The following is a 72089-nucleotide window of genomic DNA, read 5'->3' on the forward strand; positions in this document are numbered from 1 at the left end:
GGACACCCGCGTTGATATCAATACAACTACAGCGAAAATTGGCGACTGAGACTAGCTGCCGTCTGTTCCGTAAGAAATTATTAAGCAGTAACAAAAACAAGCCTCTAAATTATATCATATGAAGTTTAGTTAAGAGAAAGCTATGATAAACACTGTCAAAAACTTTACTCACGTCTAGAAACAATGCACATCCAACCTGGTTAGACTCTAAAGCCAAATTCAAAGTATCAGCGAAATCTTCAAGAAGAACCTGGGTGCCTTTGCCCTGCACAAATCCGTACTGGGCAGCAGAAATGACACCATGTCTATCCAAGAAACCCTGCATACTCTGAAGCAAGTGTTTTTCAAGTATTTTGGATATCGCTGGCAAAATTGAGATGGGTCGATAATTTTCTACCCTATTGCGTGCTCCATTTTTGAAACATGGAATGACAATGACGGTTTTCATTAGGACTGGTATTTCGGCTGTTGAAATAATATGATTCAGTATTGTCAGTAACACACATTTAAGGACATAAAAATTTCTGCATAAATCAGCAATTAAGATTCCATCGATGCCAGGAGATTTCTCGGGTTTTTAGGCTTGCAAGCAGACATTGAAGGTCATGTTCGGAAATAAGAGGCAGGTAGGCGCATTCTGCCAAAGAGTGCTTCAAGGAACATGCGTTCGGATGTGGCCTTGCTACGCCAACTACACGAGAAAAGTAACTGTTAAATTCTTGCACAACCATTTCACCATCGCTTGAAAAATGTCCCAGAATAGACCTCTCCTTCCACATGGCCGAGTTCTCACCTCGTAAGTCGTTGACATACTGCCCCTATTCGCGACCGTTCGCCAGCGCTAGATAGCCAGCATAGAAAAAAAGAGGTTTCGATCTTGGAAAATCTGCGAGGTTAAGTGCACAATATAGCCGCCTGAACAAGCTGTTCCGCCACATAAACCGCCACTTCATGCTTTCAATTGCTGCGCATTTGCGTCTGCGCGTGCAGCGTGACCCCACTGCTCGTAAGTTAAGGCGTGCAGCCATTAGTAACCGGTGCGCCCGAGGCTGAATTAGGAACGGAAAAGAAGGTCGACTTACGCTCCTACATACTGCTACAGCAGATTGTGCTGTGCACAGGTGTGCTAGCCGCTAACGCTGAAGGCTGATTCACACGACGGTCCGTTTGCCCGCGGCCCACGCATCACGTGTTCATACGCCACAAAAAATTGGCCTGCGATCCGATGACGTCAAGCTGATGCACGGACCAATATAGCAGTCGACGCGCTGGGTGTGCCACATTTGCCAGATTATTTTTAAATGTTTGGCAACGCTGGTCGAACTAGTTTTCCCTCCCGATCCATGACTGTGCGATTGAATGAAAGAAAAACTTCACTGAACTGCAGAGGAGATCCTGTGGAACGGGTGCGCGGCCCTTTTTTCCAATTCCTCAATGGCCTGGGCCGTCTTGTTAGCTCAGTTGCCATAGATATCGCACGCATCTTCGCGGGCCGCCGCTGATTCCCGCGAGGGGAGAAGCACCTGACCTTCCTTGCTTGACCAGTCCGCAGGCCGACGGCACGCCTCTCAATGTGGTGACGCACGAGCACGTGATGCGCGCGCCGCGGACAAACGGACTTTCGAGTGAATTGGCCTTGACCGTCACTCAGTCTTTTACATGACGCCTTCGTGCTAATTTTGAACATCGCTTCAAGTAGCACGGTTTTCGTGGACCATATTCGGAATAAAGCATTTGCGTTACGGCTGCTGTGCTCGGCGGTTGTCACTTCCTCGCGGTTCATGCGAGACAGTCACTAAAAGTGACTCCGCCGGCCAGCGCATAGTGTTAAGTTGGTTACTTACCATCAATGAGACCTGAAGCATTTTTATGTCAGCATACCGAGCGCGGAGCATACCACAATTTCATATATGTGAGGCTTACATAATTTTGAAAGTAGTATTAACTTGTGTAATTGTGTAGTATGAACGTGTTGTCATGCTTCCGTTATAACAATTATATGTCGGAATGCTTCGAAAGGATTGCACGCCAGCTCGTGAAGGCTGCTTGATGCATGATACTGCTACCCTGGTAGTTAACATTTGTGTGTATTTATTTTTGTCGCCTTCCTTCGTTTAACAAACCAGTATAAAATAGTTTCGGTTTCCTAAGCACCGTTAACAGTTTGTAAACAAATGCATACAATGGGCATGTGAGCGTCTTAAGCTGGAACCGCATGGCGCGATTGCCGCGCGGATGGTGGGACGCGTGCGTCATTCTGACGCGTGCCCAGCATAACCCAACATGAAATCGCGCCGACGAGTTGTTCTACGCGAAGTAGAAAAAAACGCCTCGCGCGGCGCGTCCACAGACGTCACGGCCGGCGTCCACCAATCAGCGTGCAGTCACGTGTCATTTTGGTAGATGATCTTGACCTGTTATCTCGAAGTTTCCTTACCGTCTTTAAATTGAGTAATGCCGCGAGCGGCGGGCATTCGTAGTTCGACGACCGACGAGCACGTTTGTTGCTGCCCGAGCTCGTCCAGAACCAGCGAAGTTTTTTCGGCGCTGGCTTGCTGAGAAGTTTTGACAAGTGCAGGCGGGCCTCGGATCCACTGCGACCCCGAGGATCCGCAACCAGCCTCCCAGCCCAGGCGCCGTGCCTTTGCCGGTGCTCGGGCAACTTCCTGGCCTTCAAGCAGCAGCCCAGTCGGCCGCCCGTGACGTCATGGGAGGCCCGGGACCTGCTGCCCCTCCGGTGTTCCGTGCGCCGCCCCCAAAGGCGCACTGTTTTTCGTTCACAGTTACATCCGACGCGACAGCTGACGACATCGTCGATGGCATCGAGTTGGTTGTCGGCCCGAAAGGTCTAGAGAGCCTCCAGCACCATGGAGGCATGAAGTTCTGCGTCGCCATGGCCTCGGCTGCGGCGGCGGAGAAGATGCTCGTGGAAGGCGCCTTCAACGTGAACGGCACTTCCGTCCCAGTAGCCTGCGTGGGTCCTGCCGTGGTCCACGTGACGGCTTTTCGTGTGCCGCTGTTCGTGGGAGACGCGGCGCTGGCAGCGGCACTGAGCTCTTTCGGCAAGGTGCTGGACATCACCCACCCCGTCCTCAAGGGCCGTCGTCACGTCGGCAACGGGACGCGCGTGGTCCGGATCGAGATGAAGCAGGCGGTGCCGAACTTCTTGACCGTCCAGGGCCACCGCGTCATGTTTGACTACCGAGGCGTCCGGAAGGTGTGTTCCCGCTGCGGGCAGGACGGCCACATCGGCGCGGCGTGTCGAACGCCGCGGTGCGCTCGCTGCGAGGTGTTCGGCCACGACACGGCCGGATGCGGAGCGGCTTGCAGGCGCTGCGGTGGAAGCCACGCCACAGCGGACTGCCTGCGGCCACGGTCCTATGCGGCGGCCGCCGCCTCGAGGAAGGAACCGAGTAAGGACAATGTGGCCGCAGAAACGCGGAGCCCACCAACCGTCCGGACGCCTGTTGCCGACGAGCACCCAACGACCAGCCGCCCGAGGGAGCCCGAACCCGCCCCCGCGACGGAGGTGCCCGTGAAGGAGCAGCTCGAGGGGACGCCTTCAAACGAGGTGGAGCCGTTCGGTGCTGTTTTCGCGGAACCCTTGCCGCCGCTACCCCGCACAGCTTCCTTCAACACCGAGAGCAGCAGCGGCGATGAGTCGAGCGTGGCGTCGGGCGACCTGGTGGACGTACCGGACAAAGTCACGCCGCTTCGCCTGACAGGCGACTTGACGTGCGGCCAGGCGTCAGGAACGACGACTCCTGGAGGTGCGGACGACGCGCGCTTCCCGTCACCAGCCAGCCACACCCTCCCATCGGCGACCCTGGCGTCGGCATCGGCTTCAGCTGCGAGCGTCGCCAAGACCACGCAGCAACCGGTGAGCGAGGCCACAAGCGCCGACGGCCCCGAAAACATGGACTTTTCCCGACCAGACTTCAAACGTGCCCACCCCCAATCATCGGAATCCGAAGGGACTGTTAACGAACGTTCTAGCAAAAAAGTGCCGCGCGCGCCAAGCGCCGCCCATGGCAGCGCTCTTTAGGTTGTATGCTATGCCGTCGGTGCTCTTGGCAGTCATGGCGGTTGTGCATCTCCTCTCCCTGAATGTTCGGGGATTTCAATCCGTAGACAGACAGAGAGAGGTGATGCACTTTGCCAGGGCTAGGGGCGTCGACATCCTGTTTTTACAGGAATGCAACTTCCGTACTTCACTTGATGTGCTGAATTTCACCACCCGGTTTTCTGTTTTTGCTTATTTTTCGTTGACTGATTTTCATATGTGCGGTGTTGGTGTCGTTTTTGTAAACCCCTGCCTGCGCGCGGGTGCTCATTGCACTTTCGGGCTGGACGGCCGCACTCTTGCGGTCGACTTCACACTAAACCAGCGGCGGGTACGTGCGTTGGTTGTATATGCGCCAGCACGGCGGACTAATAGTTCTGATTTTTTTGAGCGCCTCGACTCATTCCTCCTTGATCCCTACCCCACTTTCATCGTCGGTGACTTCAATTGTGTACTTAACATCGACCGTGACGTCCGCGGACAGGGTCACGGTCGCCGTTATTGCGGTGCCCCCGCGCTCCGCGATCTCGTGACTCAGTTCCGCTTGTCTGACGCGTGGGTGCAGCTTCACGGGGATGCCTTTGGAGCGGCGTTTGAGAGAGCACAGTCAGCGAGTCGGATAGACAAATTCTATTTTCCACCAGAGCTCGCTTCTTTTGTCGTTAGCTGCGAAGTTCTCGCGTTCCCTGCAGGCACGCCGGTGATTTCCGATCACCACCCCTTGTCAGTCAGGCTCGACTTTGGTGAGGACACCCCACGTACTGTTACGTGGCGCATGGACACGAGCCTACTGGCGGACCCGGAAAGCGTGGCGTCGCTGCGTACGGCGTTGGCAGCATCGTGCAGGAGCTTCGTTGCGACTGATTCATGGGACACACTCAAGGCTCGTTGGCAAGCAACCCTGGTGGCGGCCGGTCAAGACCGCAGACGCCGGGTAACTCATGCACTGAATGACACCCTCAAGCGCATCCGTATAGTGCAAAGGGGAGCACCCTTAACCTTTGCCATGAGCGATTACCTGAGTCTACTTAAAGCACGTTACCACGTGTTGCTCTGCCAGTCATCACGGGCAGCTAGTCGTGCACACCAGCTCGGGCGGCCGATATCAGACCCGGCTGTGCTACGACACGTACGCGCAGGCACGGCAGAGGAATTCGCTCCCGCTACTGTGCCTTTCGTGACACTCCCAGACGGCACCCAAAGCAAAACCACGGCCGATATCTGCACGATCTTCGCAAGCCACTTTTCGAACCTGTTCTCTACGGACAGTTGGCTACATCTTCAAGATGGTTATGACGGGCTTCTACAAAGTTTTTTTGGAAACTTGCCACGAGTAGCTGAAGAGTTGCAGGAAAACCTTTGCGCACCAGCCACAAGCCAAGAGCTGCACGCCATCCTGCAGAGTATGAATGCAGCCTCTGCCCCCGGTCCAGACGGCATTCCAACAAGTTTTTATTCAAACTTTTTTTACGAGATCCAAGGAGCGCTCCTGAAGATGGTCAACGGCTTCCTCGCGGATGGGTTACGTCCAAACTCTTTCCGCGAATGTCGCATCATACTCATTCCGAAAGCGGGCGGTGACCCCTCCGACCCGCAAGCATGGCGGCCCATAAGCCTCTTAAACGCAGATTACAAAATAGTCACATCTTTACTGAACACAAGAATGCGGACGATCCTACCTCACCTAATCCACCGGGCTCAAACCAGCAGCGTGCCTGACCGCTCTGTGTTTGATGCATTGGCACTCACTAGAGACCTGTTCACATTTGCCAGCAGGACGGGCTTCAGCGGGTGCTTTGTTTCACTAGACCAGGCGAAAGCATTCGATCGGGTGGAACACTCGTATCTGTTCGGAGTCCTTGAAGCCTTCGGATTCCCTCCGCAAATTGTCAGCAGGCTGCGCTTACTTTACGCAGACCTGAATGCTCGTCTCTCCGTAAACGGCCACCAGAGCGCTCCCTTCTCAGTCACCAGGGGCATAAGGCAAGGATGCCCTCTCTCCCCAACATTCTTCGTGTTGTGCCTGGATCCACTCATCCGGCGCATTAACGACAGCCCATCCATACGCGGCTTCCCTCTGCCTGGCCAGGGCCAAATCAAGGTATCGGCCTACGCCGATGACGTGTCGCTTTTCCTCAAGGACGAGGATAGCTACGCCGCTTTTTCGCGGCTGTTTCTTGAGTACAGCGAGATATCTGGGGCCCTATTGAACAGGGGAAAAAGCAAGGCACTAAGGTTTGGCACCTTCACACCGAACCTTGCGGGCGAGGTGGAGTGGGTGCAGGGAGTGAAAGTCCTGGGAGTAGTATTCCTCGCCAGCGGAGAAGTAGCCCGCGAAACCTGGACTAACCTCCGCACGAACGCTGAGAAACGCCTCTCGGTGGCGTCAACTTTCCGCCTTTCAATGGCAGAGCGCTGCTATATAGTTAAGTCCACAATCCTAGCCGCATGTTTTTTTGTCGCCCGCGTCGCAAACCCACCGCGCACGTTTGCGCGCAGGCTAACCTCGGCCTGTGGCTCTTTCGTTTGGGCGGGCAAAACCGAACTTGTGTCACGAATGTTCATGCGCCTTCCATCGTACATGGGTGGGTTTGGTATACCTTGTATCCGCACCATGTGCAATGTGCTCGCCTTGCGAGGAGTACGAGATCTTGTACGCAACCCAGACTATCCCGGGAGAACACTCCTCACATATTTTCTGGGTACAGCGCGTAACGTGTTTTTTTTCACAACACGTGGTTGGCCCTACAGCCGAGCAGCCGCCGGAATTTTTCGTTAATGTGCGTCGCACACTGACGTCGTTGACTGCCAGCGTGCCCGATCTGGATGTTGATGAAACCCCACCCTCCAGAATGTGTGAAGCACTAACGGTCGCTGCGCTGACCCGCGAACAACTCCAGAAAACGAGACGGGCACGCTGGCGCCAACTGACCTCAGCTACGCTTCCTGCAGATGTCAGGGACTTCGGCTGGCTGCGAGGCTGGCGGGTCCTGCCCACAAGAGACCGCCTTGCGGCGTGGGGCGTGGCGCCCTCCGCCCGATGCCCGCAGTGCGGTCTGCTTGAAACTTTGCAGCACGCAATGTTTGAGTGTGTAGTTGCGCGCACTTTTTGGACATTAGTGTCACGCATGTTTTTAACCCGCCTGGAAGCGCGCACTAGTTCTCCCGAAGTGTTTCAAAATATGCTCTTGTGTGTCGGCATGTTCGTTTTGTGGCGGCAGCGTGGAGTGGCATCCTTAAATGGGCGTCCGCAAAGAACAATGTTCCGAATGTTGCAGCGCCTGCGCACGCGCCTCTTTGAACAAGCATGCATGGACGCTCTGTCAATGAGCGAGGCTGAGTTCTTGCGCAAATGGTCGACATACTTTATCGTCCTGCGCGGCGGTCGAGTATCGGCATTTTTACTGCATTACTGACATGCTCAGTGCTGCGTCACTGCGCATGTGCTTGAATGATCAGAGAATTAAGTTCATCTGTTTTGTTGTATTTTCTATGCTATGACAGATAAAATAAACTTCTCTTTCTAAGCCGCTGCCGAGTGATTCAGTTCTTTTGCGAGCGCAAGTCAGCCCAAATAAAGAGCTTCGTTTGCAAGTGTTGTTGCTGTATTCCTGACCGCTGGACAGCCGTCACTACAACGGGACAGTATTTAAGAGCATTCCCTATATACCAACCCGAAATTGTCGCGCCATTATCAAAAAAATTCGTAATTTATTTTACGGCTGTCATTTCGAAGCAGTGCTAGGAAAAAGAAGTTAAGTATTCTTGAAATAAGTTGTAAGTTTCTTATTTAATTCATTCCTTCTGCCCGAAAGACGCGGGTTCGATCCCGGCCGCGGCGGCTAGAATTTCTTTGGAGGAGAAATTCTAGAGACCCGTGTGCTGTGCGATGTCAGTGCACGTTAAAGAAACCCAGGTGGTCGAAATTTCCGGAGCCCTTCACTACGGCGTCTCTCATAGCCTTAGTCGCTTTGGGACGTTAAACCCCACAAAACCAAACCAAATCATTCCTTTTCATTTAAGCAGTTGAAAATTGCGTTGTGTAAAGGGCAGCTGGAGAGGTTTCAGAAATCAACGAGTTTAAACGAGCCGAATGTATGAAACTTGCAGGTAAAGCATGCGATATCTTTGCGCTGTCATTCGAAATGGTGACGTAATCGCCCACTAAACCGGCGCCGGCGTTCAGGCTTCTCTGCAGTGCGCATAAAAAGGAAGAGGCCGCTGTGGTGACGTCACGTACGGCGACGCTAAGTTTCCAGTGAACAACCGGCTGTTGCAAGGAAGGAAGCGACTGTCGTGGAAGGTGAAGCTCACGAGGCATTGTTTAGTGGCATCCGCATATGCATGGCAGCATGTAGACGAAGGCAGCGGACATCTCACATTTCGGCAACAATGAAGTCACCACGTGTTTCCCCGTACTCTTCCAACGCAGTCAGGAGAAGTCTGAACATCGTCGCGGTTTCAAGCGGTGAGTACGTCATCCGTTTAAACGCTAGCGCAAAACTAATTTGCATGCTTTACCTAGAAACTTGATATATTCTTATTCTTGAATAACTTTGAGTAGCGAAAAAACTATTTCGCACTGCCTTTAAATTCTTGGTATATAACATACTTTTTGTGTTCCAAAGTAAATCTCGGGTGAACCAAGTTTTATGTTATCTTTTCGCTTGGGACTTTAATAAAGGCCCTAACGGAACGCTTGATTGCTAAACAATTCGAAACAGACTAAGAAACATCAAAATATTTGCTTCGATCAGCTGGCGAAAGCATATTTTGCCATGACGCAATTGAAATCATGGGTTTCTTGCGGAAAAAAAGAATTGAAAGCACGGGCTCTTTTTGATGCGGTGCGATGACCGCCTACTGAAGAAATAGTTATGACCATATAGTGCGGCGCAGTTTGAAACTTGGAGGAGGCGTGCGCCCCCGACTGTACTGCAGGTTGAAATGTTCAGAAACCAACATGAAACGTGTACAAATGCAGGCAGGGAAGCGCCTTTCCTGTGCCGTTGGCCATGCACCGTGTATAGCAGCGTCCACTGTGGCTTCTTTTACAGCAGTAGTGGCGAAGCGCAGAAATCTGCCGGAGCTTCATGTGCGCAGTTACATGCCAGCCGGGTGCCGGAGGGGAGTAGGAAAGGCCAATGTATCCACAAACAAAAGGGAGTCTGCAAGTGCACGAAAGCAGTGAAGGAAGTGCCTCCTCTGTGCAGCTGCAGCTTCCCGTGTGCCTGACAATGTGACAATGTTAATTAAGCCATGATAATGCTGCACAAGCCGTAAGAACTATCGACTGGGTGTAAATGTTTTTTTCGTACCCAGTTTGCTCGCGAATCAACTTTCCTGAACATATCACGGCGCCTATACTTTTATTGCCTCACCACCACAGATACTTTCTAGCACACAGCGTTCCACAGTGCAGGTTTGAACGCCTGCAGTCGTCGTGTTTGTGGCCACTGGGCGCTGGACCCCTCAGCGACAGCCTTTCCTTTTTCTTATAATACGGAATCTTCGGCGGTGATTGTTCCCGTGGCATACGTGCGTCTCGTATGCACGTGTGCGGGAGGGGAAACGTTATGGGGTTTCAAGTCCCAATGCGACTAAAGCTACGAGAGACGCCGTAGAGAAGGGCTCCGGAAATTTCGACTACCTGTGGTTCTTTACCCCACGCTGCCATCACACAGTACAGGGGTCTCTAGCATTACGCCTTCACAGAAATTCGACCGGCGCGGCCGGGATCGAACCCGCGACTTTCGGGTCAGCAGCCTAAGACCATAACCACTGAGCCACAGCAGTGGACTGTTGGAAAGAAGGGAGAGCTATTACACTTACCCTTGTCCCGTCATACCCTTAAGATACGCCTGAAGGGCAATTACAGGGCAGCGTTTGGTTAGTGGCCACTTTCTTAATTAGTACCTCCTGACCAGAGATTGAAATCTGCCATTAGAACGCGGGCGCTCTCGCCCTCCGTCCTGACCCTCGTGGGGCTGTAGAGAATGGGATTTTGTTCGCCGCTCTGAATAAGGGTCTAAGCTCCGTGGACATCTGTAAGGTTTCTAATCGTCAGTAGTGTCGAGGTGAACTCGGTCGACCGACTAAAAACCGACCAAAGAAAAATATGAAGAAACGGCGCGGTAAGGCCACAGTTAGGGATCTAAGGGGAATTAATAACGCAAAAAAAAGCCACAACTAAATTCATAAAACTGCGCCGGTAGCGTGGCGTTATTCCGCACTCTTGGAGAAAGAACGCCGTCGAATGCCACGACCCTCTTAATGACCGCGACTGAGCGTGCTAAGAGCCCCCGGTTCGTCGCCAGGAGTCTGCTCTCCGAAGCAGCCACCACTTCGCAGCAGCGAGTACGATAAGTGGCGACGAACAACGGCGGCCAGAAGCTCGGGCCGGGGATGCTGCGCGTAGGAGACCTGCTCCATCCCGCAAGCGTGAAGAGTCCGCAGGAGCATTACCGTCGCCCAAGCATTCAAAGAAAGATCTTCGCCTGATCCCTCTAGCCTAAGGCGCCAAGACCCCTGGGTGCGTCAGCGAGAAGCAGGAGCCGGCCGGCAGAGAAGCAAAAATCAAGTTCGAGCGCATCGTAGTACATACACCAGCACTTCGCCAAAGACGACGCAGCGCCCCAGAGGTGCGCGAGGGAGAGGGGGACACCGCTCGGTCGCGACGCTCTACCGGACTACTCGGGTGCGGCTCGGACCTTCGAGGAGGGCTTCATCGGAAATCTCTTCGGCGTAGCGTGTGCAGGTGATGAATATGCTTGGGGGGCCCAAAGTTGTTCAAACCAGAATCAAGCTTTAGGCACTTATTTGCCCGCCCTCCCACCAGCGGATTCAACGTCGTTTTGCAGTCTCCACAGAGTTTTTCATCCGCATTACCACGCGTGAAACAGCAATTAAGTTTTAATATTGGACTCACGTGCAACTTTCTAAAAGCTGCAATGTCGGGTCTTTTTTACCGCAACGCTTAACCCCACAATGAAACAGCAAGAGTAAATGCAAAGACACTACGACACAAAAACCATGTAGCCCAAGTCTGATGAATATAGAAGGAGCCGCACAGCATAAGAAAGGTTCGTGTTCCGCATTTTTCTGACCCGACGATGATAACTGAAGTTGCGGTCGCGTTAAAAGAGAAAAAAAGAACACATTGCTCGAGATGAATACGGAACAAGGGTCAGGCTCCCCGGTGCCGTAGCGCTGCGCATCAAAAGTTTGCCTGATCGGGAAAATGAGCAGGGCGATTGAGGTGACATTCACGCTGAAGGATTCTGTTACAAGATACGAAAAGCGTGTGCTGTCGAAAGAACGACGCATAACCCTGATCTGCAGCACGGCGTCCTCTCTGCCTCCTGTTTCAATGCGCGCTATGACAAAAGCCACGTCCGATGGAAATCACACCTAGTTCCACGTGTCGAGTCCTTTCACGTTTGCACTGTAGGCGTAAAAAAAAGTTTGAATTTTTGAAATTGAAAATTTATTTCTCCACACACATTACAGTGGAAAAAGGGGACACTGGGCAAAAAGCTGCATGATGCAGCTTTAAGTAGCACCCAGTGCCCCATGAATACAACGACAGCAGTGTGTTTCGCGAACATCAAGCTGAAGTTGAGCTGAATATCCCCATCAAAACAAACAAAGAAAAAGGACAACAATAGTGTAACCCTGACCGCGTACACAACAGAGATGAACATAAATAATAGGAAGAATAGACAATATAATACACCAAACCTATTTACATTGTTGCCACAATAGATTCGAAAATGCACATGACAGATAATAACTGTTTCTTTGAGATGTCTTCTATACAAACGTTATTTGCTGCCAATGTGTTGAGGTAATTTCCTAGGTTATAGGATAAGGACTGTTTACGGTATAAAGTACGGCAAAAGGGTAGAAGCCAAGGTAAAAGACATCGGGTATTGTACACTGGTGTGTATTGATGTAGATTAAAGGCTGCAAGGAACAGTTGATTGTTTGTTTTAACTGCATTTTTGTATGCACATAACAATATGAACGATAAGAACGATATGAACGATATGAACGATATGAACGATAAGAACGATATGAACGATAATAATAAGTTGACCATAACAAAAGTGCACTACCTGCGTTGCATGCTGCGGAACCTCGCCTCCGACGCTGGCGCTTTCGAATCGGACAGCCTCGTGTGCTGGGCTTGAGAAGGGCGGCGCGGCTTTCCCCTGTTTTAAGAGGCGCAGGGACGCATCAGGAGCGCCACCTGGAGTAAAGAAGGCCCGTGGGTTCGCAACTATTGTTAAAGATGACGTGTTCAACGATGCCTGCAGAAGCAAGCTATCCTTTTTTCGTTCCCATCTATCGTTAGAAACGCAACGCAAGGCTGCGATAACACTTTGTCATTGAGGACACAAAAAAGCAAGCAATCACGTAGTATCATGAACTGCGTTTCGTGGTGATCGTATCGGGCGAAACCGGCTTAACACAGAAGCGCCAGACCATCTTCACTGCGAGGTCGCAAAGGCCCACCGGTGTGTCGAGAGTAACCGTGTTTACTCGATTCTATCCAGCACCTTTTTTTTCCGCAAAAACTAGTCTAAACATGTCATGCCCGTAAGAATTGAGTATAAAATGAAACTACGTCAAAATACTATATTGCCATCGGGATCACAAAACCAGCAGACGGTAGTCACGGCAGCTTTCTCGTCTGTATGCGCCCGCCTGCAAGACGCCGTACCACGGCACGCAACATTGAAACGAAAGGAAACGGTCTTTTTTACAATTTGCAAACGACACTTCCAAGCACGAAAGGCACAAAAGCGATGAATCATCACAAAGTGCATGCTTTGGGTGGTCTGGTGTATCCAGGAAATTCGCTCGGCCGGCGAACAGGGCCAACTGGGTCCACGAACGCTGTTGGTTTATTGTTCCGGTTCCCGGAAACTGTAATCGCGAGGCAACACCGCAGCAACCTGTCTCGTTTCTCTGCCGTTCGTGCAGTGTGACAAGAAGTTGTGGGACAAGTTGGTTAAGCGACTTGTTGACGGCTCGCTTGCGGACGTGTTTGGTTGATATCATTGCTGTGTTTCCGCACTGTGACACGGGCTTACTCGGTGGCGGAGTCGTCTGTCGTCGGGCCACGCGCATCCTACACCCGCAAGAAGGACGATCGCGTTCTGCAGCCGTATCATTGCCCTGTTAAGCAGTGGAAAGCATGCTTTTTTATTAGACACACCGGGTTTGTTCAGATGACAATCTCTGGACAGATTTGATGAAGGAGCACCATTCAAAGAGGTTAAATTCAGACATCCAGATCAGCAGCCGTATCAGTAAGCGAGCGCTCACCTCATGCGATGCGTGGGTCGTACTGCCGACGATCCGCATGCACGTCCTCTAGGCGAGAGGCGGTCGGAGTTGGTCGGCTTGGTCGAAGCCGTCAATTCCGCAGTGGCCGGCAACCCACAGTGCAGGAAATGCATAACTATATACGCAGCGCTAGGCTCTCCAGGCTCACGCGAATTTCGCAAAGCGACTGGTAAAGGTGACCACGGGTCTGCAGGTGGCAAGGGCGGTGGTCGCACAGCAGAGCACATCTGGGCGCCAGCAGAGCAAGGCTGATCAATATGTCCAGCCCCAATCCGATGCCCAGCAGCTCCGCCGTGGTGGATGAGGTAGGACATGCGCTGTTGTCCGTGCAGGCGACCGTATTCGGCGACCGTAGGCCTCTTCATCTCTGAATAAGCTTTTTGTTGCGCCGGCCGGAAGGAAAGGCGCTCATCGAGGACCACAGCCAGGTATGGCTCCGAGCGGCTCCACGACCGCGTAGTCGTGTCCATTGAAGCGGCGGGGGTCTAGCGCGCGCGAGCGCGAAACGCAGGCCATGGCGATGGACGTGGCAGCACAGAGCGACAGGCCGAGGACACGCACACGCAATTACGGCCAGATTTCCCAGCGGGCACTCGCGCACGCGGAGTGCCTGGTCTGGTGGTCCCACACATCACAGGGCAATGTCATCTGCTTATAAGCGTATGTAGTACACATTGTGTCGAGCGCCTTTGGGATGGTGGCCCGGCACCACCGACATAGCCACAATAAACACAAAGGGCCACAAAAACAAGCACTGAGGAAAGCCCAGGTCCACAGGCTCAGAGAGGGCGCCTCGAACTCGCATGCCCACAGCGCGCTCGTCTAAAAAGCCCCGTATCAGCCTGTACATAGCGTAAAAAACGCCCGCCTACCTCGGCCCCCTCAAGTCTCGCATATGAAACGCGCTGGACACGTCTAAGAGCAGCAGCAGGCATTGGAACTTGCGTCGCCGAAGCGGCGTCCTCGAGCGTGGCTATGTCCGTGATCGAATCCGCAGTGCAGTGCATCTGGCGGAAGCTCGCTTCCTCTCGCAAAACAACTTCCCATCCGCAGCCGGCTCATGGAGACGCTGCCAATACGTGTACTCCATGAGCTTACCGGTCAGCTCCGTGTGTGTGTCCTGCCTTGTTATGGGACAAAGGCAGAAACGACTGCCGGCAACCAATACTCATGAAGAGCCCCGTCTTCCCAAACCAGACCTGCTGTAGGAGAACTTGACGTTGCTCCGCGCCCGAGATGCACGAAGCACTTCTCGGCGACATCCAGCTCGGATGTGCTGCCTCTGATTTTTCCTGCGCCTCCGCGTGCGCGACGACGTCTTCGGCTGCCAATAACTAGCACCGACGTTTGGAAAGCACGGCGGGTACAGTTCGCTAGCTGATGTGCCTCCTGTCGTACTGAAACGCCAGCTACAGGCTGCGAACTCAGACGGTGCCTCCACCTCCCATCGTTCCCAATCCCGGACCCGTCGCCAAGGGGCGGAGAACACCTTGGCCAAAATGCATTCCAGCCGCTCCTCCTCCTTTTATCGGTGCTCCAGCCGGAATCGCTCCACTCCTTCCCACCCCTGGACTCCAAGTCGTCTCCTGAAAGAGAGCACTCCACGAAAAGTCAGGGAAGCTGGGCAGTTGCGTCTTCTCACTCTCAGCAACCTCAGTCTCACGATTCAGAGCTGCAAGCCCTGCGCGACGAGATAACAGCCCTTAAAGCTAACAACCATGGACTCCACAAGAAAACGCTTCTTTAAAGCGTCCACCCACTGCAACCAATCCATCACCTCAAACAAATCCCAGTCTACACCTTCAACCTGTTCCCACCGTCTCGCCTCAGGCGCCCCCATCTACTCTCTCGCAACCCAAAGATACTACCTCCAGTCCTCCCTCTAAGCGGAAAGCTACTTCCCGCTGAGAACACTGCGTTAATTTTGCCCACCTCGATGAATTTGAGGCTCGCCTAGAGGAAAAATTAGAGACTAAAATTGATCCTAAGCTCGAAGCAAAATTTGCTCAGTTCTCCTGACAAATCTAACAGCAAATACTCCAGTTCCAACAACAAATGCAGCAGCAAGTCCAACAACAACTCAACACCCTCATGCAGCAAATCCAAACACGTGTCGTAGGCCTTGAAGCTAGGGGAGACGCAGCGGCCGCCGTGCACACGACGGGGGTAAAACCATACGGTCGCTTGCCGCATGTTCCAACCCCCAAAACCATCTTAGCTTCACCCACACTTCAGCATTGCTCCCCGCCGCCTACCTATGTGTGGCAATGGAACTGCAGGCGGCTTCGCCGCAAGCCACGCGACCTGCAGCAGTATGTCCGAAATTCGGACATTCCCCCTGATATTATCGCCCTCCACCACTTCCGACACCGCTATTTTCATTCAACGCAACCTGCCGGCCGTCCAACACTCCTTAGACAATGTTGGCGTAGACTGCGTCTTGCTCGAACTCCTCCCTCGTAAAAGGGGCGACCAAAGCCTCTTAATTCTTAACCTTTATAGCTCTCCAAAAGACAGAAGACGCGACTTCACCCCCTTCTTTTCCGTTTCACCAAGCTGGCGCACCATTCAGGTCTCATCCTTGTAGGAGATTTCAGTGCCCACCACCACGCCTGGGGTTACCGCACCGCCAATAGAAAGGGTAACAATCTGTGGTTACAAGCACAGGAACTGGGCTTCACCCTTGTTACTGACCCTCACACTCCCACCCGCGTAGGAAATAGCGTTTTCTTGGACGCTACACGGGATCTAACATTCTGTAAAAACGTACGGATCGATCAGTGGCTCAGGACTGGGGATACCCTCGGCAGCGACCAGTATCTCCTCGCGACTATCCTCAGCACGTCCCCGTACCGTCAGAAAGGTCGCCCGACCCCAATCACGGATTCGGAATAGTTTCGTGCCCTGCGTGCTCAGAATGCCCCTGCCCAGATTTATAACCGGGACGAGTGGATGTGCAACCTCCAGGGAGATATCTCTGCTACCACTAAAGAATGACCCACCACGGCCGATCAATCCTATAGCGACAGCCGTCTCCTCCACCTAAGGCAGGCCCGCGAAAGTATGCAAAACCGCTGGAAAACACAGCGCCACAATAGAACGCTTCGCCGTCGAATAGCTCAAAGAAAAACAGATTGAGGACAGCAGTATCGCACTGACTACACAGCAATGGGGTCAAGTTTGTGACAACATGCTTGTCCAGCTCGGGATAATCCGCACGTGGCACCTTCTCCTATACCTTTTAGACCCGGACGGTTGCAAAACATCCCAACGAAACAGTATTTCCCGCATAGACCATCAACATCCCGGCTCACATCAGGATTTTCTCGATGAACTTCGTGTCCGCTATCTCAATTCTACTTCCCCGGACCCTCTCCCTCCCCCTACATGGGTGGTGCCAACCCTGCCCTCGATGCGGAGATCTAGGAGGCTGAGGGCTCTCACTCAGCTCCGCCCTAACTCTGCCCCGGGACCGGACAGCATTTCCAACAAAACTCTCCGTAAATTAGATGACTCGTCCATTGAGGCCCTCACTGACTTTATGAATGATTGCTGGAGAGAGGGTGAAATCCCCGCAGCGTGGAAACATGCACGCTGGACTATCATTCCGAAGCCAGGCAAACGATTAGCTCTCGAACGCCTCCGCTCCATCGCCCTCAATTCCAGTGCTGGGAAACTGATGGAGCACGTCATTCTCAACCGTCTTAATCATTACGTTGAAGATAACTATCTCGTACCTCGCACCATGATTGGCTTCCGCTGAAATCTATACACGCAAGACATGCTCCAGCTCTCTGGAGAGATACTGTGCCCCTCTACCAGTGCGGGCACAAAGGCTATTCTAGGGCTTGATTTAACTAAATCATTTGACAGCGTCTCGCACGGAGCTATTCTCGCCAACCTCTCCATAATAAATCCTGGTCACCGTACCTACGAGATATACGCACTTTCCTCTCTGGCCGTAGAGCTGAACTTAGCTTTGGCTCTCACCTCTCACACCCTATAACCCTCGGTAGCAATGGCACCCCCCAGGGATTCGTGCTCCCTCCCTTCAATTTTAATGTCGCCTTGCTCATGCTACGTTCTAAATTAGCCGCTATCCCCCGGCTATGCCATACCTCATGCACAGACGACATCACCACCTGGGTTTCAACAGGCAAGGATGCTGAGGTTGAAACCGCACTTCAACAAGCGGTAAATGTCATTGAGCGCCATGTTATCATCATCATCATCAGCCTGACTACACCCACTGCAGGGCAAAGGCCTCTCCCATGTCTCTCCAATTAACCCTGTCCTTTGTCAGTTGCCGCCACTGTATCCCTGCAAACTTCTCAATCTCATCCGCCCACCTAACTTTCTGCCGTCCCCTGCTACGTTTGCTTTCTCTTGGAATCCACTCCGTTACCCTTAAGGACCAGCGGTTATCTTGCCTTCGCATACATGCCCTGCCCAAGCCCATTTCTTCCTCTTGATTTCAACTAAGATGTCATTAACCCGCGTTTGTTCCCTCACCCACTCCGCCCTCTTCCGATCTCTTAACGTTACACCTATCATTTTCCTTTCCATAGCTCGCTGCGTTGTTCTTAACTTAAGCTGAACCCTCTTTGTTAGCCTCCACGTTTCTGCCCCATAGGTGAGTACCGGTAGGATACAGCTGTTGTATACTTTTCTCTTCAGGGATATTGGTAAGCTACCATTCATGATCTGAGAGAACCTACCATATGCGCTCCACCCCATTCGTATTCTTCTAGTTATTTCCCTCTCATGATCCGGATCTGCGGTCACTGCCTGCCCTAAGTAGACATATTCTCTTACTACTTCCAGCACCTCGCTACCAATTGCGAACTGCTGTTCCCTTGCTAGGCTGTTGAACATTACTTTGGTTTTCTGCATGTTAATTCTTAGCCCCACCGTTCTGCTCTGCCTGTCTAACTGATTGATCATGCTTTGCAGTTCTTGTCCTGAGTGGCTTAGCAAGGCAATGTCATCAGCGAATCGCAAATTACTCAGGTATTCTCCATTAACTCTTATCCCCAACTGTTCCCATTCCAGTCCCCGGAATACCTCCTGTAAGCAGGCAGTGAAGAGCATTGGCGAGATCGTGTCTCCCTGCCTGACCCCTTTCCGTATTGGAATTTTATTGCTGACTTTATGGAGAACTATAGTAGCTGTGCAGTCGTTATAAATATCTTCCAATATTTTCACATAACACTCTTCTACACCCTGATTCCGCAATGCCTGCATGACAGCTGAGGTTTCCACCGAGTCAAATGCTTTCTCGTAATCAATGAAGGCTATATATAAGGGTTGGTTATATTCTGCGCATTTCTCTATCACCTGATTGATAGTGTGAATGTGGTCTATTGTCGAGTATCCTTTACGAAAGCCTGCCTGATCATTTGGTTGACTAAAGTCCAAGGTTGTCCTGACTCTATTAGCGATTACCTTAGTAAATACCTTGTAGGCAACGGACAATAAGCTGATTGGTCTGTAATTCTTCAAGTCCTTCACATCTCCTTTCTTATGAATTAAGATAATGTTAGCGTTCTTCCAAGCTTCTGGTACTCTCGAGGTCACAAGGCATTGCGTATAGAGGGTGGCTAGTTTTTGTAGCACAATCTCTCCTCCGTCCTTCAACAAATCTGCTGTTACCTGATCCTCACCAGCTGCTTTCCCTCTTTGCATTGCTCCTAAGGCTTTCTTTACTTCCTCCTTCGTTACTGGCAGGATGTCCCATTGCTGTGCTTGACTGCCTCCCTCAGTAACTTGATGATTACATTCGCTACTGTATAGATTTGTGTAGAACTCTTCGGCTAATTCAACTATCTTATCCATATTGCTGATGACATTGCCCTGTTTGTCTTTTAGCGCATACATCTGGTTTTTACCTATGCCCAGTTTTCTCCTCACTGATTTTAGGCTACCGCCGTTCCTTAGAGCATGCTCAATTTTCTCCATGTTAAACTTTCTTATGTCGGCTACCTTGCGCTTATTTATTAACTTCGATAGCTCTGCTAGTTCTATCCTGTCTGTGGAGTTAGACGTCCTCATGCTTTGGCGTTTCTTAATCAGATCTTTGGTCTCCTGAGATAGCTTGCTGGTATCCTGTCGAACCATCCTACCACCTACTTCTGCGGCGCACTCTGTAACGATAGCTGTAAGATTATCATTCATTGTTTCAACACTGCGGTCGTCTTCATCAGTTAAAGCGGAAAATCTGTTTTGCAGCGACATTCTGAATTCCTCTACCTTCCCTCTTAATGCTAACTTGTTAATAGCCTTTCGCTTCACCAGTTTCCTCCGTTCCCTCTTCAAATCTAAGCTAACACGAGACCTTACCATTCTGTGGTCGCTACAACGGACCTTACCGAGGACCTCCACATCCTCTACGATGCCAGGGTGTGCGCACAATATGAAATCTATTTCATTTTTAGTCTCACCATTGGGGCTCTTCCAAGTCCACTTCCTGTTTGCTCGTTTGCGGAAGAAGGTATTCATAATCCGTAAATTATTTCTATCTGCGAACTCTACTAATAACTCTCCCCTACTGTTCCTAGAACCTATGCCATAGTCACCTACCGCCTTGTCTCCAGCCTGCTTTTTACCTATCTTTGCATTAAAGTCGCCCATCAGTACAGTGTACTGTGATTTTACTTTGGTCATTGCCGATTCCACATCCTCATAGAAGCTTTCAACTATCTGGTCATCATGGCTTGATGTAGGCGCGTAGGCCTGCACCACCTTCAGCTTGTACCTCTTATTAAGCCTAATTACGATAGCTGCCACTCTCTCGTTAATACTGTAAAACTCCTCGATGTTGCCAGCTATATCCTGATTAATGAGGAATTCCACACCTAGTTCTCGCCTATCTACTAATCCACGATAGCACAGTACATGCCCGCCCTTTAATACTGTATACGCCTCATCTGTCCTCCTAACCTCACTAAGCCCTATGACATCCCATTTAATGCCGGCTAATTCCTCCAATAGCACTGCTAAGCTAGCCTCACTTGATAAGGTTCTTGCGTTAAACGTTGCCAGGTTCAGTTTCCAATGGCGGCCTGTCCGGAGCCAGAGATTCTTAGCACCCTCCGCTGCGTCACAGATCTGACCGCCGCCTTGGTCAGTTGCTCCGCAGCCGCTGGGGACTGAGGGCCGAGGGTTAATTGGTTTGTTCATAGAAGGTTGTGGCCAAGTACTACACCAGGGTGGCCAAATCCTGTTCTGGTGAGGAAGTGCGTTGTCGGTTCTGGTCACCGAAATCAGGCCGCACTCCAAGCCTGGTTATGCAATTCCATCGACACGCGGAGTTTCTTTCTTTTTTTTTAATCCGGTGGAGAATTGCGTGGCACCGGGATTCGAACCCCGGTCCTCTTGCACGCGAGGCGGATGCTCTACCTCTACGCCATCGCCGCATCGAGCGCCATGTAGCCGTAGCCTACCTCTAGTGCTCCCCTTAGAAGTCCGAGCTGCTCCTCATCCAAGGTCAACCCGGCCTGCACGGCCATCCTCCCATCTACATTACTGCTAGTGGTCAACCCATACGCGAAGTATCCACCATTAGGGTATTGGGGCTTCTCATCCAGATCAATCAGAAAAACACCTACACTCTGGCTAAACTCACAGTCCCTGTCTCGTAGACCATTCGTCTAATTCGTCGCATTGCTCAGAAGCATAGAGGCATGCGAGAGGCTGACCTCCGACATTTTGTTCAGGCGTTTGTTATCAGTCGCCTTACATATACCCTTCCTTACCTCTACCTAAGCTGCCAGAAAAGGGACCGCGTTGACTTCCTTGTTAGACAGGCATACAAGGCAGCTGTTCATCTCCTCCACCGGATCTCCATGTATAAACTACTGTCAGGGGTCTACAACACTTTGACGAAGTTTTCGGAAGCTCATTTCACTTCTCAGTACGAGCGTCTATCCCACACCTCCACAGGACGTCACGTACTCGACAAGCTTGGAATAAGCTTCGAAACGACCGTCGCCGACAAGGCCCAGATTCCGCACCATATCCACAGTAACCTTATTGTTACCCCTCTCCCTAAAAACATGCACCCAGAGTATCATCTCGCTCGCCGCAAGGGCAGGGGTAAGTCTCTGCACAAAACGTAACAGATCGGACAGCAGCCTACGTCGACTCCACCGAATACCCCGATCGCGATGCTTTTTCCCTCCCAGTTGTAAACTACTGTGGACGGCCACTGGTTGCGTGCTCCATTTCCGCCAGATCGCCTTAAGAGTCCGAGGAGGCGGGCATAGCCTTGGCGATGGCCTCCACCTCTGGAGAAACCATCTTCAGTGACTCCAAATCTGCGATTCGTAATTTCGCCAAAGGTCGGGTCTCCCCTGCCACCCTATCTGTCCTCTACTCCACCAACATTCAACTCCGCCTGATCCAATTGATCTGGGTCCCTGCGCACCCATCCCATCCAGGGAACGAGGCGGCCCACAATTATGCCCGAGGATTCGTCGACCGGGATGTGTGTCGCCCATCCAGCGGACGGCGAGAGACCGAATGATTACATTTCATGACATAACCATGTACTACCGCTTAGGTCGACTTCTATAACATCTCGAACATAGTTCTCTGACCAAAGCGTTATAGGTTGTGTGGAGGCCATTCCAAACCAACACCTTCCCCAACCCCGCGATATATGCCCGCATATACCTTGGGGTCTACTCCCCTTCCATGTCAACTATGTGGCTAGCATGCCACTCTCTTCTACATACTTTGGGCTTGCCCTCAGGACCCCCCCTCCAAGATGTTTGCAAGATGTTTGCAGCTCTTGAATCCAGTGGGAGGACGCATTGCTTAGCTCCGACTCGAACACAAGGATCCGGTTTTTGACAAGAGCCCTAGAAGTGACCGAGCGCCACGGGCTCATGGCCGCTTGATGGAGCTATAACCCCACAACATATGCTACTTTTGTCACCGGAAATAAAGTTTATCCTCTTCGTCCTCGGCACTACATCTCGCTCCGACTGGTCTCTGCGCATGATCGGTGCTGAGCGAGTGCACCGGCGGCTGGGATATTGGAGTCATTTGATTTTACGGTGGCGTGTATTCAGTAGATGGTGGGCGCTTATGAATCACTTGGATGGGTTTGCAACCGCAGCAGCACTGGCGAAGGTCTACGGAGAGTCCTCACTGTTAATGGGCGTTTCAGTGCGCGCTCATGTCCTTTTTGACTTCGCTGTAAAAAAAATATGTCAAAATGATAGGAGATATCATGGCTGCTCTATTCACAAGAATCTAACCCTCAAAATGACAGCCGGCCGTCATTTTCAAATGAAGGTGTTTTTGATAATTTTGCCATCTTGCGTGTCAACTAGGTAGACAAGTGAGCCGTCAATATGACGGCCTCATGTCTTTTGATATTACAGTATGGCTTTATTTAAATGATTCACTGTCATGATGAGAGCATGGCATCTTTTCATAATACAGTGTGGCATCATTCAAGCATTTTTGTCAATCTGAAATGCATTTAGGTCATCCGTAAGATGGCCTGAGATGTTTTCATATAGTGTGGCATCAATTCGGGACAAAAGACACCAAATTTAGATTGCGCGTCTTCTATCAAACGATGTGTTACAAATTACAATATATAGATCAATGCATGCCGATCCATGTTGTGGGGACGCGTTCGTCCCCTGCGTTCACTTTCCCGCATTGCACCCCCTACTGTGGTTAGCTCCCCCGCAACGCACCCTTCTCAGTTGTGTTACTCTAACAAGGGAGGGCGCTCGCTGCCACGGATGGCGTTTTGCTGCGCGCGCGTGGGGAGAGACTGGCTCTCTTTTGCTCGGGACCGGGAAGCGTGTGGACGTTCACGCTGTGGGGCTACTGGCACGGTTTGGACTCTGCACTCAGGGCCAACGCCACTCCGCTAGCTCGACCACGCCTGTGGCCGCGAAGAACAACACCACCGAGGAATAAGCCCGCAGGCAAAACCTTTATTGGGATCTCCCAATGGCTTCCCTCGGTCGCGCGCAGGCAGCAACGGCAGGCAACAGGCACAGGACACAGGCACAGGAGACAGGAACAGAACAGTTCGGGTCACCTGGGCCGCCGCTGGTGTCGCGTCCGCTCTCTCTGACGTCTCGGTGTCAACTCTCTATCAGACTGTGCCCGTGCGCGCGGCCCGTGCGGCCGCCGAAACCGAGAGGGGCGGGTAAGGAGGGCTGCCCACGTGATGACGCGTAGTCGTGGGCGCCTCCCCTCCGCTCCCTCGGCTGCTGCGCCCAGTGGGGGCCGCCATAGGAATAGCCGCGGTAGGCCACGAGAGAGAGAAGGGTGCACCGGCGGGCGAGGGGCAACATGGATCCCCGCAACGCCCAAAGCTCCGCTCTTCGCCGCGGGCGACTTCGTGCGGAAACATGTTCCCCTCAGCTCGTCCCCTCTGGCCTCGGAGCCCTACCGTGGGCGAACGTTCGCTCGTAACCGTGCTGGTGAGTCGGACATCCTCGATTCCTCAGTTTATTTTGTTGCTAGCTCGCGTTATTGTTGTTATAGCAATAAATGCCTTGTTTGTGTGAGCCAGTGTGTCGTTCCTTTGTTCCCGCAGAGCAAGGCCCGCCGTGGTCGGCGTGCGCTCGGTAGCGTTCGCGACCACGGGGTGGAGTCCGCGCGGTTTTGACCTGGGTCAGCCGCAGTTAAACGGGGAGAACGTATTTATCTCCACAATTTTTACCCCTCATCTGGCAGCCCAACGTGGGGCCTGCTCTTGGAACATTGGATGAGTGTCTGTTCCGTTCGAGGAACGGTCTTTGTCCGGACTTGACAAGTGATGGGAATTTTTTGATCGCTATGACCTGCGGCATGCTTTCTTGAGTGCGAGGTGTATTGCGCTGCAGCATGTTTGAACTTTTCGACATGCTCAGCCCTTTTTGTTCAAGTTTTTCTTCCTGGAGTACCTTCAGCCCGAGAACCACTTGGTCCGCAACGAGGGAGCGCGAGGCCTAGCGCCCGCGAAGTTGCCGAGCCTGAAGCGAGTGTGTACGGAAGCCACGTGGGTGGTCCGAATTTTCTGCATATATTTTCTCACTCTCTTTTTTTTTTACTCTGGGAGTCGCGGCTCCGGGAGCCGGGTGGCCTGAGCCACGGGTGCCGCTACGAGCTCGCTGGTATTGCCGCTCGGCACCGGGCGCTCCGACACCGTCCGATACGGTGGGCTGCGACCGCTCAGAAGCTGCTTTGTGCAGTGAGCGGGGAGGACCACCCCACAAAGCTGATGTCTCCTCGCGGCTGCGCGCACGAAACCCGTTTCGGGTCTTTATGTTGTTGGGGGTCGTCGACCGTCACAATGTCAGTGAGGCCTAAGGCTTTTCAGAGCTGCCTGCACCATGTCAAAAGTGACACGACCACCGGACCGTGGTGTTGAGAGGGGGCGCACTTTAATGCCCACCCGTTCAGAAGGGGTAGGCACTTAGATGATAGCCTGTTCGTGCTTACCCAATGCATAGAAATAGCTAAGGCGGAAAACAGACCTCTGTTTTTAGCCTTTCTGGACATAACTGGTGCATACGATAACGTGAACAGGGAACTCCTGTGGAGCATATTGAACGATTTAGGTATCGGTCATGAGGTAATTGATTTTCTACAGGAAATCTATCGAGATAATGAAGTTGAAATTACATGGGAAAGAAAAAAAGTACCCCAACTGTGGGGGTGCACAAAGGATTAAGGCAAGGTTGTCCTCTATCACCGCTGCTGTTCATGCTGTACGTGATAAATATGGAAAGAAGGCTAGAAGAAAGTAATCTAGGTTATAGTCTGTCGTACAGATTAGGCGGAAATGTAGTTGAGCAGCGACTCCCGGGTTTAACGTATGCGGACGATATTGTACTGTTAGCATATAGCCAGGAAGATTTACAAACTTTGGTTAATTGCTGTGGAGACGAAGGAGACGCTCTTGGATTTTAGCGCAACTAAATCAGGTGTGATGATTTTTAAATATACAACTGATCTGGTGCTTACAATACAAGGCCACAAAATACCCAAAGTGGCCGAATACAAATACCTCAGGATATGGCTAAACGAAGGGCAGATATACACGGAAAAGCATGAACAGGCTCTTAGGGCAGAAGGACGAAGAGATGCCGGGATAATGAAACATAGGGCATTATGGGGGTACAAGAAATATGAAGTACTAATAGGTATTTGGAAAGAAATAATGGTGCCGGGACTTACTTTTGGCAATGCGGTTCTGTGCTTAAGGGCAGAAGTTCAGTCGAGATTACACGTAAATCAGTGAGCTGTTGGAAGATTAGCACTAGGTGCCCACGGCAAAACCACAAACGAGGCAGTACAAGGGGATATGGGCTGGGAATCGTTCGAAGCACGGGAAGCTAAGAGTAAGATGTTATATGACAAACGCCTGAGGAAATTGGACGATAACAGGTGGGCAGCTAAGGTATTTAAATATTTATACAGGAAGCGCGTTGACTCACAGTGATGGAAAAGAACTAGAAAACTAACCAGTAAGTATGCCGGTCATGAGGACGCAGAAAGAAAGAGCATTAAACGACAGGTTAAAAACGCGGAAGTTAAAAGTTGGATGAATTCAATGGAAAAGAAACAAAGTATAGAGCTATATCGATACTGGAAAAGGCAGATCACGAAAGAATTTTTCTATGATAACTCAAGAGGCAGTGCCCTGCTCTTTGAAGCTAGGTCAGGGTGTCTTAGAACGCGCAGCTACAAAAAGAAATTTAACGAAGAAGATGACACATGTGCAGTGTGTGGTAGATCTGTGGAAACAATTGGTTTGGTTTCGTTTTGGGGGGTTTAACGTCCCAAAGCGACTAAGGCTATGAGAGACGCCGTAGTGAAGGGCTCCGGAAATTTCGACCACCTGGGGTTCATTAACGTGCACTGACATCGCACAGTACACGGGCCTCTAGAATTTCTCCTCCAAAGCAATTCTAGCCGCTGCGGCCGGGATCGAACCCGCGTCTTTTGGGTCAGCAGCCGAGCACCATAGCCACTGAGCCACCGCGGCGGCTCTCTGTGGAAACAATTGAACACCTCATAATCAAATGTGATGGTATCCATCCGGATGTCGATGCAGGCACAGTCACTCTTCCTGAGGCCCTAGGGTTTAAAGATAACAATGGTCAAGTAAATAGATCTGCAGTGGAAGTTAGCAAAAAGCGATTGGAGGATTGGTGGCTGAAAAGCAGAGATGTGGTATAAGGTTAGAATTGTAGGAAACTGGAGGTAAAGATTATGGCGAATCTTAATGAGAATTGCCAACACAGTAAACAAAAAAAATAGTAAAGAAAGAAAAGCTGAGCATGGTGGCCATTGCCACCACCCTGTTTCAAAGGGGGCGCTCCCATTCAAACCCACCCACCCACCCACCCACCCACCCACCCACCCACCCGTCCGTCCGTCCGTCCGTCCGTCCGTCCCTCCGTCCGTCCGTCCCTCCGTCCGTCCGTCCGTTCGTCCATCCATCCATCCATCCAAACCCACCCACTCACCCACCCACCCACCCACCCACCCGTCCGTCCGTCCGTCCCCTTACGAAAATGGACTTTGCATGTCTAGTGTCAAATTCATGCATTCCTTATGACACATTAGAAAGTCACCATTGAGGCAGTTATTCATGTGCTTGTGCAAGAGAAACACAGAAGAAAGTCAAATGATATAGTACATCAAATCTTCTCATGTTAGTAGACATGAGACACTCCAATGATGATTTTCATCAATTATTCGTTAGCAGTAAAATGAATATACAGAAAGGCTAATATCACTTCACATAATGTTTACCCTGCCCTTGCTTGATTATCCATTGTTACGTCCTTGTTGTGCTCTTGCGCATTTCAGATGTACTTGGATATAGATATTTTGAAACAAAGAAAAACTGCACAGTGTTTGTTATTACTTTGCATATTTTGTTGGCGAGGTAAAGCAAAATAACTCCTTAATTTTTTTTTAATTTCCTCTCAGTACCTTCTTTTTAACCATTATAATAACCAGCCCCTTAACTCGCATATTCATTTCTGGGTGTATCCCATACGACACATGCAATTATCGAAGCGCGGAAAAACATTCAAATGTTCGTATTTTATTGAGGGACATTTCACTGCACTGAAAATATTTCTATCCTCCCAGATCATTATTTATGCAGCATCTACCAAGATCTCCTTTTGTCACATTGTGAAGTAACGCTGGCTTCAGTCTCAGTTATACTATTTTTTACTTAATTCTTACACAATAGCTTGTCATTTGAAGAAGTAAATACACTGTAAGCATTTTAATTTAAAACAATGGCACTTGCAAAATGAACAAAAAATTTGCATTGACTGGAGTCATACCAGGGCCACTCATGAAGGCATCAATCTTAAAAACAATTTTTTGCGTTCATTTCTCATGCTTGGCTTGAATTTACTGTATAGGTGATTTTGCCCAATAATCTATTTTTTTTTGTAGTGCCCATATATCTGTACATTCAGCTTTCTATACATGGATTGTGTACTATTTAGTGCATGAGTACAGATGTACATGCTGCGCCTGAAGAGGATGCATACACACGCACTGTGCACAGTTAGCATTGGCAGACCCACCAAAGTGAAGAGTCCCTTCCAGACAATGTGACATTTAAACCCACGCAAACACTAATCTATTCCTTTTTATTCATTTCATATTTGATGTGGCAGTTATTAGCAATGTTGTAATCATGCGAATTTTGCACATGACGGAAGAACATACTTTTGGTTGCTGAAGCATGCCATCCTTTGCGATCAGCACACCCTATCCGTGCCCACACATTTGAAGCAAATTTTCAGCTGCTATCTAGCAAGACCATTATATCTTATGGTGTTTAAAGTTATAAAAGATATTGAACTGTTGGAACTATTATTCTGGATGAAATGCATGCATGCATAAGGTAGTGTGACTTGAAGTTATGTAGCGGATAATTTTTATGATGAATATATAGCTAGCTGAAATGAACACAACGTTGCATACTCTTGCACAGAAAGAATTTATTAAAATGTGATCAAACACACAGAGCACGAATAAGCAGCACTAAAAAAAGGTATACATGTTGTTCGCCAGTAAGCAGATGGGAAAGCAGGTAAAGTGACAAAGAAATATTTATCTTTTTATTATACATATAACTTTATTGTTCTGGCCTTAAAAAACAATTGACTTTTTGTCTACTGAGAGCATTACAGAATAATTGAATAGTTAGAATTGTGCAGCCAAATGAATGCCTTTTATGCAGCAGTAATTTTGAAGCAACTGAGGAGTGAACACAAAGACAACAGAAATTATATTAAAATTCTTTAAAACTACATAAGCTTTACATTATGCGCATGATTATACTTTCTTAATAAAATCGGCCTTACTGTCTTAGGCCAAGAGGTAGCTCGAATCTGCACCACAGAAGTAATACAGTCAAAACGCATCAATAAAAATAACAAAATACAATTTCAACCAACAGGAAATTCACATGGAATAAGAAAGAGAAACAAAAAAAGAGAAAATAAAAGCGATATTCATCACTATATACTGGAGCCATAGACCTGAGTGGGCAGAGAATTCTTAAGGTGCCCGGTATCTATCAGACATACTTAAAGCAGTCTCTGTTGCAGTAGGGACTCACTGAACATGCTGAAATAAAGAGTAAAAATTGACAGACTATTATTTACATATTTGAATGCAGCCTTTTTGATAAAGCCAAATGTCTGAGCATAAGGACGTGCCTAAGATCTGGTCATACATTTGAAAAATGCATTACCTAATTGCTGCCAAGGCAAAACATACTGCACCATCATACCTCATCAAAATTGCACAGTCTAACTAAATGAATGATTATGTACACATAAAAACAGCACGAAAAAGACAAATAACATTAATAATGAAAGACAAGGGACAACATATAACCACAAAGGCAGAACAAAAGCAGCATTATTTTTCGAACCACTGTAAAAATAAATTCTTTGTGCCATTACTGTTTTAATTACAAGTAATCTCATTGCCAAAACAGTAGTGCGAATAAAAGACGCTCTTGTGTGCATGCTGCTGGTGTCAAACATGTATGTACAATAATAAATCACAAAAATACCCTTCAAAAGATCAGGGCAGCACACCCTGTACCAATCCTCAACACTGGAGCCCACTTTGTATGTTGTGGAGCTCTGCATTTAGTCTTACTCATGGCGTGCTGTTTTCTTCATTTGCCTGCAAGTGCACTCAAACACAGAGCTGCATTGAAAGGCTGTCATGAGACACTATAAAACCAGACTGGCAATAGCAAGAACATGTCACCACATGCCTGAGCAGCCGCCGCGGGGGCTCAATGGTTATGGCGCTTGGCTACTGACCCAAAAGACGTGGGTTCGATCCCAGCCGCGACAGTCGAATTTCAATGCAGGCGAAATTCTTCGAAATTGCCAGAGACCTTCACTACAGTGTCCCTCATAGCCTGAGTCACTTTGGGACATTAAACCCCATAAACGATAAACCAAACAAGCCTGAGTAAAAGCATAAATATGAATTTGTAATTAACTCATTGATTATGGTCACACAGTGGATTTTAACCAGAGGGAAGTATGGCAGGGGGTTACAGAGGGTCAGGTGGGCAGATGAGGTTAGGGCTCTTGCAGGTATAGAGGGGCAATAGCTCGTCCAAACAGGTCATAATGTATTGTTGGCATCACTTGAGCTGCATCTACAGCAGCTCAGGTCATGCCAACTATATATTATGGTAGAGAGAGGGTGTGGTAGATGGTCCTTGGCGATCACAGAATGAACAAGGGAGGGGAAAACCTCAGGTTGCTCGAGCCAACGTTTCGACAAGGGGACTTGTCTTCGTTTGGGCAAAGCGTTCATCATTGGCAGGGATTAAATAGGGCCTTCGCTCCGAGGAGGAAGGCCCCGGGGGTGGGGAAGGAAAGTGGTGTGAGAGGGGATGCGTGTCAGGAAGGGGAGGGAGGTGAACCTTGATTCGTTAAGCTGCAATAGTGGAAAAACTTATATCCCAGGGGTGTGTAATGAACAAAGGCTTTGAAGGAGCTGCGACGGGGGTTGGCGCTGGGTGGACCTGAAAAACTCAGATAAGAGGATTAGTCAGCATGGTACAGGGAAATGAGAACAAGGCTAGCTACTATATATTATGGTAGCTAGCCTCCTTGGCAATAACCAGTTTTTTTACCACTGCTGCAAGACCATGCCATTTAGGTAGATTCAAGACACAGCTTATTATTCAATGTGCACAAATAAGTAATGTCTTCACAAACTATGGCAATACATTTTTTCAATGATGAAAGTGGTGATGTTCGGTATTCACCAGTGCTTTCAGCCTGCACGAATTGAACACCGCTGTTATTGCAGAATGCACTCAGCAGCTTCCTGGCAACCCTGAATACTTCAATTTGCAGCGCAATCCTTCTTTGGCATTCACATTTCAAATGTCCCTCAGGGCAAATGGCAATGATATCAATGACACGACCAAAGACACCATCAATGTACACAAAGGAGTTAATTCGTCGCGACTTGTCCAAGTCAGCTGTGCACAGCACCAGTGAACCGGTTCCCATCTTCCTATAGTGGGCACCGTCACTTTTGTGTGCTGCTTTGCCATAAAAAACAACTCCACCAGTAGCTACAAAACTCCTTTTTAGGTGATATCCTTTCGTCAGCATTCTGAACAACTGGTCAGCACCAGCATTTTCCTTTGTTACTCGATGCCACAGAATTGGAAGAGCTTGCATTAAAGAAAATTTTTCAGTAATTTGTCTCTCAGGGTACCTTGTGCCCCTTACCATTCTTGCAAGCCTTCCGTTCATTGACTCAAATGGGAACATTGAATAGCCCCATAATGGACCCCACTCCTGAACCGTGTCGACAATATGAAGAAGCAAATGGCAATTGTATGTCATATGGCTGATTCCATACAGCTCCTCATACTCCTGTAGAAAACGCAACATATTACGCTTTAATTCTCTCATGCTTTCAAGTGTGACACATTCACCAAGCATGTAATGCATCATATCAACAAGCATCAGCCAGTGCCGAAAATTTCTGGATGGGATGTAACTAGACAGCACCACCGGAGAATAAAAAAGCAGCCAGTTGCGCCAATCAGCTGATTTCCAATACTTTACGTCTTTCAGTGATCTTGGCAGCCTTGACAACTCCCAAACGGGAGACAAGCTCAACAGAAGTCTATCTACTTCCTCTTGGCAGCTGCGGAGACGAAAGCCTTTGTGTGTACCTGATTTCAGCCAAATGAGTGTTGTGGCTTTTACCACACCAGAGCATACAGCATGCATGTAGTCAACTACAAAGCCAGAACAAAAGCTAAAATATGTAAGAAGTGTGAGGACACTTGTAGTTTTGACACCACAGCTTACTTTTTTTCGCTTCGTTCTGGCTTTGCAGGCATGCTGAGCAAATGACTCATGTGTGCGCAGCTTGGGCACAGATAATGGGGCAGAATAAACTCGACAATGGCCATTGCCTCGAGCAACCACCTCCCCTGGTTCTTCACACCAACTGCACCCATGTTTTCCATTGAATTGGGTCATCCCCATTAGTTCACACCTGGCGACACTGTCAGTAGTGCACGGGCCAGGAAAGACTTTGGATATTTTGTCATATCCTTTTGAATTCTGCCATCTTACTCCGGTTGCGGAGAGTTCATTAATTTTTTTTACAAAAGGCAGGAGGAATGTGTTCATGACAGGCTTGCGTGGACCAAACCACAAACCTGCCAGCAGAAGTTTTTTAATCCTGTCTTTATATGGGATCTCATTAATTTGGGCAAACAGGGGCCAAATCCCAAAGCTACTGCTCTCAAAAAGGGGCACGCCATCTGTATTGAATGTCAGGCTTACGTCATCCGGTCCAAGAGGAAGTTTTCTGTAGCCAATGCTCTCAGTAATATCACTAACGTCTAAAGAAATTTCATTTTTTGCACTTTTCAGCTGACTCGTTTTCAGCACGTCGCGTATCTGTGACTCCAAGTCCATCGTAAAAAAATACGAAGATGACTTTAAGAGTTCACCAACGTCGTGCTGCATGCCGCATTTTGTACACACCAACTGTGCCACTTGTGATTCTCCGATGTAGCTCAAACAGTTGTTGCAATAGAAATGCTTGTTCCTATTCTCACCACTTCCACTGAAATGTTTGAAAAATTTATACTTAGTTGTTGGCAAAAGTGTTCCTTCTGGGAGATGTGCCTCGAGCAAGCTTAGCAGGCTCTCAGTTGCTGCTTTTGATGAGTCATGGTGGAGGCTGTGCCCCATGATGAGTAGAAGGCTTTCAGCCACAGTTATTCTCGACCCTGGATACAGCGGCTGGTCCTGTGACAGAGACAAGAAACCAATATTGAAAACCCAGTTGTTGTGCTTAAAAAACATGCCAGCCATGGCTGTGCTTAATGATTTTGACTCATATATGACGGAACGTTTTATTTAAGTTGTGGGGATTAATATCCCAAAGCGCTATGAGGGACGCCGTAGTGGAGGACTTCGGGCTAATTTATACCTCCTGAGGTTCTTTTAAGCGCTAACTGCATGTGGCGATAATTCACGGTGACGATCGAGCTATATGCGATGGCTTCCCGCGATGAGAGGAAGGCCGTTGAACCAATGCATCGCTCAGGTTTTGGGTTTGCAGAAAATTTCGCCTATCTCGCCTACGTGCTCGCGATGCAAGACAATAGCAAAAGGCTTGCGGTTTGGCGACTTATGCTAGCGAAGTCCGTACTCTAGCGCAGTTGCAGCGAAGGAGCTGTCGACGCTCGCTCTGTCACCGTCCATGCATCGAGACAGTGCTTAAAGACTGGTCGCTTCGTGCGGGTATTCATGGGGCAGGCGAAAGCTCTTGCCATCGAACTGTGTAGAGCGATTTCAAGGTTAACGCCGTGCGTGCATCAACCAAGAGCAGGAAGTTAGAGCGCAAAAAAACAAAGACAAAGTGGAGACGTGGACGGGAACAGCGCGATGACGCGGCACCATCTTCCGTGGCGAGGGAGGCATCAAGGTAACTTCCCTCACTTTTTTACCGTTCTTAGAGCGGCTGCCACTCCCTTCTGAGCCAGCTCGCCCTTTTTATATTGCTTTTAGTACGACCTCATGCGTCTGGGTGTGGACGTTTCTACGACGAGCATACGGTTACACATCATCGGCTTTCGCACAAACGGCGTTATCGCTAAATAAGAGGCAACGAAGCGCACGCATGACCTCAAGATAAAAAGAGGGTGGCGAGTTGATCTCTGCAGCTCGCCGCGTCACGAGGAATATCGCTTCATACAGCGCACGGGCGCAGCCGATATTGAGGTGCGGCCGCCGCAGACCGAGTACTTTGGCTGAGGACCCGATCGAGTGCCTTAAACCAGCCAACCACCGTCACAGGTCAGATATGAATAAAAAGCGGTATCTTTTTTCTTACTCAAAAGTATCGGCGTTAAGTAGAAAAAGCAAATGACAGCGTGTCTAACTGAACTTACTGTCTGGAAGCGTAAGTACCTTCAACCTAACTTAAAGGACAGCGACGATTTGCTTAGAAATATATGCGCAAGCAGGAGAGCGGCAGCGCACGCGTGACAAAAAAAAACATGCTGCCGCTGCCACTCAATCGCTCGGATACTGCGCTGGAGTACCCGGGTTCGAACCCGATCGCGGCGGCTGCGTTTCGATGGAGGTGAAACACAAAAGGCGCCCCAATTGTGCTGTGCGATGTCAGTGCGTGTTAACCAGGTGGCATAAATTAATTATTCTGGTGACCTCCACTACGGCACCTCTTTCTTCCTTCACTCCCTCCTTTATCCCTTCCCTTACTACGACGCTGTCCGCGGGTGTCCACCAAGATATTTGAGACAGTTAACTGCGCCATTTTCCTTTACCCAACAACAACAAAAAAAAAAACAATTTCCATTTTCACTCAAATTGCTCCGTTTCCAGATATTTCCAATGCCATTATATTTGCAAATTAATACTGCGTATTATGCATCCATTATGGTGGCTGTGTGGGCGATGTAGCATTATAACCCGCACTTAGCCGCCGGACGTTTCGACCGAGTCCGAGGAGGCGACACAAAAAGTGCTCGTCCTGTGCCGCCTTCGCGTTAGCAGTTACAACCATGAATGCATAGTTCTTCCGTCCAGCTTCAACCATTAAACCGCCATTACTACCATTAAAACGCGGGACCGTGAAGATGGTTTGAACGCTCTCAGTGTAAACCGCAGTCCTTGCCAAAAGTAGCTGCACAGTTTGCTTCTGAGTCGTATACATTAAAGCTATTATGCCAGCCCTCAAACTCTAAATCTCTGTATGGTAAGGACAACCCCTGTCCTCACTTTCAAAAAACTTTTTGATCTTTTGGGAAGCCGTAAGGGCTCTACTATACGAATATGAAACAAATATGCAACCTGGTTACTTTTGGCAAAGAACGTACGCTTAACAAATTAAATGGTGTAATCTTACCAGCTGGCTGTCTTCATCCGAGCATTCGCCTCTTTCGCGCCCATCTTCAGTGGCCGTTTCATCTGCTTCACTTTCGCTGGAGCTGTCCGAGTCATCCGTGCTCAAGTGCGACTCATGGCGCTCAGAGTCCGCGGTTTGTGCATCTGACTCGACTGTACCACACGAGGCGTCGTCAGCCTGCTCCATTTCGGGACGTGAAGTCGCCTCTTCTGCTGGAGCGTTCCATTGGGAACCTGACGGGACTGACGTCTCCTCTTCGTCGGAACTTGTGTCGGAAGAGTTCGGTCGTCCAGGCTGGCAGTCGGAAGTAGACGCAGTTGCTGCTGCTGCCTTCAGACGATGCTTTGTGCGAACCGGCACTTCTTTTTTTAAATCCCAGAGGTACTGGCTATATTTTCTTTTTGGTCCCATGACTGCGCTGCTCTACTGCTTATAACGGGAGGTATGAGCCAAGCAGCAACCAACTACTGCTTATGAGCCACGAACGGATATTCGTCAGTCTGATGATGCTTAAGTGGGGGACAGATTGGAAAAACCCCACAACTATATATGCTCGCAGAAAAAATTCCTGGGCACTACATGAGGCACAAAATATTTTGCCCTCTCATGTCGTCAGGCGACTCGCGGGTGCGGGCGCGTGGAAACGACCAGCCTCCTTTCCTTCCCGCACAGCACGTCACTCAAGATCGGCACGAGTAGGACCAACAACCTCTAAAGAATTTCTAGAGGGTGTTGGTAGAACGCGTGGTCACGTGCCATCCGAAGAGGTATGCTGGTATGCTTTCTGTGGCATTTTTTTACCGGGCTCTCCGAGAATTCTTGGATCTCGGATGCGAATTTTAGCTCCAAAAGGTGCAAATTTGAATGCCAGCACATAGCTCACGGGGGCTTTGTTTAAACTGGGTGTCAGGCCACAAATAAAAGAGTAATCTATTTTTTCCTCCATGCGATAGAGCATGTTTTATTTACCTTATACTCTGTCGAAGGTATAAACGACGTTGCAGTTTACTTTTAGAGTGCTACTTATCTCCAAAAGTGATTGAAATTGCTAATCGCGCCAAACGGAATAACCTCTGAAATCCAGAATTAAAAAAAGCATACAAGTTCACCGCAAGCGCGGAAAAAAATTCATTTAAAAATAATCGTCAGTGCTCTGTAACAAAGTCGAGACAAAAAATGTTTTCAGGAAAACAGAAAACAAAAGGTTTTCAAACGATGTCGGATATATGAAAATCATTACGCAGAAGTATGAAACGCACAAGACTCACAGTTGGGGAGCCCCTGAGATACAGTGAAGCGTAGTTTGGTTGCTCATTTTCTTTTTTCTCGCTCGTTTTATGTCACTGCGTGATGGACACCTTTTGTATCCATTGGTAATCTTTGGTGATAGCAGCCCTATTAATTAACATCCTGTTACTAAACCACATCCTCCTTTACTGCACCAATGTAACGTCTGCTTTCAATATTGAAGTGGCCTAAAGCGTCATGCCAGTTGGGAGCCCGTTGTTTGATAAGCCCATTGGAGTACTCATGCATCTGCATGCGTGTCGTGTTTGCCGATCGAGTATACAAACAGCAGTTCAACTGAGCATCGATCGCTGAATGGAGCTTTGACATTTACCTCGCTATTTATCATCGTTGGAAGGCCTTTTCGGTGCACATAGTTCCCTTCACACAGCGCTTCAAATCTATCATATCCACAAGCTGTCCGAACCAAGTGGCAAAGCCGACTGTACGGGCCTTGGATGCTCATAAGTGCACACTGGTTGGTGTGGCTTCGAACATTCTGTAATGTTTTTTCACGTTAGTTCTTATGGCGATGCAAAGGCAGTTCTGTAGCTGATCAATCATGGCAACTGTCATCTTTCCTTTCCCACTGAGTCCCCGTGTGCAGGCTTCGCACACTCCTTTCGTGGTCGTTAGGGTGACTTTTGTACTTAGCCAAGCGTAAGGATAACAGACAACATCATAAACAATAAAAATTAAACTATTAGGACACATATTTATCATAACAAAAGTAAATAATCAAATTAGATACAGAAACTACTTATCTTCGGTTTCATGATATGAGCGGCTCTAACTCCAGGCTAGGCAAAGTAGGGATAGAATTTTTTTCTCTGCATATTTACTTATGTGTAGGTTAAACGGTTAAGCGATGCGACACTGCTCTGGGATGGAATGTGCTGCCACCCGTGAGGCTTGTGAGACCCAGCTGCTAGGTTGCTCCACGGCCGGACTCGAGCGGCAACGGCGCGAGCGCACGCCCGCCTCTTTCTAGTTCGGCCGTGGTTGCTCTTCCCGTGCAACCTCTCGCGACAAATAATTGATTTAACTACCGCCTACCACGGTGGCCAGTTTGCTCACAATCCGGTGAGCAGGCTGTGATGACGCCACAAGGTGCACGGGGCCTAGCTGTCCCACCTATAGGTTGCCGGAGCGGCCGGTTGCTCCGGCCGCTCCGGCTGCGAGGTTTTAAACGGTCACCAACACCACGACCAACATCGCCGTCGGCGCCGGACAGTTTTTTCCGACATGGTGCTAACAGACACGTACAAGCGCAAAAAAACACGGAGAGAGAAGAGACTTGGACAACACGAGCGCTTGGTGCTTATGGTGCTAACGCTCTCGCGTTAAAAATCGAGCTTTGAATGCGGCCTCACACTTGAACTAGACGCGTGCAGGAACTGTGGTTTAGGTGTGTACACCAGAGGTGTTTCGTTCATCTATCTTGCTGTCACATTGCAGAGCGGAATTCCGATTCGTCAAGAGCGTCGAACCCGCCGCGGTGGCTCAGTGGTGAGGGCGCTCGGCTGCTGAGCCGGAGTTCCCAGGTTCGAACCTCGTTGCGAACAGGTTCGAACGGCAACTCTTACCTTTTTCTTTAACTTCCCCTTTTATTATCTCTTCCTTTATGGCGCGTTTGGGTGCCCGCCGAGATGCGAGACACTGTTCCATTTCCTTTCCTCAAAAACTAACTGCGAGCGTAGTCTGCGCAAGTCGTGCAGAAAAACGCTGGCTGTGCAGAAAACTTCACGAGTGCCATCACCCGAAGACGATATTGGAGCGTTGTGCATGGACGAAACTTTCTCCATGATGTTTTGGTTCAGCTGTGCTAAGGTGGGCGCTTTGTGTTGAGGTTTTATGCATAGCATATTGCAATCACTCAGTTCAGCCCTTGGGCGCGGCCGAACAGCCACCAAACCACGTGACGTGACGTCACGACAGCAAAAAAAAAAAGCTGGGCCCAAAAAAAAAAGAAAGAAAATAAAAAACAAAAAAAGAAAAAGAACGGCTGAGCATGGTGGCGGTTGCCACCGCCACGTTTCAAAGGGGGCGCCGCTATCCATCCATCCATTCATCCATACGTCACGGAGGAAAAGCTGCTGACCTTGCCTCCAATGCTTGGCTTAACCACCAAGCTAAGCCTGGGCAACTTTTTATTTTTTTCTCGTGTGTAAAATATTTAGTGCGAAAGAGCTAGTGTAAATATATTTAGTCATAATTTCATAAAAAATTACCTGAAACGAAGGTTTTTAACAAGGCGTTGTTAGATTTGTGACCGAAAGGTGTCCCACAATACCTGCGATCACGTGACTTTCCTGATGTCAAGTTGCGCGCGCACGCCATTTTGCTTATTATTGTTTTGGCTTGCCAGCGTCAATCGCGCTTCAAACAAAAAAAAAACGCAGAATGTCGCACGTGTTAGTGAGGTGGGTTACAGAGCGCGCGTGGGATGTTTATAGCGTGCGCGCTCTCGTAGACACCGAGCTAAGCTTGCGCCTTCTTACTGAAGATAACGCTATACGGCAAGTGCGGGGCCAGGTGGTCTCGGTTCGGTGGAAGGAGGGCGAAACACCAGCAGAAGCCGAGCTTCTAGATTTCGGTGAGTATGGAGCGTAGTCCCGAGAGGCGTCAACGCATGGTGCATCTGTGGCAGTATGTATTTTATGGTGTTACCGGCGCAGGCTCCGAACGAGCCATGGAGAAAAAGCGTGCTCACCTTGCGAAGGCTGCGGGGGCGACGAAGCAGCCGGAGGCTGCCGCTGAGGTGAGCGGTTGTCATCGCTACATTTTTCTGATGCATGGTATCGTGTATTTTGGATTGCATTTGTCACCGCGCGGTGTGACAGGAGCTGTGACCAGTGGTTTGGAATGAAAGCATAGTGAGGATACAGAACGCGAAATCGAGGACCAAGACGAGTGGCACGTGCATTCTTATCGTGTGTGCTATCACGTTCTGTATCTGTTGCGGTGCTTTTTGATGTAGATAAAAATAATGCTGATACGATGGAAATGTGTGTTGTTGCGTGCGGGCCCTAACTGCAGCGAGGTCGAACCTGCTGATTGGCAAATTCTTTAGTGCGGCCTGTGTGTCAGAGATGACTGAGCGGCGTTTTCAACGCTCTGTGGTTTGTTTATAATCTTATTGGCACGGTTTTTGTTCATACGAAGATGATCTAAGTGTACCTTAGGTCCACTAGGCGCTGGGCTCACCAAGGTTTCTAGTTGCACGTTGGCAAGACCGGATGGCATCCAAATTGTTAATGAAGCAATTGGGCCCAAAATCTATGCAACATTGAGAGGTAGTGAGCCAAATGATAATGGATGGAAGCTCCTGATGGATGGAGACCAAGCAGGATGAGCATGATATAAGGGAAAACGGGACAAAGCTTACATAAACAACTACCATCCCATAACAGTGACATCAGTGGTTTACAAGGAGGCCATGCAGGTTATCAAGGACAGACTGCAGGCATGGGTGGAGAACGAGAGGGTGCTAGGGGAGCCACAAAATGGGTTTCGAAAACAAAGAAGGTTAGAAGGCAATCTGTATCGACGCAGTGTTGCAGTGTCTTGACATCGCTGTAAAGGAACACAGGTCCCTATGGCTAGCATTTTTGGGTATCAAGGGAGCCTACAAAAACATATTTCAAGAGGATTTGTCAGGCATACTGGGCACATTAGATAAGGTATCTGCAAAGGGAAAAAAGTGCTTATAAAATGAAAAAAATATATTGGAGCCTACAGAGATCAGGAGGTTAGGCAAGAGTGTCGCCTGTCACCTTTGTTGTTTATGATGTACCCTCAAGTATTCAAGACCAATCTAGAGAGGAGGTGACTTGACTTCAGCCTTTCTTTTTTCGAGCAAGGAGAATGAATTTGAACAGTCATTGGCAGGACTGATGTACGTGGATGATATAGTACTAATAGTTGACAACAAAGATTTGCAGAGTTTGATGGACATCTGCAGTACAGAGGGAGATACATTAGGTCTGAAGTTTATTAATGAAAAATCGGCAGTCATGATTTTTGATGTTAATGAAGGCAGCGAGCTTAGGACACAGGAGGTTACGTTAAAGGTAGTGGATGAGTACAAGGGTGATGCAGTGGGGATAAATAATGTTGCTGAGTAGCTAAAGGATTATAAAAAATATGTAACAACTAAAGTTAACAGGAACGCAGCTGTCATGAAAAATAGGGCATTGTGGAATTGATGATGGATTTTTATGGCGCAAGGGCATCAGTGGCCAAAAAGCACTATGGCACAAGATACTTTCTTCTACTCAAGGTGGGGTCAGAGACTTATTTTCCCAAGCATTTCACCCTAAAGAAGCCGAGCACCAAGCAGGGGAGAGCTTGCACCCATTGTATGTATCATTGGTGGGTACCCGAGGGCACCGGGGATCGAACCCCGCACCTGCCGCATGCGAGGCGGATGCTCAGGCTACTAGGCCATTGCTGCGATGGAATTACGATATGTACGAAGTGGTAAGATGTATCTAGAAAGGGGTGATGGTTCCTAGTCTGACTTATGGCAGTGCATTTCTGTGCATGAGACCTGAGATTCAATGAAGGTTTGAAATCAAGCAATCTGGGTAGGTAGACTTAAGGCAATACACCAAATCATGGGGTACAAGGTGACTTGGGATGGGCATCATTCGAGAGCAGAAAAGCTAGAAGCAAGCATGGAGGACAAAAAACTCTGGAGGGGACAAAAAACTCTGCAGGGAGCGCAACACCATGTGGCCAGCCTACGCAAGCCAAGTGCTCATGAAGCTGCTCCCTCCACCGTTTTTCGCTCTGCTAGTCAGTCCCTAATATTTTGGTGTTGGTATGTTTTCGTGCACATGTCTGCGTGGCCCATGGCACGGGCGACTGCAGCAAGGAGGTTGATCTACAGTCAGTTGGCTACGCTGGCCCACATGTGCGCAGCCAGCAACTTGATGAGTAGGCTTCAAGGGTATTGCGAGATGCTCCCTCCTGAGTTTCTTTTTCTTCCTTCATGGCAGCAAGATAAAATTAGAGCACTTCAGAGAAATGAAGGTAAAGCAGTGGCATAGAAAATATCTGCTATAATTCTAGCGTATGGAGTCAAGTGCCAAAAGACACATTATGCAGTGCATGTGGAGAGGAGGAGGAAACGGCTGCACACTTGATGCTTTTTTCTAAAAAGCTTTGCCCGACAGTTTAAAGCAACGGGGCTGATGGGGCTAATTTATTCCAAGTACTGGGATTTAGGAACAGTGGAGGAAAAATAGATTTCAAATGGGTAGAAATAACCAAGCAAAGTTACCGGTTTACTGGCTAAAATCAAGACAACATTGAAATTTCATCTGCACTCCGCAGGATGTTGTGGAATGGCTTGCTCTAAAGGTGAAGAGGTGTGTTCTCTGTCTCCAGTTAAAGCACAGCATATATGTTGTCACGACTAGATGGTGTGAGCTGCCACTTGACTTAGTGTCCATCCATCCATAAGCGGATCCATTTTCACGCTCTTAGTTTACAGCAGTTACAGCCTGACTTTTTCTTACTCACAAACCTAACGCAAATCGCTTTTTCCCGCAGTGGCGTTTTTCTTTTGGATCATTTTTCAGGGCGGATTAAGCATCCAAAAGGGTAGATTAAGCATCCGTCATCTAAACGCCAGACACAGAGTGTACAAAAGTGAGCGCACTTGTCTCACCGCGTGTAGATGCCTATCTGGCTGTGCCCGAGTGCAAGTAATAAATGCAAAATCAGTACCTGCTTTGAATTTCGCTCCTTTGCCTCCACAGAACACCACTAAAGAGCTGTAGACAAGTGTGCATACCTCTGTACTATAACATCGCAATGTATTTGTTCAGCGCATGTCTTGGAGTAGTGAGTGATGGTTAATTACATGTGGGTACAATTAATACTTCTCGCCTAAGATTGGTGTTTGAATCCTCATCACAAGAGTTTGTTGTTCAGAGACGTATGCAGTTTACCAGCCATAGTCCTTGCTGCCAGAAAAGGTATCTCTCTTTTTCTGTGCCCTTTCTAGTGAATTTCTCTGCTCTGTAGCAAAATGGTAATTGTTAATCTCCAAGCTGCTGCGCAAAAAATGCATTGGCTTCTTGTAGGAAACCTGTTTCTGCTTGAACTCTTTCAATATTCACGGGTGTAGGATCACAGCGTGTGCCAGTGTGGTGCGGCACAGAAAGTAGCCGACCTGGAGTCCTATGTGAAGACTTTGGAGGACAGGCTACAGGTGGCAGAGGACAGGCTACAGATGGCAGAGAACAACGCTGGTGAGTTAGTTACATGTTACATGTGTTGTGAGTGGTGTTGGCCTGATGCTAATTATGTGGCATGCATTAGTAACAGGGTAACTGTGGGCAGCATATCATCTGCAGTCAGCTATGCATTCTTCGTATGCCAAGGCAGTACCAACCTGTACCATTGTCTTAAACCTTCTACATGCTGCAACAAATTAGTGGCATTTGCCGCCGCGGTGGCTCAGTGGTTATGGCACTCGGCTGCTGACCCGAAAGATGCGGGTTCGATCCCGGCCGCGGCGGTTGAATTTCTTTGGAGGAGAAATTCTAGAGGCCCGTGTACTGTGCGATGTCAGTGTACGCTAAAGAACCCCAGGTGGTCGAAATTTCCGGAGCCCTTCACTACGGCGTCCCTCATAGCCTGAGTCTCTTTGGGACGTTAAACCCCCTAAACCAACCAAATTAGTGGTATTTGGTGAGATTGTGCCAAAGTTGTGCCAGAATACTATTTCAGCAACCAAGAGCTGCGGCTGATGTGGTTTCTTGGTGAACGCATATGCAAAGAAAAAATTGGTTCTGAGGGGCTTAAATAATGCTAAATTTTGGTCCTGTTAGATTTATAGCGCTTTTTGTGCAGCACCATCATGTGTCCCATAAGTCAGTATAAGACAGATAGGTTTCGGATGCGTTCCAGATCAGGTAGCTGAGTCCACATATGTCACTTGTGCTTGCTGGCTTTAACTTTGTTGTCGACATCAGAGCTTCCGATTTATGCAGTAGACCATGTTAATGCGAAACGTCAGCATGGAGAGTTTGTATGAATAGGAGTTGTAACTAAATTCAGCAAATTCCATTCATGGGTTGGCATACTGTGACCACACTGTACACGCATGATTTCAAACCTGTGTCTTTGCCATATATCTTTCGCCACATGAGCTTGGAGTATAGGTTACATTGTGAGGAGGTCCGAGCAGGGTCTCTTCGTGGCAAACACTTAACAAGGAAGCAGCAAAGTGTCGGAAGCTCATGGCAATGCTGAGGAGTGGAGGAAATAAAACACTGTCTCAAGAGATGCCATGTCTGACTGCAAGAAACCTGTCATGCTCATATAAACCTGTCTAGTGCCTAAGCAATAGCCTGTGCTGTGCCTTGAAATGGCTATAGGTCACGCTTGTATTGTGGTATCATAACTTAGCGAAGCGAAGTGGCTGTGCTCATCCTGGAATAATCGCTGTGCCTGTGGTGGCTTTTTGATTCATTGTCTTTTGCCTACCGAATTCCTTCAATAGGAGTGCATCTTGGAGTTTTAGAGTTGTAGTATAGGAGCGTTGTCACATGCCGGTTTTTCAATCTGGAGGGCTTCTTTTAAGTTTCAAAAAGAAACCACCCTACAGTGATATTTAAGAAATCAACTGAAATTAGAATTTCTCAACTTCCTTTGCAATTTTTGCACAGAAAAATTTGCACTAATAATAAAGATACGAAATATCGCTCATTTTAATTTGTTACACAAGTAGATTTGGGGGAGCCTAACCTCTATGCATGCCTCCCCCTTATATAATGTCTTCGGGCTGTTAAGGGACCAATACATAAAATTTCAACAAATAATGTTGTCAGGGTGGAACCAGCGGAACACAGACGCAGGACAAGAAAAGGAGGTACACACACCACACCTCTGGACTTGCAACTGATTTATTTCCAAGAAAACCACCACATTTTAAATGTTTCCCTGCGCAAGCGCACACTCTGGACGATGGGAACGACTGTATTAAGATAAAAGAAAGTTATGTTCTTTATCCGTGATAAAAAACCGAGGGATCGCTGACACACATCTCCTTGTTTTTCCTGATTAAAAAAACGCTTCAAGAATTTCATGCTCGCGTCTTGTCCTCCCCCGACCAATAATGCTCGTGCGGTGAAGCAAAGGAGAACATCCTTTGCATACCTTAACATGCAAGGCTAAATTGCTTCCAGTGCCTGAATTGAACGTTGTTCGGTGCTGCCTCAGACGTTCATTGATGCATCCCCCGGTTTGCCCGATGTAGATTTTCCCACAGGACAATGGGATGCAGTACACCACCCCTATTCACACGAAGTGAACCTCGTCTGGTGCTTGGTTTTACAGGTCCCCTTTTTCTGCGGACCACCAGAAATATGGGCGCACAAACCAGACAGTTTCCGGGGGGCTGTCTGGTTTGTGCGCCCATATTTCTGGTGGTCCGCAGAAAAAGGGGACCTGTAGAACCAAGCACCAGACGAGGTTCACTTCGTGTGAATAGGGGTGGTGTACTGCATCCCATTGTCCTGTGGGAAAATCTACATCGGGCAAACCGGGGGATGCATCAATGAACGTCTGAGGCAGCACCGAACAACGTTCAATTCAGGCACTGGAAGCAATTTAGCCTTGCATGTTAAGGTATGCAAAGGATGTTCTCCTTTGCTTCACCACACGAGCATTATCGGTCGGGGGAGGACAAGACGCGAGCATGAAATTCTTGAAGCGTTTTTTTAATCAGGAAAAACAAGGAGATGTGTGTCAGCGATCCCTCGGTTTTTTATCACGGATAAAGAACATAACTTTCTTTTATCTTAATACAGTCGTTCCCATCGTCCAGAGTGTGCGCTTGCGCAGGGAAACATTTAAAATGTGGTGGTTTTCTTGGAAATAAATCAGTTGCAAGTCCAGCGGTGTGGTGTGTGTACCTCCTTTTCTTGTCCTGCGTCTGTGTTCCGCTGGTTCCACCCTGACAACATTATGAACCAACTAGCCCAGCAATTTACGCCCCTTCAACAAATAAGTATGCAGACCTCGCTGATACGTCTGCCTACTTTTGCACCACGCAAAGGTTGGAGCAATACGTCATTTTTTAAACAGTGGCATTTCCACAATAGGGCTCTTGCCACAAATCACGAGGAAGCTGCCCCAAATTGAATTTTAACCTGCTACAAAATAGGCTCCAGAATTTTTGGCCATTCCCGCCACTGCATTGTATCTAGTCATGAGCAATATGAGAAGAAACAAAGTTTGAGCATTTATTGTTTCGTTATTCCACAATTATATGCGACAAGCGCACCTTTTTCTGTATTAGGGTGGGCAATTAGGCTAGGTAGTAAAGATACATTTAGGGTGGAACAGTGAAAATGGACGAAAGACAGGAAATGAACAAGGAACACAGGGGAGTGATCATTTGTGTGCTCCTTGTTGCATTTTTGTGCTGTTCCTGCCAAAAATACACCTTTTTTGCTTTCAAACTAGTTTTCCTGTTGGTTTATCATATCCATAAGCATTCTCAAATTTAGTTAAGAAATGACCGGAATATTTGTAGTTCTATGCAAAACTTTTGTTCCCTCTCATATTGTTCATGATTCACAGGACGGACAGAAGTCCAGATTCCAGGAGTGCATAGCATATTGCATTACTCAGTGTCACACTGTGCACCTTGACTGCAGATTGTGCATGCAGTCAAGAGCGAGTATGTTCTCGCTCAAAGATTTTTTAGGTGGTCTGCTGCAATGCTAACTTTGCATACAAAGCAGTGATTGTGATTATGAGTATTCCTGCTTCAACTTGACTTTTTCATGTCTGCCTCTAGACTCCTTTGCCATGGTGAAGAAGTCGAGCAAGCTAGTGAGGAGACTGCAGGCCCTCCTTGAAGCTCCAAGGCAAGCAGATGTGCCAAAGGCTGACACTGTAAGCATTTGCTTTCTGAAAGGCATTTGTCCTATTTGGAAGAAAAGCAAGAGCTTTGGGACTGGTGTTGATGCTTGCAGTGACACTAAGGACAGAGCAGTGAACAATGGATAGCAAGGATATTGGTTGGTTTGGTTTATGGGGTTTAACGTCCCAAAGCGACTAAGGCTATGAGAGACGCCGTAGTGGAGGGCTCCGGAAATTTCGACCACCTGGGGTTCTTTAACGTGCACTGACATCGCACAGTACACGGGCCTCTAGAATTTCTCCTCCAAAGAAATTCAGCCGCCGCGACCGGGATCGAACCCGCGTCTTTCGGGCCAGCAGCCGAGCACCATAGCCACTGAGCCACCGCGGCGGCCCATAGCAAGGATATTAGTGTGACATTAGTTAATGTCAAGAGGGTAGCATTAATAGAGCGCTAACATAGGTGTCTAGTATTCAGCTGCGATTAAAGAAAAAGAAGCAGACTTGTGTTGGTGGTGATCTACAGTCTATTGCATGAGCAAAGAGAAACGGGAGTGTAGAGGTATCTAGCATGATATGCGGTATAGTAGCAAGATTGGGGGAATTTGCATAAATGGTGACTGTGGCTGGCCTAGCACCGGTCATTTGGCAATCTTTGGAGAGGTGTTTGGTAGGCAGCGGTATTTACTTAGGTGATGATCAGCGGAGGAAAATTTTGTATGGTTGCCCTGTTGGTTCTTGAAATGTGTGTGTGTGTGTGTGTGTGTGGGGGGGGGGTGATGGACACGTTTGGGTGGAGGCAGAGGTGGCACAAACATGTTTCAGTGCTAAGCTAGTATCACTGCATTGAAAGAAATTAATGAAAGTGCACTGTTGAAGAATTGCAGTAGGTTAGGGCAAAGTAATTCAATGTTTTAGAATTTTAACCTAGAGTATGAAACAAGAAATTTGAAAATTGCTTCATCAGCTTTTCTAGCCCGCCCTTTCAACGTTAGTCCCAATGTCAACAAGCAGGTGTTCAGAACAGGTTTACCGCATTTCATGACTGGTGCAAATTAGATTTTTCAGTACGAGAAGCTAGCACTGGAGTTAGGGTCTCTGCCACTTTGTCTCGCGGTGAGGTTTATTACAGCTGAGCCTCGCTACAAATAAATTTCACTTGAACAGAAACTTTGCTGTTGTAAAATCAGCCTAGAACTGTGACAAATTAATTAGATTTTTCATGAATGTTTTCTTCGAACAAATCGCAGAGCTTTGCCACCTTTTGCTGCTTCGGCATTAGTTCTGGGACACAAACTTCTCCACTCTTCTGGCTCACAGATATTGTTAATTACTTTTTCGTCTTGTAGTCCATGACAGTGTTGTCAACCAATCTCTCAGCTTTACTGGTATTGTTCAGCCATGTGAAAAAAAACGAGCTGAGTAATTTCTTCTTTTTTTTCGACTAAGTGGCTGGTAGTTTTGTGTACATTGTTGTACCTCCATGTGAACACATTACTCCATATGCCAGCCAGTGTTTGCCTTCAGTGCACACAGACAACAGAATGGCCCCTGCTTCCATGCAACATGTTCTTGATGGCTGCACCACTGCATGATTGTCGACAAGTGCATGTGTTTGGATCAGTTCCAAATAGCAAAGCAAATGCAACATAGCAAGAAGTGCCTGCCATGCTGATGGCAGGAAGCATGAAAAAAAAAAAGACAAGGTGGTAGAGTAACCACCACAGCTAGCACTTTGTTGTCACTCGCTTTAGTAATTAGGTTGAGGTGTTCAGCTGAGCTTTTAAGCTAGAGGTCCATTAAAGGACATGCCAAATTTGGTTGCATTTTTGTTCTTTGTAGTGATGTTAAGACAGTTGTACGTGGATCACCACACGGTGTTCACGTGCGACCTCTAATATTTTGTAATCAAGTTTCTTCTCACTTGTATCAACAGCGGAGTGTTGGCTTTGATGTCAAATTTCTGTATAGGTCGTGAAGCTTGAGAAAAGCTGATACATTCGCTGCTTCTTCACCTGTGTTCAGTCTTGAGGCAGGCTGGCAGCATTGTAGTGAATTAAAACGACAAAGCAGCAGTTGTATCACAGTTTTTGTCATGCTTCACGTGACCTATATGGACCTTTGACGTCATAGCGATTGCTTGGCTGTTGAAACTGAAACAAATGAGAGATGCAATTCGATTATAAATTGAACGGTCGTAGACTACTGCCACATGGTAATCGATCATTAAGGGGAACCCTGGTCTTGAAAAGAAAATTTTATTAATCTAGTCATAGTTATGAAATTTTCAGGGCACATGTATTGCTGTGCACTGATTCTAGATATGTCATTTAATTTCATGTAAAACAATTCCTTGATCACTTATGCGCTTTTTATGGAAGTATTTTGCGAACAGTTTTCTAGAAAATTTCTGCAGGAAACTCTGAAATGTATGCCATTGGGTTCTCTTGATGCCAAGGAATGCAATAAGGGTAACATTCCACACTTCTTGAAGGCCTTGTTGACCACGGCAAATAGGATCGTGTACTGTGCATCCTTCACCCCTAGCAAAGTCCTGCTCATGCACGCGTCATCCTGTTGCTTGATGTGGGTGTCAACAGTGTGTGAATGTGTGATTGCTAGCACAGATTGATGAAAGGAATGTGTGTCTATTGTAATTGTGCTTTTCTTTTTATGCAGGAGGACATAGGGGGCGGTGTCCTCGTCGAAAAGACTGCCCTCAGCAGGCTGGCAGCTCATTGCCAAGGTCTGCCAACGAAATTCGCGAGAGGCCTTCTTCGGCATGTGTTCACCGAAGAGGAACTTCGGGGCAAATCTCTATATGGAAGAGGCACTAATGCCTATAAAGAGGGTCCATCCAGGGATGGCCTAGATGCAGTGCGGCTGAATGCCGTGCTAGGTATGCACTGTTTTGTTTTCGAATAGTTTAGTTAAAAGTACTGTATGCATCTGTGAGACTGTGGTAGGAAGGGCATTCTGAAAAATTTTAGCTTTAATTCATAGTCGCATGTCACTTAAGTGGGAATTCAAGTTGATATAGCAGTATTGTTGTTGATTTAGAAAACGAGTTTTAAGCTACCTTTTTTTCGTTTTGAGAGGTGAAAGGGACAGCTACTGCTTTGCTTTTAGGCAATAGATTAATTTGCATGTATAAAATGCAAACTTTCTAAACTTCAAGTTGGTTCACGAATTAAATTTCAGTTTAGGTTTGCCAGACTGGAATATAAACCTTGTGCAAGTTTTGCATTCTAGAAGGCTATTTCTTGGTGCTGAAATTAGAGGCCTTGTATGATACAAAATTTCCAGATACATACCATGTGTTATAGGACAATACCTCATTTACATGATTGTAAGTCGACATCCCCATATTCAATGTCAGGGAGAGAAAAAAAAGCGTGCCTGTGGCATCAAAGTGAAAATGCATTAGTCACTGGACTACTCGTCCACGCTTTTGCCATCGTTGTCGCTGCTGCAATTCCACAGCACATTGTTCTGATGTCGTTGTCCAAAGAAATCCTGCACTTCACAAAGAGCTGCACCATGACGTCGTGTAGAAAAGCTGAAAATTTTTCGCTGTGGCGAAGCATGCAGTTGTTCCTTTCTTCGATGTAAAGCCTGACAGCCATCTTGAATTAGCTGTGAACGAACGCTGAACACTTACTGTTCCTGGAGCACAAATGACGTTTGACGAAGCGCTGCATTAAAAACTGGTAAAACATGGCTGCCAGTCAAGTAAAATATATGTCGAACAGAGCCAAAGAGAAACTATGCATGAGTGACGTCTGCTCTTCCATTGGCTACAGACACCTCCGGAAGCGCTGCCATTTTGAGTGGCGGCGTCACTGCGATTGGAACAGCAGCCCTTCCATCAACTATTGACACTCCCATAAATAAAAAATAATTCCTCTGAACAAGTGCACAGAATAGCTGAATAGTACTGGGTGGAGCCGTCGAGCAAACAAAATCGCAACCACGCTGTGGCATCCCTGATATCTCATTTGCCTCACATTCATTTATGGTGACCTACTTTGGTTTCGATTATAAGTTGACCCCCCTCCCACTTCGGATTTTCATATTAAAAGAAATAGGTCGACTTACAATCGTGAATATACAGTACTTAATAACTTAATACATGTATTCGCTGTTTCCTGACTTCGGTTCTTAAAAGTTAGAAGGCATGCATTTGTTAAGGGTTGTTTAATTGCCAGGTAGTGCATTGAAATTCTTCACTCTCATTTTGCTGTATAATGATTTTTGTCTGCCATTGTCTTTTTTCTGTGCAAGAATGTCTGACTGTTGTCTTACATATTTGCTGAAGTTTTTTGAGTAACATGGCTGCCTTGAACTGCATATGCAACTTGCAAAATGCATGAATTCTTTTTTTGTATGTGTGTGTGCAGGGCACACATGTGGCCGGTTTCCTACGGCCACATTGCTGCAGCTGAAGAACAGCCTGTCGTCAATGCTCAGCCGTGAAATAAAATGAGTTCAAAGAAGTTCGTATGTATGTGATCGCCATGCATGCAAGCCAGCTTTTGATTTAAAAAGTTTTGGCTGGTTATTTAGCATGCCTTTTCAAACAACATGGATCCTTGTATTTATATGTTTACATGTACCTACCAAAACGATGATGCCCACCTCACAAGGTACACATAGTTTTTAAGTCGCATGTTACACTTTTGGTGTCTTAAAGCTGCAGGAGCTAGAAAACTAATGTCTTCTTACAACTACACAGTAGCAGATTCATAAGAGTGTGATGGTAGAGTCCGAGTGGTGGTTCCCACATGCAGTGCAAATTTTCACTCTGTCTTCGCGGTATGTAGCATGGAGGACTACTTTTATTTACATACTGCATTAAAACATGCCGGAATGTTTCTCTGCCCCCACAAGACACTCAAATACGAGCTGGGAAAAACCGCAGTAAAACATTAGAAATGCATCTGATCAGCATCAAAGATTCTAATGCAGAAGCTCTTTATATGACATCAGAGACCCAAGAAGAAGGCATCAGAAAAGCATGCATTAGGAACACACTAGAATGACGGTGGCCAATTTGTTTTAGAAAGCCATTAGGAACGCATAAGGAAACTCACAAGAAAGTCATAAGACAGTCAAATGAGCCTAATGCATAAAGTCACCAGAATTTCCGAAGACATACATTACATATTTTCTTAAGGGTCCGTCCGTCCATCCGTCCATCCGTCCATCCATCCATCCATCCATCCGTCCATCCATCCATCCGTCCGTCCGTCCGTCCGTCCGTCCGTCCGTCCGTCCGTCCATCCATCCATCCATCCATCCATCCATCCGTTTTTTCTAACCTCACATGAACTGAGCATTCTCGTTCAACTCAAGAAAGGGCTTTGTTCACTCGAACTTTGCGGTGCACAGCCGCCCGACATGTTTTTCTAGCGAGTTGAGCATTGAGCCACGAGGCGTTTGCGGACGCCGTTTCCCCTCCCGGGACCTACCTTAAAGGCATGCGGAGTGTGTTTCGGAAATTTTGCGGATCCAGTGGCGCAATGCCGGCTTGCTGTCCTGTGCGCATCGTCTCGCTGCCGGCTGCTGCGACGGAGCGGCCTGTATCTTGTTCGCCGCATCCATCCGGGGCAGCCGTGCTCGAGACGTCCCCGCGAAGACGGAGGGAGAGGCAAACGCACCTACATCTAGAGGCAGTACGACAGTAAACACGCGAGCACGTCGCGATCCGGGCCGATCGAGCCCCTGTGGTTGCTCTAATAACAGGAGGAAGGCCACGTCTTGAGCAAGACGATGCATTTTTGCAACTTTTGGAACAGTAACCGATTTAAAACAGTGAGGCCGATTTATTTCTAAAGCGGAATACGCACCGAACGAGCACTTTGGGGTGCATAGGTCTCAAAGACGCACGAAAGCACGACAGCACGTTGTTTACAAAAGTCAGAAGTGCGCGATCGTTTCGCATCTCAACGGGCTCGTGTGTTACCTTCACCTGAGTGTACAAGCATACAAGGCCACCTCTCGCGTTAGGAAGGGGCGGGCTCACAACGAAGGCAGAGAAGAAAGATTGCCGTGATGATATCCCTTGTGTGGAGTGCTGACGAAAGCGGGCGAGCGCAGCGGGAGACGAATCCACGCCGAGGCGAAAAACGTAACCTGGCCGCCGCGGTGTGCAGCCCACGACGGCTCGAACAAGACTCTCCGCGGTTCTGTCATACAGCACGCACCGGAAGGAGAATATAAGCAAATATAGCAAACATGCAGATCACCTACCGCAATCAGGCGCACTTGATTTCAGACCGCAGCCGCTTCCATAAATACAACCCTCACCGTCCTCCCGTCTTCTCACCAACGCGAAAAGAAAAAAAAATGATGTCAAAGAAGAAAAAAAAAACAAGCGCCCGCACAAACCGACCACGCAAAGATCACACGACGAGGAGGCCAAAAAACACTTCGCACCCAGAGTCCGCGCGGCGACAAACGCGACCGCATCGCGATAGGTCATCTGCCGTATGACGTTTGTAAACAGCAGCAAATCAAAGGGCCGAGAATTGTGTTTATTTTTTCGAACTTCCCAGTGCAGTGCAGCGAGCGTGACCCTTCATAGGAGACAACAGCAAGCACTGCACGATCATTCTTCACCCCCCCCCCAACAAGAACCACTAATCCTCATTGCCCCACCCTCTACCCCTGATTCACGCCGAAGGCAAGGCCGCGAACTTATGGATGCCATCCATGCTGCAGGACTTATTCTTCTGAATGACGGAAGTCCCACTCGCATCGGCCCTCACAGCAATCCTACGGCCATCGACCTCACCCTCGCCTCATCCGGCTGCTCGTACTCTTGCGCACCGCTCCGGACACGGAGGGCTCTGACCATCTCCTAATTGACATCATCCCTGCCTCTCCATCCTCACCACTCAAGAAAACCTACATTGTTGTGCGGTGGTCTCTTTTCCGCGAACTGTGCGCCAGTGACTGCCACCACGAGGACTTCTTCTCGCATATTAAACGGATGCCCTCTGAGCAACTACACTGTGCACTGTGCAGTTTCCATCACCAGTGCCTGACATAAAACTCCTTAACCTTCGTGCTGCTGGCCGCCGAGCCCAACGAAGGGCACGCCGCACAGACAGGCCAGACCACTGGACTCTCTATAACCGCTTGGATGCGGCTTGTCGCCGCCACTCCAAGCGCCTTCGCCGCCGCAGCTGGGCCAGACTTTGTGCATCACTCGATCGCCCCGGCTCCCATGCGCGTGGTTGGCGCATTCTGTCTGCTATCACACGGCGTATAAGCAACGCTGACCTGGCCAACATCTTCGCTGATAACTTTACAGCAGTGGTGAGTGGAGCAACTTCTCCTCTAACTAGTACGCCCCAAATCACGATTGCTGGCCTGAAAGACGCGGGTTCGATCCCGGCCGCGGCGGCCGAATTTCGATGGAGGCGAAATTCTAGAGGCCCGTGTACTGTGCGATGTCAGTGCACGTTAAAGAACCCCAGGTGGTCGAAATTTCCGGAGACCTTCACTACGGCGTCCCTCATAACCTAAGTTGCTTTGGGACGTTAAACCCCAATAAACCAAACCATAAACCAAATCACTATTGTGTCAGCGCACATAGCAGATGATGTCCTTGCTCTCTCCACGGATGACTTCACAATCCATGAACTAGATAAATGCATCGTCACCAGGAAACGCAGAAGCGCACCCGGTCCTGACAGCATTACTTACCAAATCATCAGGAACCTTGAAAACAAAGAACGCAACCGACTATTTGCTGCTTGCAACCGCATCTTTCAAAACGGTGAACTACCGGACGTTTGGCGCACTGCCACCGTTATCCCAATTCTCAAGAAAGGGAAACCCGTGAACAGCATTTAAATCCTATCGCCCAGTCTCCCTTACCTCAGTTCCCGGGAAGCTCATGGAGGCGCTTGCCCTTCAAAGACTGGAGTGGATTGCCAACGCCTCTAACGCACTGGCTCAAGAGCAAAGTGGCTTCCGGAACTCCCGCTCGACAGCCGACTGCATCAATGAACTTGTAGCTTTTCTTGAACAAGCCAAGCACAACAAGCAACGCGCCTACCTCCTTCTCATCGATGTGAAAAGTGCCTTCGACACACTTTCACACATTGTCATATTAGACTCCGTTCGCTCTCTTGGCGTGACAGGAAAGCTGTTCCATTACATACACTCTTTCTAACCGGCCGCTCCTTCCGCGTCAAAGCCGGCAGCTCTATGAGCAAACCTCGCCCACTAGTTGCTGGGGTGCCGCAAGGCAGCGTTTTGAGCCCCTTTCATTTAATCTAGTATTGGCTAAACTCCCAACTTACCTCCATGTCACAAATGGCTTTACAGTCCGCTGCTGCATTTACGCGGACGACATTGCCCTCTATTGCTCTGGTGCTACCCTACAGGGACGAATAGTTCGCGCTCAACTCCAAGCTGCACTAAATGTAGTCCACACTTTTCTTCCTTCTGTTGGTCTCTCTCTTTCGCCAACCAAAACAGAGGCTCTCGTCTTCCACCCACGCGCTGCTGCAAGAAGCCTCATTCCCCCTCTCCAACTCGATGGCACCCCCATCACATGGAAGCCCTCTGCCCGATACCTTGGCCTCATCATTGACTGCCAAATCTCGTGGCGCCCCGCTGTCACCCACCTCAGGAAGCAGGCAAAGCAAGTCGACTGAGCCGCCAACAAGCTCATCGCGAAGGGCGACAGCTGCTCTCCTGCACTTGCTCTGCAGGTTTACAACGGCATCACAGTTGCTAGATTTCTATATGCTCTGCCATACCTTGACATTCGTCCCAACCTGTGGCGCAGCATAGACACGGACCACCGAAACGCCATCCGCTGTTTTTTCCGGCTCCTGCACTCCTCGCGCGTATCTGCCACGTACGCAGAAACAACTTCCTGGCCCGTATCTCTGCGCGCCGAACGAGTCGGTCTAAATGCCATACGACGCATTAGAGGTTCAACAAGCACCGACTTACTTATCTCCCGCCTACTTGAGGGGCCGGACTGCAAAATGGGCCGCACTCTGAGGTTTTTCGACGCCAACATTGGAAGACCCCCTCCCAGAGCGCCTCTCCCACCTGCTCCACACTGTGCAACACCACACGCCGTTCGCCTCGAAATGCCTGGCATCTGAATCAAGCGCAACACGCCCCTCTAGACATGCAGCAACACACTGCGGCGCTCATTCACGACGAGCTCCAAGGCAGCACTCACATATACACAGACGGCGCTATGGCCTCCGGGGGCACCTCTGTCCCTACTGCATGTGTCTTCCCTGCCCTTAGTCTCACTAGGCAATGCCGCATTCCATTCCGCGCCTCCTCTACCACGGCCGAGCTCGCCGCTCTACACTTGGCTGCAGATGCCGTTCTAGAGCGACCCTGGCTCAACCCAGTCGCTATAGTTTGCGACTCGAAAGCTGCTCTCATGCAGCTAAACCAACACCACGCTTGTCATCTCCCCGTGGTACAAAGTCTGGATCGCAAGCTTCGCGCTATCAAAGATCGCGGCACAATCGTCTCAATGCACTGTATCCCCGCCCATGTCGGGATAAATGGAAACGAGCGGGCTGACACTCTGGCTAAGTGGGCTCACAACCAGGATGTTTCCATCTGTTCAGATGTCACAAAATTTGACATCGCGCACCTCGCCATCTACGAAAGCGTCCTAGCTAGACACCCCGGCGAGCGTGTTGGTTCACGCAAGCCACCTCGCCCTCTTCACTTCGTTGGTTTCAAAGTCCACGACCGAGCCACGCTACTTAAAATGCGTATTGGCTATGTATGGACAGCGGAAAGAATCCATCGCCTTTGCGGCGTCGGCAACCCTTCCTGTCAAGAATGTGGTGCAGTTGAGACCCTCCCACACCTAATCTGCGACTGCCCAAGCTTTAATGGCCCCAGGCAGTCCCTACGAGCTGGCTTTGGCGAGCTCGCTCTTCCGTCAGCATGTCTTGACAACATTCTCTTTCCAAACGGCCCGCGTGAAAAAACACGGCGCGCCTTGAAGCTCGTTCTTCGTTTTCTCGAAGAGACTACACTGAGAGAGCGACTATAGCTCTCTAAATATCATTTTAGCACGAGACAATTCGTCATTTCATGCAAGTTTAGTCTACAGCCCTCAATTTCGAGCGCTCGCTCTCCCATTGGCCCACTCCTCCGCGAATCAGCGGCTGCGCCTCCCACGGGTCCGCGCGCCGCCGATCAGCCAATCCGCGACTGCGCCTCCCACCGGTCCGCGCGTGTCCCGTGAATGCCGAGAGGCCACGACCTCCCCAGCTCCTGCCGGACAAGGGTATCCCAAAGCGACAGAGGTCCCTCCTCCTCCGGTTTCGAGTGGGCTGCTCTTGGACTGGGGCAAGGCTTTACCGCAAGGGACTGGCCCCCTGTGCAGACTGCCCTCGCTGTGGACACCAGGAGGAGACGGTCGAACACATCCTGTGTGGACGCCCTGTCTTTGCCACACATCAGGTAAAGCTTGTCGGTGGCTACAGGGCCCTGGGACAGCCTGCAGACACAGCAAGTGCCCTACTGTTCCCATCTGGACCCAACGCCCCCAAGGCCCTCCGGTCCCTCCTGGCCTTCCTGGAGGACACGGGCCTGGATAGCTACTGCTAATCCTAGGAGGCTGATGACAGCGACGGCGCCTCGTGAGGCGCTCCACTTTCTCTCCCTTTATATCTTTCCTCTTCCCCTTTACCAATTCTCCTCCCTAACAGCACGCCGGCAGTGGTGGTGGTGACATCTCGCCAGTCACAGGCCCGTGCTGTATTTCCTTTCCATGTCTTTCATCCTCTTACTACTTACTACTACCCGCCACGCGGGGCCTGGCGAAAGCTGCCGCGGCGCCACCAGCGGGGCAGGAGCGCGCGTCGTCTGCTAGCACCGAGCGCGCCCCGCCTCCCAGCGCGCCGCAACACGTGGCTTCACAGCAGCGGGACCTGATCCCGTGGCAGGTGCAAACCACCAGGGCACAAAGGCCATGCAGGGCGGCCCTGGCTCAAGCCGCGGCTGCTGTGGGGCTACCAACGAGCCTGGTAGGCACGGGGCTCTTCCGGCCGGCAGATCGGGGAGCAGCCTTCACCAAGCACCAGGGCTGGGAGCTGGCCGAGGAGATCGGGCCCCGACCTGGCGTCCTGGCGGTCCGGGTCAACACCCGGCGCAACGTGGTGGCCGTGGACGCGGGGAGCAGCGATGCTCTCCAGGCCCTGCTAGCCACCACAGCCATCAGGGGCGTCCAGGTTGACGCTCGAGAGCCCTCTCCTCGGAACCAGTGCGCGGGCCTGGTGTTTGGCGTGGACGAGCGCAAGACTGCAGAAGAGCTGCTCGCTGCGACTCAATCATCAGTGCCGATGACGTCGGCGTCGCTTTCTGGTGGCACGCTCACCATCAGATTCGCGGCGCCGACGCCACCGGCGTTTATCTCGATTTACAGGCGCCGCCTCGCTGTCCGGCCCTGCCGCCCGCGGCACCTGCAGTGCGGGAAGTGCGCGAGTCTGGCTCACGTAACCGGGGCCTGCAGGGCTCCCTCCCGCTGCACGCGCTGCGGCGGCCCGCACGAGACCGGGGCCTGCACCACCAAGAAGCCCCGGTGTATCAACTGCGGTGGGCAGCACGCGTCCACGGACCCTGCGTGCCCGCACTGGCAGCGAGAGCGCCACGTGGCCACCTTGATGGCCACATCAGAGGCGCCCCTCTCCAGGCGGGCGGTTCGGGCCGTGGTGCAGGCCGAGATGGCAGCGCCAGCCGCGCAACAGCAGCGGGCCAAGGTAGGGTGCCTCGATGCCAGCGCCGCCGTTCCAGGTGGTGCCATCCTTTGACCGCTCCAACGCCGCCTCTCTCTCCCTGCGGCGCCATTTTGAATCACAGCGGTCGGTCGGGCTCATGGTCGGGCTGGTCTCAGTTGCTTGGCGCAAGCAGCTGAGCTTCCGTTTTTCGAGGCCCAGTGGCTGCGGACGATCGCTGGTGGCTTTATTTGTTTGACAGTGCTCTACCACATGACTGAGGAGCTTGTCAAGTCCGCCCAGGCAGCATGACGGGTTGTTGTGTGCCAATGTGCGCCGGGTCAACGCGTAAAGGCCTACGCTGTTTTCGCTTCCCCCGAGACTCCGAGGGAAGGAAAAAATGGGAAGCTCAAGTAAAGCGAGATCAGCTGTAGAGTATATTGCTTTAAATGTTACACCTCACAGTGCTTTTTTACCACTCTGTCTCGTTCTGCTATTTCGTGGTTTGCATCTTTTTTTTCGTACTTTGTTTTCATGTTTGCGGCGAAGGTTGCACCGCGCTGTGCACTACAACATTTTCCCCCTAAATCTTGTTGACTTATTTCGTGGTTTGAACCTTTTTTCATGCTTTGCTTTTATGTTTTCCTTTAAGGTTACACCCCACGGTACATGCCCCAATTTTCTGTCCCAATGTCTTGCTTACTTATATTGTAGTTCGTGTTTTTTCATGACCTGCAATTATAGTAGGCATTAAATGAATAATTTGCATTATCTTTTGTTTTGTTCTCTGTACTCTCTGTAAGAGGGTAGGCTGAAAAGCTATGTTACATATTTGTCTTCCTCAGTAATAAAGATAAACTTTTAGGTAGGAGTTATTTTTCTAACAGCCTAACCCATCAGCACACAACTTTGTAGACAGAATAGGAAACACACGGATAGCCAACGTTAAAAACCGCGTTGTTTTTTTTTAAACAAAACCCTCTATGGTCAATTTTTTTCGAAAAGCGTGACTTTTCAATGTCGATTAATTCGATTTCGAATTTAAAACTTTTAGAATTACTGCAGTTTTTTGATGACAAAATCGAATCTTTTTGGGCAGGTTTACATGCATGGTTTATTAATGAATACCGATTGGCTTGAATAAAATAAAAATGAAAAATATATGTAGAATTGTGTTTCACAAACTGAGGAATCGCAGGAGAGCAACCGGTGCATATGTCCAGTGCGAAAGCGAAGTGTGCATGCGTGCGCACGCAAGAACATTCGGTGGTTGTGCGCCCCTCATAAAAATGAAACGAGTGAGAAACTTCCAATAATCCTTTATGCTATCGCCAACGAGGGGCGATTCGTTTTCTTTGGTCCCGAGAAAGAAAACGCAGGAGCAGTGGCAACGTCGGTGTACGGCGGCATCATTGTATATACCAGCGCCCGCCCCACAAGCAGATGTAATTGCACCGTTGTGAGCAATAAACGGGCGAGCAACTCGCAGTTACCCTTTGAAAGATTAGAAAGCAAACAGACACCAGTTTTTGCGAGCAGAAGAAGCGGAAACAGCCAGCGCGACGATAGCGAAACCAGCCGCAGCGCTCGAGCGGCTGACGACACGCGGGCGGTAACAGAACGTGGGAATTAAAATCCAAAATATCGTGAAAAAAAAAGAGGCAGCAATTTCTTCTATCCGCATGGAGCAGCAGCACCTGCCCGGTAACAGATCTTTAAAATATTAGCCCGTTTCTCAAACCAACAGATGGATCAGTAAATGTTCAACCTCGACCACTTGGGGCTGCAAAATTAAGTCATGCAATTACGTCTTCGACCCTCGGCTGTTAGAATGGCTATTATGAGTGAACAGATACGCAGTGCGATGTTGATGAAAAAGACTGTTCCAGTCAAAAGCACTCTCACGCCCGCCGAAAGTAAGAGTGGCGCCGTTACACCCGCTTGCGCAGTTGATCCCGTGTGATTCAATATGGCGGCGCTCGCGATGTTGTCTCCACCCTGTACGGCGGCGCTGGCATCGAGGCACCCTAGGCCAAGGAGCCACGCCGCGCCCTTTCTCGTATACGCAGGCACTCAGGGGAGGACAGCAGCAGCAGCGCCACCACTACAGCCAGCGGCCGCGCCAACAACTACAGGAGCAGACGACAGCCGGTTCGGCAAAGGCGAAGCGCGGCTCGCTGCCAAGCAGCGAGCAACGACCGGCGGACCAGCTGACGCGCGGGACCCGCAGATTCTACAACTAAAAAACGCGCTGCGCGCGATCAGTGCCCTGCTTCCCGAGGGCAGCGATGGACACCGGGCCTGCTTAGAAGCAGCAGGTGCCCCCGCACGGATAGGCCAGCACCATGGGTAGTCGCCGGGCTCCCCCCCGCATCTCATCCATCCTGCAGTGGAATGTGCGTTCTCTTGCGGTGCGCTATCCCGAGTTGCGAGTCCGCATCGCGGAGGAAGCACCAGACGTGATCGCGCTGCAAGAGACGTACGTTCGTTTACAAGACGGGGAGCCCCAGATGCGGCTGCCTGGCTATGTTGGATATCACTCACCAACAACGTGCGAGGAACCCACCTGTGCTGCAGTGCCGTGTTGTGATCGTGCCCATCGCCCCGGGAAATCACGGTGCGCGATTTACGTGCGCAGTGACCTTCAACATGCTCTCGTCGGTTCGGCGGCGGCGACAAGCGATGCCCAGGAGTGTGTGGTGGTGACAGTGCGCGTCGCTGGTGTTGACACGCCGGTGGCCTGTGTTTATGTGCGCCCAGCTGCCGCGTGGAACCCGCTGTGTTTTCGTGCAGTGTCCTCGTGTTGTGCCCCGCACCAAATCATCTGTGGTGATTTTAACGCTCATCACAGGGCGTGGGGTAGTGCGCGACACTCTGCGCGAGGGGACGACCTGCACGACGCAGCAACGCAGCTGGGACTCACCCCATTGAACACCGGCGAGCCCACCTTTCCACGACGTGGAAAACCCGGCTCCTGCATCGACGTTGCCTGCGCATCCAGAGGAATAGAGGCGACATGGCGTCGATCACCATCACTCTGGGGCTCAGGTCATTACTCCATCCTCATCGAGCCCACTGCTACGGAGGCGCGCGCCAAAAGAACGGCGTACGGCTCCGGAGTTCCAGGTTGGTAGGGGACGAACTCAGCACCTCCACCAATTGTAGGGGTGCGTTTATTAGGCGTCCTCAAGAGACCGAACCGCCGTGCAGGATCTGGCAGCGTAGACGGGCGTAGCCAGCACCAAGAGAGCGGGGCAACTTCGTCGTCGTCAGGCGCAGCGTAGTGTCGGCGCATAACTTCGTCGTCGTCAGGCGCAGCGCAGTGTCGGCGCATGGCGGTAGCGGAACCTGTCACAGTTGGCACACTACACGACTTAATAATGCTGACAGGCCTCCACTGTATATGGCGCTCCAGAATGGCAGGCTACCATTGTGACCGAGACGCAAGACCTGCCAGGATTTACTTTCGCGAAAATATGGACATGTTTCTGGCCATTCAGAGGGCCGCTGCGGACCCTCCGGAGTGGCTCTCAAAAGTAGAGCCGCTCTGTACATTGCCTGAATTTTAATTAGATGAAGCCAGATTCATGCTGGCTGACCACGAGTCGTATGTACATAGCGTTTATTGTGTTTTGTTGATTGTTTGTTTTGTCCAATTTTCTTTGTAAAAGCCAGGCAATAAAGAAAAAAAAATCCGCAAATGGCGTAGGGGTATCGTGTCTGACTCGCAACCTACAGGTGATCGGTTCGATTTCGAACTAAATACCCCATTTTTTTTTCAACGTAATTTACACCTTCTATGTCAAGGGCATTTCGGTCGTGCTACCATCTAGGTCGCAATTTAACCCGAGTTTTTAGCATTTCTTTCTACAGCTCAACGTGTGACAGCCCTTTCGACCAATCCTGAGCCAGTGCGACAACGCGTAATGCTTTTCCTCCTAACGTCCGCTCTAACGCTGTCGCGTTTATAGACACTTTTAGCTGGGCGCACGCATTAAGCTTGCATACTCATCGCTTACTGCGTTGCGTACGCTGTAGGCACGACACTATTGGTTGTCCGCCCCTATAGCAGTGCCGCAGCGACCCTAAGGGGCACGTGTAAACGATAGCGCCGCCTAGCGACAAGGCGTCGAAGCGCATCCACGCTGGGTTGAAGAAATATTTACCCACAATTTCTGATAACGTGGGTGGGTGCATTGCGAGTCTTTTTTTTTGTTCCAGGAAAAAAAAAACTACGCAAATAGAAGAAAATGTAACAACTGACTAAAAGTTAGAGAACTGCTTCGCCAGGTATCGTTGCTACGAGGAAACCACAGCATTTAGTAAGGCCTAGGAGCTTAAATTGCTAAATTATCTAACAAACATGTGCTAGTTGTCGCTCATGCCTCTACGTGCTGGCGAGAGTGCAAAATAAAAGCGACTCGCTGCCATCTGAGCGAGCTATCGCAGCGAAGAACCCAGCGGCGACATGTATTTATTCCGAAGTGGGCGTTGTGACTCTACTCTACCCCCCCCCCCCCCCCCTTTGTGTGCTCCTGCCACAGTCGTCTTCACTTAGGACATTCCCAAAGGCAGTGCGGTGTTGTGCTACAGCAGTGCGTCCTCCGAGTACGCGCTCCCATGCGACGTTTGCAAAAAACAGTGGCGACCGAGAACGGACGGAGACTTTGAGTCTAGACGACTCCTTTCTTCAAGGACGCCTAAACAACCTAGTGATCAAAGGTGTGAAGTCAGATATTGAACCCCGAGAAGTAATGAGAAACTTGGCGAGGCCATCAATGAACAAGTTTCTATCGCCGACTTAGACACGTGTCACAGAATTCCCACAAGCACTAAAGGCGAAACCAACATTTTGGTCCGCTTTGTTCGCCGAGATAAGCGTCAAGCATTTCTTTCTATGGCTAGAAAGCACGAGCTATATAACAAGGACCTTGGTCTCACTGATAGCGGGCGCATCTATGTCAATGAACATTTGACTTACGGCAACAAACAACTGCTGGGAGCAACTATTGCCCCTAAGAAGGAAGTACGTTGGAAATTTGTTTGGACGAACGGAGGCAAAATTTTTGCACGCAGGTATGAAACGTCTGACACAATAAAAATTTGTGCACGATCTGACCTGAATAAAATGACCGAGTAGGCATCCACATCTTTGTCAGCTAGTGACTAGCCACTCGTTGGCATGGATTGCCCGCCCCACTGTATTCTTTGCGATACTTCCTGCTTTAACAATAAGGTTTCTCCGTTACAGATATGTTCTCTGCTATGAATGTTAATGTTCGCAGTATGAAGAACAAACGCGACTGTCTAGACATGTTTCTTGGGTCTATAAACCGACCGTTTGATGTACTTTTGTTTACCGAAACATGGCTTACAACACATGATGATTATCTTCCATTCAAGGATTACCAGTATCATGGCCTCCTTCGTTCGAATATGAGAGGTGGTGGTCTTGCCGTGTACGTAAAGAGTTGTTATCCACATTGTGTGTTAAACGAAATTTCTGTGACAAATTCCAATGTTGAGTGCTTAGCCGTATCACTCTCCAGTGCCATTGTAGCTGTTGTGTACAGATCTCCCGCAGGGAACAAACTACTTTTTTTCAAGTTTCTTGAAAGCTTACTCTTGAACCTCGCCGATTCCCGGTTGCCTTTTGTAATAATGGGTGACATTAACATTAACCTCATGCACGATGATCACAGTACGCGTGAATTTAATAGCCTTATAGCATCTTATGGTTGTTTAAATACTATAAACATACCTGCTAGAATTACCGTTGCTACAGCTTCCCTGTTGGATGTTTGTGTCACAAATATGGTTTCTCCAGAAACTGAGTCTGGCCTGTTATCCTCTGAAATCAGTGACCACATCCCCATTTTTTGTTTTCTTCCTGAAAAACGCATTAAGTCAGTATCTAAAAATGCCTCGAGGGTAACTAGGGTCATTTCTGATGAAAATCTAGCCAAATTTATGACTCTTATACAGAATATGTATTGGGAGAACGTATACAGCATATCTGAAGTTAACGCGGCGTATACTGCTTTTATTGCAAAATTCATGGAATGTTGTAATGCTGCGTGCGTCCTGCAATCGAGGTAAAACACAATTTCCGAAAATCCAGGAAGCCGTGGGTTGATAAAGTGTTATATAACAGGATACGTATTAAAAATAAAATGTATCATGACTTTGTACGTACTCGCGATGCTGCGCTTTTTAGAGAGTTCAAAAAATTCAGAAATAAACTAAATAAAGACCTCAAGTCTGCAAAAACAGTTTACTATACAAAACGGTTTTCCAGAATTTATAATGACCGCAAGAAAGTTTGCAGCGATATTAACGAACTATTAAACAAACAAAAGTGCAGGGATAACTCAGAATTCGCTGCAACTAATTCCGAAGCTAACGGAACTCATTTAGCTAACACCATAAACCACTTCTTCATTGAAGCTGGCAAGCTTACATTAGATCAAGCTCTCCCTAATGCTCCCGTATGCAACCTCATTGTCCCTATACCTAACTCAATTTCGTTGCTGCCTGTGATCCCACAAGAAGTAGCTGCCTACATTGGGAAAATAAAAAACAATGTTTCAGCAGGCCATGACGACATCAAAGCTGTACCTTTGAAGTATGTGTCTGCATAAATATGCGATGTTTTAGCATATATTATAAATATGATGCTCACATATGGTGTGTTCCCAGATGAATTGAAGGTTGCTCGTGTTTGTCCTATATATAAAGGAGGAAACAGAAATGAAATCACGAACTATCGCCCGATCTCCGTCTTATCAGTGTTATCGAAGGTATTTGAAGGAGCCATTAATAGCAGATTAGAAAAGTTCCTTAGCGTTCATAACATTATTAACCCCTCTCAGTATGACTTTTTGAAACATAAATCGACTGAGCAAGCTTTACTCGCCGTTAAAGAAAAGATTATTGACAACATTGAATCCAGAGCATACACTCTTGGTCTGTTCTTAGACCTGCGGAAAGCTTTTGACTGCGTACAGCATGATATTCTTTTAAGTAAACTGAACAGTTACGGCATACGCGGAATAGCTCTAAACCTGCTGAAAAGCTACTTAACTAACAGGATACAGTACGTTAAATGGAATAATTCTGTTTCGAACCGTTTGTACATAACCCAAGGGGTTCCTCAGGGCTCTATATTAGGTCCACTTTTGTTTTTATTGTATATTAACGATATCTGTAACATACCCGATTCTCCAGACATGGTTATATACGCTGACGATACAAATGTTTTTTTCACATCACGTACTCTGCCAGAATTAGAAAATATCGTAAACACTTATTTGGTAAAATTATACACTTGGATGCAGGCGAATAAGTTTAGTTTAAACTTGTCAAAAACCAGGTACATAATTTTCAGGCCTATTAGTGCCCCTGTTCATTGCACTCTTATCCTTCCATATGCCAATACAAAACTGCAACAGGTAACAACTCAGAAGTTTCTTGGTGTCTGGTTTAATGAACATTTATCATGGAACACACACATTTCCAAACTTCTCACTGACCTCAGTAAAACTGTTGGTTGTCTTTACAGGATCAGCGATCTCTTGCCCGTTTCCCTAAAAGTGTCCATATACTATGCACTATTTTTTTCCAAATTGTCGCATTGTGCACTGGTATGGGGCACTACAACAATAGGTAATTTTCAAAAGTTACTGATTTTGCAAAAGAAGGCATTACGGGCTATTGAGGGTTACCATGGTAGGCGGGAAAACCTACCAACATCACCACTCTACCATAAGCATAATTTACTTAAAGCAAACCATGTTTACATATTTCGCCTGTTACTGTACATCCATCGTAATCGTTTATATTCCATTGCTCCGAACCGCCCTCCTAGTAAATATCCCCTTCGGCAACACAGAAACTTGGTCCCTAAAACGAGGACAAATTACGGAAAACAAAAGCTCGATTATCAGATTCCAGTCGTTCTCAATAACCCATCTCTAAGTGTCATGTTTGATTTCCCAAAGAACAAGTTTAAAAAAAGACATCAAAAGGTTACTAATCAGCACTGACGCAATATAATTTCGGTTTTACTTAGCGTAGCATCTCTTGTTTTCATGTTAAATTGTTTGTGTGTTTGCGTTTCCTTTTGTGACCTCCTCCCATGTATATATATTACCTTTGGTATGATTTATGGTGCACTGTCCTTGTATTATTTATTATTGAAATACTATCGCTTGCTGCAATGTTTTTTGTACAATATCATATTACTTTAAATTTTGTTATTTATGTGCTGCACACTGCTGCATGAACTGTTTTGGGGAACTGTGACCTTGTCAGGCCTTACCGCCTTTTGTCACAGTTCCCTCTTTCATGTATTTGAAGGAAAATAAACCTCAAACCTCAAGTGCGGCGTCACTGCCACCCCGTTTTCTCGGCTTAAGCGGGTTTCCTCTGGCCGCACCCAACGCCACAGCAATGAACCTTGCATCCAAGAATCGACCACCACCAGGAAGACAGCACTCCTCGCCTGCCGCCACGCACCGTGACGAGGGGTCTGTCAATCTTCCGCGCTACTACCTTTGTGGACGGCGCGGGTGGCGCCTCTGCCCGTATTCGCCTTCGGGCGTCCCCTTCGACCCAGACCTGGGACCCCTGGCCGGCTTCCTGAAGGGTCATCAACTGCGCGTGCAATTGTGGGCGAGGAGGTGACCCGAGGAAAGGACACCTTCGGGTGGTTTTCTCCAAGTGACTCTGCCGAGGAAGACGCTGGGAAGAGCTCCGTTAATGAGTGCGCGATTTCGACGAAATGGCAAAGCCAGCCAATGAGCGTCGTGGGCTGCATCCAAAGGCGGTGCCCAAGACGGAGTTCCAATGATTGGACGAAAAGGGCGGGAAGCCCACTGGAGAGGGTATTAAAAGCGCTCGACACGTTCACCGAGGAGCGATTCCCTCAGCGATTTCCCGAGACTCTTGTCAGCTTTTACCTTGTTTGTCTTTGTTTGTAAATAATGTTGTAAATATGTTTGTCACGTATCTTGTAAATATGTGAATAGAGTTTTTCCCTTCTTTCCCCTCTACTCCCCGTCTCCGGCCCACGTTCCTTCCTTCACCGGCACAGCCGCGGGGTTCCTGGACCCGATGCCTGGTCACACACGCAAGAAGCACGCCTAAACATATCATGGGCGAGCAGGGCGCTGCGATCTTGTCAACGCATCTTGTAATGTGCCTGTAGTGCGCGCACGCTCTCGTTTGTAAAGTGCGCACGCCCGCAAGACGCTGCGAGATACGTAGCATTCTGCGCTTGCGCAATCGTTGCCCGCAGAGTCGCCGCATACGCCCAACTAAAAGTGTCTAATAGCAAAGGGCGATAAGACGGCAGCAAACCGCCAAGATAAGGAAAGTACGTTGATGGCGCCGAGTAGATTCAACGGGACACTCTCCTCCAATGAGATTGGCGGACGGTGCGCCGAGAAGGCAAGGCGGAAGAAAACATTAAGTACAGCGCACTTATAGAATGGCGGTATCCTCTCCTCTTCATGCTGCGTCCACTGGCGCGTTGCAGGGCGACGGTTTGTCCATTAGGCGGGCTGTCGAAGGCCGAAAGGCACTGGTATGTGTTAGAGCTGTGCAAGAAAACGATTGGCTGCATAAGCTTGTTTGGGATTAGCGCCGCCGTCGCGGTTACACCTTTCGGAGGCTTTCACAGTGCCGCGATGAAAGCGCAGGCTCCCGGCGGTATATTTTCGCCAAAAAAAAAAAGCTAAAGATAGACCGCTGTTCGGAATAACAGAACCATAAACGTCCCCGTTGGAATTTTCTTCGCAGGTTCAGCTACACTGGCTGCCCTTCTTCATTGTTCACTGGGGAGATCTGCTGCAGCACTATTAATGTCCGCATGCAGGAATTGGAAAAAAATTCAGGGACCGCTGCCCAATGGACAGCGGCCGTCGTTTAAGTGGGGGAAGGGGCGGCTTCAGGTCGCTCCTCTGCATCCGCTGGTAATAAAGTTTCAGAACCAGGATAGCACTTAAGTCAACTTAAGTGTGTTTAGGCGAGCGTGCTTTGTAGCAGGAAACACAGGAAGTCGCTTAGGCGCCATCGAATGTACGTTCAGTCCGGAGACCAAGCGTCGACCGAGGAGAGATGAGCGCGCGCAGCTGGGGAGCAGTGGCGCCATCTTTCACGTTACACGCATGTGCTGATCACGAAATGATTTCGTGTTACGACATACTACGCCTTCGCTATATCCAGAATTTTGTTATAAACGAAACTTAAGTCTTAACGAATTACTGATTAAACATTAAGTAATTAGGTCATAACTAATTACTAATTAACTAGCAACTGATTGTCTTAACTAAGTGTGATTGACACGTGGCGCGGACACTTTCTGAGGACGGACAAATCCTGCGGATAGTTTGCGGATCCATGAGAATTAAAGGCCTTCGCCTTAAAGGGGCTCTGAAACACCTTCCGAGGAGAGCACATCAAAGCCCTCAATCTCTGGAAATTGTTGTCATGAATACCTGAGCCAAACAATACAAATCTACAAGCAGCAGAGGACCCAAAATCGCGTGCGAAAGTTGGCGAGCCTTTCCCGGGCGACTTTTTCATGCTCGCACCCTCCTCCGTCGCTCGCACCTGCGTGTACAATTTGAGAGACGGATATTGGTTAGATTCTTTAAGGAGTCAGGCAGCTACCATGACCGCGGCCCGTTAGTCGCATAGCTTCAGCGGGTCAGGAAGCTCCGCTCCCGATGGTGGTGGTGAAAAGCATTTATTACAAGTTACACATAGAGTGGTAGTTTGGGAGGTGGCCCCGAGTGCGCCACCCCCCTCACAATATTAGGCGCCGCAGCGGAGAAGCGCCGACCTTCTATCGTGCAAAAAGTTTATGGGTTTGTTGGGGTTTAACGTCCCAAAGCGATTCAGGCTACGAAGAACGCCGGATTGAAGGGCTCCGGAAATTTCGACCTCCTGCGGTTCTTTATCGTGCACTGACATCGCACATTAGACGGGCCTCTAGCGTGCAAAAAGTGACGAGACAAAAGGGAAGGGCGCGATGGCGCTGAAGTTAAAATTTTCACTGCGGATATCTCAGCCTCTACAAAGCGCATTAAAAAAATTTTACTGGACAATAATTATGAAGAGGCGCTCTAACATTCCAGACACACCGCTTCTTTATTACAGCCCCTTTGATAACCCCTTTAAAAGTGTGCCGATTTACGAAGATGCCGGTGAAGGTTACACTATCTGACAAGCTGCAGCAAATAAGAGAGCATCAGAGTGCCATATAAGCGTGCAAGAAAAAATCCTGTGCACTTCACTCGAACGAAACAAACTGATGGGCAGCCTCCGGCAAACTAATGCGTTTCGCACGGACTTCATCACGTGATCGAAAGTTAAGAGAAAACTATGAATCAGAGTTACAGGGCGTTAAAGAAACGCCAAATGACACAAACTAAAGACTGGCGTCGCTGCTGTAAACAGTGTCTGCACATCCCATGCAGAATAAGCGAGTACGACCACGGAACAGAGAAAAAAAAAACCGCCGACGCTGATGCAGAGACCGAATATCGAGCGTTAGCTCCGCAATTGTACAATCGAGCATGCTTCCGTTGTCGATCCGCACGATTCAAGAGAAAATTATTGGGAGCAATAATCATACAAAGGGACCATTGTCCCTCACAGAAACCAATGTACAGTATAGCGACTAGTCGCTCGATTACAAATACACGGCTCTGCGACTACAGTCGCCTTGCACACACAAAAAACATTCACTGCGCAAAGTGTCCACGGAGTCCAGAATGTCCAAGCATCGCGGGGGGAAGCACGCTCACTAAATAAGATGAACGCGCCATCACACCGCGCACACCAAACTTAATACGGCAGGAGCCGCACCGTGACGCGGCCCCCGCTGGCGGCGATGAGGCGGGTGCTCCACCGCCGCAGGAACTCGTCTTCTGGGAGGGTCACGCGATCTAAATACGCCTGTCTGAACAGGCGAGCTCGCACGCGCTGCTGCAGGGAGAGCATGGATCGTTGAGGCCGGCCCTGCAAAGAAGCGACGCCTCTCTGGCGCCACAAAACTAATTCCCCGACACACAAGAGCCGAACAAAAGCTTCGCGCGGCCTGGTGCGCGAGTCTAGAGTAACAAAATCATGTGCGACATGAGCCGCCAAAAAGTGCGCGCTACGACGCACTCGAAAAGCGCGTGGTCGCGGGTGTCTGTCTCACCACACTGAGGACACCGCGAAGAAGGAGCGATGCCCCACGCTGCGATGCGGACCCAAGTCGGTAAGACACACCAGCCTCGCAGCCAGTCGAAGTCGCGGACGTCTGGTGGTAAAGAGTGAGTCGTCAAGTCTCGCCACCGTACCCGCCAGCTCAGCTCTAGTTGTTGAGGTGTAGCCTTCTGGATGGCAAGGAGCTCGCAAACGCAGGAGGCCTGCGTATGAGAGACGTCGACCTCGGGCAGCGTGGCGGTGATAGACTAGGCCGTCCGACAGACACACCGGAAGAACCCCGGCTGCTGTTCGGCTGAAGGACCTACAAGGTGACCAAAAAAGAGGCGCCGCGACGTCCCGAGAAGGTAGGCGAGGAGCCCTCTCACCAGGTAGTCGGTGGCGTTGACCAGGTCGCGGACGCCTCGGACAGCGAGCACGCTGCACATTGTGCGCAGGTTGGGCAGGCTAAACCCGCCTATGCGCGTGCGAAGACGGAGGAGCGCGCGAGCGACGGCCTCCGTCTTTCCCGCCCAGAAAAAACTGCCGCAAAGTGTGGCTAAGCGGCGCCTGAAGGTGCGCGGCGGGCAAGCGACACTAGCGATGTAATAGAGCGACGCGCACAGTGATGACCTGATGATAATTGCGCGCTCCGACAGCGACAGGCGGAAACGCGCTGCTACTGCCAAGCGTCGCTCTGCGGTCGCTCTCACTCGGCCCACGTTTCGCGGGCTACCTCCCCCGAGGAGAGGAACACGACTCCTAGAACCTTGCAAGCCGGGACCAACTCCACATCGCCCAGCAGGTCTGACGCAAATGCCCCGAAGCGCAGAGCCTTGCTCTTGCCCCTGTTGAGTAGGGCGCCAGACAGGTCGCTGTAACTGGTAAAAAGCCGTAAGAACGCTGCCTAGCAGTCCTCGTCCCGCAAGAATAGGGACACGTCGTCAGCCTACGCTGACACCTTCACCTGGCCCTGGCCAGGCAAAGGGAAATCGCGCACTGATGGACACTCTGCTACGCGAGGCAGGAGCGGGTCTAAACATAACAAGAAGAGGAAGGGATGACAGAGGACAGCCCTGTCGAATACCGTGCTCTATCCCGAAACGTTCGCTCAACGCCCTGTTGAAGAGAAAGCGAGCTGTAAGATCGGAGTACAGCCGCTCCAACCGCTCTACGAACTTCGGCGGAAAGCCGAAAGCCCCGAGAACGCCAAAAAGGTATCGGTGCTAGACCCGATCAAAGGCTTTAGCCTGATCGAGTGAGACCAAACAACCCGGAATTCCCGTTCTCGAGGTGAACGTGAACAAGTGACGCGTTTGTGCGAGAGACGAGAAAACAGAGCGCCCGGGCATGCTTGAGGTCTGCGCAAGGCTTACGAGCACCGATAAAACCTTACTCAACCTTTTAGACAGCAGCGACGCCATGATCTTGTAAACTGCGTTAAGCAGAGTGATCGCGCGCCATGCCTTCGGGTCAGATGGATACCTGCCGGGCTTCAGGATGAGCACTACACGGCTCTCTCTAAAAGACTCCGGCCTCACGCCGTCCCTGCCGAAGGCGTTTACGATCCGGAGAAGGTGATCCTCCAGGACGGTGTAAAAGCTAGCATAAAAACTGGTGGGAATGCCGTATAAGGGCCTGGAGCTGAGGCGGCGTTCATGCCCTCAACGGTGGCGAAGAGTTCTTCCGCGCCTACTGGAGCGCTCAGCTGCGCGCCGAGATCGCTCGGGACCTGCGGTAACGTGGCGCAGAAACTGCGGAGGGCGTCCGTGAAAGAGGCGTCGTCCAGCCTTTCAGTCCCAGAAACAAACAGCTGCGAAAAGTGACGCGTAAAGCGTAAGAGATGTCAGCCGCGCTGCAGCTCCTGGTACCGTCCGGCAAACCTACCTCCTCCAACGGGCCTGTCGCTCCTCGTCTAGACTGCCTGCCCGTACCTTGCGTAATACAGTCGGATCGAAAACCGGTCGGCCCTGTACGAGCGCCTTACTTTCTGTCCGCGATGATTGACGCAGGAGTGTGTGGTAGCGCGTCTTCAGGATGTTCAAGTAATCGCGCATGGCGAAAGTAAGCGGCGCTCCACGCCGCACGGCGCGTATACGAGCGAGAGTGGGGTTAATTTCGCCCTC

At 49.3% G+C, this 72089-nt stretch overlaps 2 protein-coding genes across 2 annotated transcripts; one reads left to right on the plus strand and one right to left on the minus strand.

The window, feature by feature from the left end:
• Window positions 1-30460: 30460 nt before the first annotated feature.
• LOC149357667 (uncharacterized) lies at window positions 30461-32808 on the minus strand. The gene has a single exon (XM_089577957.1). The coding sequence runs from the start codon at window positions 32806-32808 to the stop codon at window positions 30610-30612; it is 2199 nt and encodes a 732-aa protein (XP_089434083.1). The 3' UTR covers window positions 30461-30609.
• Window positions 32809-38525: 5717 nt separating this feature from the next.
• On the plus strand, window positions 38526-50551 carry LOC149357668 (uncharacterized). The gene is made up of 6 exons (XM_089577958.1): window positions 38526-38750; window positions 38833-38915; window positions 42294-42417; window positions 45978-46075; window positions 48722-48941; window positions 50443-50551. Exons 1-6 carry the CDS (start codon window positions 38558-38560, stop codon window positions 50526-50528), a joined length of 804 nt encoding a protein of 267 aa, XP_089434084.1. The 5' UTR covers window positions 38526-38557; the 3' UTR covers window positions 50529-50551.
• Window positions 50552-72089: the final 21538 nt, after the last annotated feature.

Source organism: Amblyomma mixtum, chromosome 3 (assembly GCF_055824585.1).
Source record: "Amblyomma mixtum isolate Tamu chromosome 3, ASM5582458v1, whole genome shotgun sequence".
In the NCBI taxonomy this organism is placed as follows: domain Eukaryota; kingdom Metazoa; phylum Arthropoda; class Arachnida; order Ixodida; family Ixodidae; genus Amblyomma; species Amblyomma mixtum.

Bases quoted from the DNA above. Each gene is read 5' to 3' on its own strand.
- LOC149357667 (XM_089577957.1), bottom strand. From the start codon at position 32,808: ATGGCTGGCATGTTTTTTAAGCACAACAACTGGGTTTTCAATATTGGT.
- LOC149357668 (XM_089577958.1), top strand. From the start codon at position 38,558: ATGTCGCACGTGTTAGTGAGGTGGGTTACAGAGCGCGCGTGGGATGTT. The intron at 38,751-38,832 runs GTGAGTATGGAG...TTACCGGCGCAG, and splicing joins AGCCGAGCTTCTAGATTTCG to GCTCCGAACGAGCCATGGAG. The intron at 46,076-48,721 runs GTAAGCATTTGC...CTTTTTATGCAG, and splicing joins ATGTGCCAAAGGCTGACACT to GAGGACATAGGGGGCGGTGT.